Source organism: Lactuca saligna, chromosome 7, assembly GCF_052625555.1.
Source record: "Lactuca saligna cultivar CGN05327 chromosome 7, ASM5262555v1, whole genome shotgun sequence".
Classification (NCBI taxonomy): domain Eukaryota; kingdom Viridiplantae; phylum Streptophyta; class Magnoliopsida; order Asterales; family Asteraceae; genus Lactuca; species Lactuca saligna.
This window is the reverse complement of record NC_136423.1, coordinates 86,509,849-86,581,937: the sequence shown is the minus strand read 5'-3', so window position 1 is coordinate 86,581,937 and position 72,089 is coordinate 86,509,849. Positions and strand designations below refer to the sequence as shown.

The following is a 72,089-nucleotide window of genomic DNA, read 5'->3' as shown; positions in this document are numbered from 1 at the left end:
AAATATACTCATTTAGAGGATTAAAAACATAAATTTCAAGCTTAATGGGCTAAAAATGACTATTTCGGCCCAATGAGGCCCATTATGCGAATTTTTCTGTTTTGGAGGGCCAAAATTGTGATTTTCTGTAAAACAGTGGACCATAAGTGATCCAAGTCCTTTTCAAAGGTTTAAAATGCTTTTTAAATTTAAAAAGGACCAAAGTTGCAAAAATTTTACAATTTGGGCCAAAATTGTCTAACTTGCGAAAAAGAAGGATTATAACCGAGAAAACTGAAATTTCAGGGACTTAAGCTGTTTTCTATGAAAAATATGCTGGAAAATATTCATTTCAATAATTTTTGGTGTTAAAATGTCAAGAAAATTGATTTAAGGACTAAACTGGAAAGTATTTAAATAAAGGGTTGAAAAAGTAAATTTTACAAACAAGGAGGGGCTGAAAACAAAAAATTTCCAAGATTAATTCAATGCATGCAATTTGACTAAATAATGGTACCACGACTATCGACAAAATACAATACATTACAACACCCAAATTCGTTGTTCAACGAATTGGTTCGGTCTCGAACCAATAAAAATCCGAAACTACTAACACGACGATACTATGATACTACAACACTACGATTCATACAAATAACGATTTGGAATTCATCATACATGCGAACGTGCACAGACGTCTACGCACTATCTTCGGGCCCCACAAGTGTAAAATCTTGTTCGTCGAGCCTAGCTAGCCCAACGACCTGATCTTAAGGCCCAAAGACTTCAATCTTACGAAGTGTTGGGTTTTACCGATCCGACACGACGTAACCGGACTTTCAATGGCTTGTAGACTACTGGTCCCCAAGGGTCCTTTAGTGTCGCTAGCAGAGTCTGCCTTTTATGCGAGGCGGGTCTGGGACCCCTCGTACCTTTTTATCCCCAACTGGCTAATGGAGTCATCGAGGCCTTCGTGTCCTCTTTCTCTTCGGATGTGGGACTACACGTAGTCAGGACGGTTGGATAACGTGATTAGTACGGACGATGCCTACGGGATCGTTAGTATTGCTATAGACTAGTCATTTGTGTAACGCGTGTTTGTAGCAGATAATCATGCTCAAAAATAATCCAATGTCGTCTGGTAATGATAACTTCATGCGTTGCAATGGTTTCAAAGTAAATTCATGGAATTCAAAGAATTGGGAAAACATCGGGTTTTCCTAGGGTTTCAATACATACAGATTCGAAATACATACAATTTCAATAAACAATTTTTACAAGTATAGAAAACAAACAAGCATACCTCTAGATCTTCACACCTTTTTGACTATACTATTTTCAGAAAATATCGGATTTTCTGGCGGGTTTCAAACGACACGAAACATTGTTTTTTTTTAAATACAACTTATGAACTCACCAACATTTCATATGTTGACGTTTTTCAAAATACTTGTATTCTCAGGGAACCAGTGAATCAAAGGAAATCATATTCAGTGATGGCTTGCAGTTTATTTATGTACGAATCGAACAATTTATTTTGGGAATGTAATGTTTAAACAATGTATTTCATGTAAAATCTACTGGTTGTACTATATTAATGCATGGTGATGAATGTTGTTACGTTTCATACATATTAAATGTTATGGTATTCAATTGAGTCACGACAGCCCCCGAAGATGGAGCGCGTTCAAGACACGTCTTGCTTTTGTTTATATATACATATGTATAACAATGTACAACTTTACTTTTGAAACAAATGTAAAATTTTATATATGTAATGTAATGGTTGTTTACTTTACTTACTATGTGCATTGGATTTGATACTCAACGTGGAGTCAACCCCGAAAATGTTTCCGCCTTCGGTTTTTGGGGTGTGACACCTTAGCCAAGGAACCAAGAGATCATGGAAGATCCGGACACATTGACAGAAAATATCACTTCATCAAACATCGAATAGAAGAAGGAATCCTCATGGCAAAGAGGGTATCATCGGATGAGAACCCAGCAGATCCCCTCACGAAGGGACTGAGTAGGGTTAAGCATCTCCAGCATGCTCGGAGCATAGGGCTGAAGGATGATATAAGTTTTAGTAGTTAGATAAATTATGAAATTTGTAAAGTGTAATTGACATTAGATGATGAATAAAAGGTGTTTTATTTATGAGTAAAGTGTTGCTATCTCTTGTTGATTGTTTACTATATTTCTTTTGCATGTTTTGACTTCCAGAATAATTATGTTTGGTATATCATATTATTTAAACCTCCACAGTCGGTCATATGTCGGAAATAGGTATGAATCAAGACTATCACGATTGGTTGCAGAGGTCTAAGGTGTTGGACATGGCTACAACAATCATGAGTGCTCATAAGTTCTGAGCATTGGACTCAACCCACGCGCACTGGAATCATTTCATGGAATTTTATCTCGAGTGATCATGAGACGGTAATATCATATAAGTCTTCAAACCTAGAGATATGATTTGTTACTTATGAGTTGGTTATGCATTGATTGTACGAAAACGCATTGGTAACTCGATGCTATAAAATGTGCCTTTGTTTATAATTCAATGAGTGGTAGAACAAACATATGAGTCGAAGTTTATCTGTTCCTTCTAGGATTAGAAGCGATATCTGGGCCTCTCGATGATTTTGTTTTGACCTATGTACCGGGCCCGGTCAGAACTAAATTGATGTGTTCAGTTAAGTTATATGTCAAACAAATCGGAAATCGGGAAACAAATGCTGGACAATAAGTAAGACCATGTTCCATGTATTTGTCCGGCTGATATCTTGAACAGAGGATTATATGATCACTTATCTAAAATGGCGCGTTCTAGTTCAACAGAGTTTAAAGAGCTACGATTGCTGATCGGTTCCTGAAGTCATACTTGCAACTATAGTTATTAGACTTATACAAGTGGGAGATTGTTGGATATAGTGTCTAAGTCCATCACTATATTTGGAATGTACTTGACCCGACCCGGCATGGTCCATTTGGGTTGCACTTCACCCGAACAATTTATGGATAATCTTTTGAGAATAGTACAAGTTATGATTTATTAATATATTATAAGTTTTAATATATTAATATAAGATCATATTATTTAATTAGTATTGATCTATAATTAATCTAGGATTAATTTAGAGATCAAAGATATTACTAATTAAATATGGACTACTATATTTATATAGTGTGAGCTAATGCTTATTTGGAATGGGATAGGTTTGCATGGAAAGTCCATGGATACTCCATGTAGCTTTAACCCATGGATCTCATGGAAATGAAGATACATGGGTATTAGGGTTTACATGGATGTAACCCTAATTCACCACACTATATAAAAGAGGCTTTGGTTCTTGAAATCAACTAGTTGAGGTGAGTAAAGCAACATGGCTGATTTCAAGATAGTAGTGACTATTCTCTCAAAGTTCCAAGTTTGTGGTGATTTGTGATTTCCATTTGAGGCATCCACACTATTGGTGCTAGGCTCTAAAACTCCAAGCAATCAACTACTACTACAAGGTAAGTATTTCTACTAGCTTTATTTGATTCATGTTCCCCATGCCATGCTAGTTAGGATATAAATCTTGGAAAAGTAATTATTTGCATGTATCTTAGACAAACATAAATCCAAGGTTTATTAGGGTTGCATGTACACTTAGGAAGTGTTAGAATGCTCAAAACCCATCAATATATTCTTTGTACGCTTTCTTCTCCTATAAATAGGAGTCTTTACTAGAGTTCGATAGAGGTTTACAGTCTTTTCTCTGTAAAACTGAAAGCATAATAGAGCTGAAACAATATTATATTTACATGTGTGTTCAAATCTCGCATACACACTTTGAATTTATACTCTGATTCAATTCTTTACTCGATTCTTGATTCATCATTTGGTATCAGAGCAGGAATCATTTCTCTGATCTGATTTTCATTCATTCAAAAAGTTTTTGAATCAACTTTTTGGTTCAAAAGGTTCCTCGCTTTTTGTGAGTGAAAAATTCATCTAGATCTAGGTCTTTGATTCGATTCTGCACTTGGATTAGTGAATCGAGTGTTCTACTAGTGATTCCGACTTGAATCAACTATTTTGTTGTTAAATTCTCAAAGTTTTCTTCAAATTCTCAAAATGGCGTCATTCAATCTTAATCCATGACTTCTTTTTCTCATTTGTTGGGTTCATCGACCAAAATTCCGATGTTAATCCCTATGTACTATGATCAATGGGCAGATAGGATGCAGAACTATCTCTGTTAGGTCAAAATTTGTTGGTTTAGGCTAGGCATCTATCTGTATAAGTCTGATGTGCTTCTGATCGTAGAAGACCTGAGTCCATGCTAGCTCAAACCAAAGGGGAGATTGTTAGGTTACAATTTTGTGGTTTAAGCTAGGCATTCATCTTGTATAGGTCTTGGTAGGGTCTTGGGGTTTGCTATGTTGGTTGTCGTATGTTAGCGAGTGTGTGCGGCCACACACTCTATGTGCGGCCATACACATTCTGTGTGCGGGGATACACTAGTGTGTAGCCGCACACATGTGTATGGTCGCACATAGAGTGTGTGTCCGCACACACGTGTATGGCCGCACATAGAGTGTGTGGCCGCACACACTCGCTAACATACTACAACCAACATAGCAAACCCCAAGACCATATCAACACCTATACAAGATGAATTCCTAGCTCAAACCACAAAATTGTGACCTAACAATCTCCCCCTTGGTTTGAGCTAGCATGGACTCAGGTCTTCTTCGATCAGAAGCACGTCAGACTTATACAGATAGATGCCTACCCAAAACCAACAAATTTTGACCTAACAGTCTCCCCCTTGGTTTGTGGCTAGCATAGACTCGATCTTTCTAATCAACATCACGGAGGTGTGTATGTCTCGCTTCCTGAACTATAGAAGATCTTTAGCATCAACAGGATGAATGATGCAATTGCTATCTTGAAACTTGATCATTACAGTAGCACAAGGCTCTTCGACTGTGGACTTGAACTTGTCACCAAATTTTGCAATAAGCTTGTTCTTCAAGTCAAAGTAGCCTACTGATAGGGCACCAAGATTAAGCTGGAGATTGGAGATCTATTTAGACTTCTGAAAAGTTTTCTTTTTCAAGCTCAGAAACTCGAATATCATGGTTTCAGATCAGAACGTCTTTCTCGATGATCTTCTGTTTGAGAGTAGTGATCTCCTCCTTGAGCTCTGAGATAGATGGGTCTGCTCCCCCTGAACTTCGTTCACCAATTGATATTCATTTGCCACGAGGTAAAGGATCCGAATCTTGTTGAGCAAGAAACCTGGCAAGCCTTACAGAGGCAACATCATGCGCAGGTTGTGAAGGAGAAAAACCCCCAGGAGCAGAAGAACTCCCGACTTCAAACGAATATCTAACATTACTTGGTCCTTTTAGGGTCGGTTGAGTTGGTGTAGCAGCTGTGGAGGGTTGTTGGACTGGTGGTGCTTGTTCTTGGATAATATCTCCCTACCTCGGATCAAGTCATCTTGTTTTCACAGGAGGCTGGGAGGTTTGTGTCAGAGTTTGAACATTCATCAAATGACAATGAAGTTGGAACAACAACTGGAAGGGGAGAAATCCTTGATGTTGTATCCAAACCGGTTGAAAAGTGTTGGCCATCTGATCAAAAGTTGGAGACATCACTTTGTGAACGACACTAACTCCTTCTATCTAGGTTGCACAACATCATGGACAGTGTCAAAGAAAGCATCGAGGTCTTCACTGGTTAACCTTATATCATTATACGTAGTCCATAAGTTGATCTGTGAGACAATCAAAAAGCTATACTTTAACTCAGGAGCGTAGATGACATTCCCAAAACTCAGCACTCTATTTATAACTATTCCTTTTTGAGTGATCTTCCCTCTATATCCTCCCGCGAAGGAAACATAGCCCCCATTAATAGTCTGAATGATATGCAGTTGGGAGATGTCTCCTGTCGTGTACCTGGAAAAACCGTTGTCGACGTACCAAGGCCTGACGACATTCCTCCGCAGCCGTTCCTGCACAATGAGCGGGATTACTCAGATTTGGGGACCCAATCATTACAAGCCTGGGTCCCAACAATTGATAGGGTTTACGACTGCACAAGATATTACAACTGTACATTTTAGGAGTACACTTCCAACCGCACACACTGACTGCACACTCTAACCGCACACACTGGCCGCACACTATAACCGCACACATAGCAGTACACTCAACTACACACCTTCAAAGCCTTCAACCGCACACCATCAAAGTTCCAACCGCACACCTTCAAAGTTTCAACCGCACACCTTCAAAGTTCCAACCGCACACCTTCAAAGTTCCAACCGCACACCTTCAAAGTTTCAACAGCATACTCTATGATTCTTCAAATTGATACTGAAATGGCTCTGATACCAATTGTTAGTCCCCAAACTTTAGATCCAAATTAGTAATTAGTGAAGTAATAACAATCAAAATAGAGTGTAGAAGGAGTAGAAGAGAAATAACATCAGTCATGCACACATCTATATCATATAAATGTCAGGTACACCTTGAAAAACACACACACGTACGTCACTTCTACTTTTCCACGGACACACTGACACAACCTATTTATAGCACACCCAACAGCACACAAGTGTGCAGCCTCACACACGTGTATGGCTGCACACAGAGTGTGTGGATGCACACACTCGCTAACATACTACAACCAACATAGCAAACCCCAAAACCCTACCAAGACCTATACAAGATGAATGCCTAGCTCAAACCACAAAATTGTGACCTAAAAAACTCAATGGCCTTGATGAAGAGCTATGGACATGTATTTCTGGAAGTGTTAATCCACCTGCAAATGTTCAACCAATTGGTTCGTCGTCAACAAACTTTGGTGCTGATAATCAAACTGTGCGTCTGAAAAAGTTGGAGAGTAGGTGTATGAGGGAATTGCATGGAGCGTTGCCTCCAGTTGTGTACAACTATGTGAGATCTTGTACGACAGCTAAGGAGATTTGGAATAATTTGAATGAAAAATTTCGGGGCAGTGAGAAGACGAAAGTTAATTCAATGAAACAGTGCTTGGTGGAATTGAAAGACTTCAGACAGAAAGATGGTGAAACAATTGAAACATATTATAATTGTTTGAACAAATTAATCTACCAATGTAATCGTTATGGAATCACCAAGTCAGCCATGGAGTTCAATGTTATCTTTGTTATGGGTCTTCGAAAAGAGTGAAGGAGTGTGAGCATGATGGTTAAGAATCAACAGAGCTTTGATACATCAACTTTGAATAACTTGTACAATCAGTTGAAGTCACATGAACGTGAGGTGAATGAAATTGCTGAAGAATCGAAGGTGAGTCTGGGAGGTCCACTGGCTCTAGTTTCAAAAATTTCTGAGAAGGAAATAGAAAAAGATGTTTCAGACAAAGAAGAGGGTTTCATCATGAATTCTGATGATGAGGCAATTGCATTCTACTGGAACAATCGTTATAATTTTTTTTTTTTCAAAAAGCCATTCAATCCGAAGACTAAGAATGCTGAGTTGAAAGGAAGTTTTGTGAAAAAAAACGTTGGTGATAAGAAGAAGGAGGAGAAAAAGGATGTGAAGATTGTTGAAGGGAAGAGTGAGAAGAAATTGAAGGCTGATGCTGGAGTTGATTGTCATTATTGCAATTGGGCTAATCATCTAGCCAATGATTGCATGTTAAGGAAGAAAGATGGAAGAAAGAATAAGGTAAAGGATGAAGCGTACTATGCGGAGAAACTAGAGGAAGTATGTGTGAAGGCGACAAATCTGTGATTGGTTGCTCGTGGTGAACAATAAGAAGATGGAACATATCAGATCTGGTCATCTGGATAAGACACTGAAGAAACGCGAAATCCAACCCACAGAGCCATGTTTGCGAAGATGGAGGAGGAATCTGATGAGGAAGAATACGAACTGCATGGGAGATTCTTCGTATCAAAAGCTACCGACAAATCACTGATGACAACAAAGGTATGTAATATTCTTGAATCTTTTAATATTCCAGTACATGCTTACAATTATGAATTAGTATCCTTCGATGAAACTGTTACTTATTTTGATTCAATTGTGCTATCTGCTAGCAATGAGGCTAAGAAGCTGTCTATGTAGTTGCTAGAGACACAGAAGAAGTTAGATTTGAAAATTACAAAAGTAGATTGTTTAGAACTTCAAATAACAAACATCATGATTGATAGAGAAAATACCTCAAGTGATATCAAATTGTTGTTAGCTCCAACAAACATTTACTGTAATTCAGCTAAAAGGTTGTATACGAAATTAACAGAATTACATCATTCATGCGAAATAAGTAGAGAACAACATAGGAAATGACTGCCTTTTCTAGCTTATGAAAGAGCTAAGGTAGATAACATTTCTTATGATTGTGAGAAAGAAATAGCTGAATTTAATAAAGTTCCTGATGATAGGTATAGATATGGAATAGTCAGAATAGATGAATGTCTTGATACAACTGAATTAGCTGACATTGTAAATGACACTTTGACTAAGACTGAACAAATTCAAATTTTGAAAAAGACTGAGAATTAAACATCTGATTCTCAATCTAATTTTGCTAATATTGAAGATAATTCTGACAATGTTAGTGAAATTAGTGATCTTGAGAATATTGATTGTTCTTAGTTGTCTATTATTAATGTTGCAACATCATCTAAAGGAAAAGAAAAAGTAAAGGATTTGTTGGTTAAGATTGACACTGATAAACCCTCAACTTTGAAAGTTTGTGATGTGAACTTTGTGGAACTCAGAGACAGTCAAATAGATGATAGTGACGATGAAAAAGAAGAGAAACATTCGAAGAAAAAGGAAATTCCAAACGAAGAAGAAATTTCTCGTATTGTTGTTGATCAAGTGTATGGTGATACACAAAAGTACGAAAAAGTGTTGAATGAACAATGTGCTCACTTTCTTGAAACGAATACTATGGTTTATCCAAATTTCAAGTGTACAGATGATGTCATCTTTCCAACCAAGTGTTCGTAACTACTGGAAATGTTGAGAATGTCAAACCATAATTAAAGAAGTTAGTTGACGAAGACAATTTGAAAACAACAGATAAAGGGTTCTTCGCAAATCAGAGCACTACTGAAAATAATCTAACAAATAATTCGTATGTTTTTCAATGTCAAAAACCATGACAAAAATTGGTTGAAAAATCAAAGATTGAAAAAGAAGTTATCAAACCAGTTGTTGTGGAAAATGAAAATGTGGTCAAATTAAATTCAAAAGCATTCAAAGAACAAATTGACAAATTTTCGAAAGAAAACAATATTTCAAAAAGTCAAGCAAGGAAGAAAGTTTTTTGGCAAACTATTGAGTCACAAAAAGAGTCAAATGAAATAACAAAACCATTTAAGACTGAAAAATCAACAACTTTTTCTGATAAAAAGAAACATCTTACTAAAACAAATCACTCTTTGTATGAATCAAAAATATCCAAAATGGTTTTCAAGGCTGAAACATCATCTTTTTCAACAAACAAACAACCTACTGTTCAGACAAATAGCAAACTACATTTTCAAACAACTTAATCAAGGTCTGAAGTGAAAACACAATCAAAGATTTCTAATGGTTCAAAGACTACACTACCAAGGAAAAATTTAAATAAAACCAATGAAAAACAATTCTTTTCAAATCCACAACGTCAACATTTTAAATCAACTGTTAATACTTCATATGTTGAATCATATATTTCAAAACCAAAAGTGAATTCATTCCTCAAAAGCCAAACTTTCCTTATCATACGAAGAAAACAACTTTGAATGCTTCGCATGAGAAAGTAATCACTTCAAGAAAGAATATTGATCATTGGCTCGAAGGAAGAGGACAAATATATCAATCAAGCAAATATTCAAAGGAGCAAATAAATGAAGCATATGAGAAGTATGTGAATAATTCTTTGAATGGAAGTTCATCATCAAAGGATTCGAACATCTCTGTCAAAGTTTGGAAACCTGTCAAAAAAGCGAAGACAATTCAATCACATACTCAGAATGCGAAGCGTAAAGTTAGTGAACATCCGAAACCAACAAAAACTTATGTTTCGGTTCCTTTAAATGCTGATGTAGACTTAATTAATAGTCTCAAAACAAGAGTTTGTGATTGGGTTAAAAGTTCATCGTTTAATACGATGTTGAAATCTAATTTCCAAGGACCCAAAAAGCCTTGGGTACCTAAATTCTTTCATTGATCACAGGTATTATGTGACGAGCAATACCATAACAAATGGTACATTGATAGTGGTTGCTCTCGTCACATGACTGGAAACAATCAGAAATGCCAAGTCAAAGGATATGGGAAGATTACCAATAGTCAGTTCACAATCAATCGCTTGCGTATGTTGAAGGTCTAAAACATAACTTGATAAGTGTCTCTCAACTTGTTGTGGGCACTGGCAATCAAGTACTTTTTAACGAAGAAGGAAGCTTAATTTCGAATGTGAATACTAAAGAATTTTTGCTTAAACCCAAGAGGAAAGGTTTTACATTGGATATCAATCCAATTGTAGGCAAACCAGCTGTATGTCTTCTTTCGAAAGTTGCATCTAATGTAAGGTGGTTGTGGCATAGAAGACTTTCACACCTCAACTTTCGAAACATCAACAAACTTATTGTCCAAGATCTGGTAATAGGTTTACCTTTGCTTAAATTTGATAATGATTCTTTATGTGAAGCTTGTGAAGTCGGAAAGCAACACAAACAAGGTCATCCAGTCACAATATATTCGAAGATTGTTGAACCACTTGAACTCTTACATATTGATTTATGTGGTTCATCAACAGTCTCAACACTCAACAAGAAACGGTACATCTTAGTTATTGTTGATGATTTTTCAAGATTTACTTGGGTCTATTTTCTCAGATTAAAATCCGAAGTGGCACAAATTATGATAGACTTTATCAAGAAAATGGAAACAACATTGAAAAAGATTGTTCGTAAAATAAAGAGTGATCATGGAACATAATTTAAGAATAATGTTCTTGATTCATTTTTGATGGAGAAAAGAATTTCGCATAGTTTTCCCTCTCCATATACACCGCAACAAAATGGAGTTGTTGAACGAAGAAATCGATCATTATGCGAAGCATCAAGGACTATGTTGGCGTATGCAAATTTACCTCAATATCTTTGGGCTGAGGCAGTCTCTACTGCATGTTTTACTCAGAACAAATCTTTTATTCACCGCCGTTTTAACATTACTCCATACGAAATTCTTAACAATCATAAGCCTAATGTGAAATTCTTTCATGTCTTCGGATGCAGGTGCTTCATTATGAATCTCAAGGATCACCTTTCAAAGTTTGAAGCAAAAGTTGATGAAGGGATTTTCCTTGGATATTCACATAATTTTGTGGCATATCATGTGTTGAACAAGCGAGCACGAAAAGTGGAAGAAACATATAATCTTACATTTGATGATTTCTATATTAAACAAACTGAAACACAATTTGAAAATCATCCAAATTTGAAAGAAACACAAGATGAATCTGACTCATTACAAATGATGGATATTGATTATGATTTGATTTTTGGACTTTCAGATAATGTTGTTAATGCTGAACTTAATGCTTCTGATAATCATGTACCTAAACTTTCAAAGTTTACTGATAATTCATCATCAACTCCTCAAGAAATAGGCGAAAGTATGCTAAATGGTCCAGTGGAGGGGGAGCACTTGGATTCGAGTACTCTGGTTAAGGGGGAACATTCTTTCGAGGGGGAGAATGAGAGTTTAAATGCTGATGGTGAGGGGGAGCATAATGTTGAGGGGGAGCATTTACAGAATAATGAAAATTATCATGATGTTAATGATGTTTGTTCAATTGCAGGATCAAAAAATAATGATATGTTCGAAGATGCACCTTTGGAATTTGATCCAACTTATCCACTGTTGGAAAAATGGACTAGAAATCATCCGAAGGAGAAAATAATTGGAAATACAAAAGAAGGAGTTTTGAAAAGAGCTCAAATTCATGCAAAGAATAAGGTATTAAATACTCATCAAGAATTTTGCATGTTTAATGTTTTCATTTCTAAAATGGAACCAAAGACTGTGAAGGTTGCAATGGAACACTCTGATTGGGTTGTTGCAATGCAAGCTGAATTGTCTGAATTTGAAAGAAACAAGGTTTGGAGATTAATTCCTAAACCTAGGAGTGTTTCAAATCTCGGATTAAAATGGATTTATAAAAACAAAACCGACAAATATGGAAATATCATTCGTAACAAAGCCAAACTTGTTGTTAAAGGATACTCTCAACAAGAAGGAATTGATTACAAAGAAACTTTTGCCCCTGTCGAAAGACTCGAGGCTGTTCGTATATTTTCGGCTTATGCAGCTCACAAAGACTTTGACGTATATCAAATGGATGTGAAGTGTGCATTCTTAAATGGTGAGCTTGAAGAAACGGTTTATGTGGAACAACCCCCAGGTTTTGTTAACGAAGAATATCCAAATCATTTTTATATTTTAGATAAAGCAGTTTATGGGTTAAAACAAGCTCCAAGAGCATGGTATGGAACTCTTACTTCATTCTTGAAGCAATCTAAATTTAAACAAGGATCAGTTGATCCATTATTTCGTAAGAAAGTGGAGAATCATCTTATGCTTGTTCAAATTTATGTTGATGATATTATTTTTGGCTCAACTCACCTTGCATTGTCTAAAGAATTCGAAGACTTGATGAAAAGTAAGTTTGAAATGAGCATGATGGGTAAAATCAACAATTTTCTTGGGTTAAATATTCGTCAGAGCAGAGAAGGAATATTCATTAATCAAGAAAAATATACGAAGAATCTACTGGAAAAGTTTGGATTAACAAACAGCACAAAGTTACGACTTTCTATTGCAACTGGCATCAAGCTAACCCATTCGTTAGATAAACCAGCAGTTGACCTAACTCTTTACAAGATCATGATTGGATCGTTACTTTATTTAACAGCAAGTAGACCTGATATCATATTTTATGTATGTAATTGTGCTAGGTACCAGTCAAATCCTTGAGAACCACATCTTATTGCTATGAAGAATATCTTTCGTTATCTCAAAGGAACAACTTCACTAGGATTGTGGTATCCTTCGAACATTGGGTTCTTTATTCAATCATATTCTGATGCAGACTTGGGAGGGTGCAATCTTGATAGAAAAAGCACCAGTTGAGGATGCCAATTACTCAATGGAAAGTTGTTGAGCTGGCAATCAAAGAAACAAACCTGTGTCTCCATTTCAACAGCTGAAGCTGAATATGTAGCTGCTGTTGCATGCACTTCACAGATAATATGGATCCAAAGTCAATTGCATGACTATGAAATTAATATGAAAAATATTCCTTTATATTGTGATTCACAAAGTGAATAAGAATTTGTCATAATCCTGTGCAGCATTGGAAGACCAAACATATAGCTCTTCGTTATCACTTCATCAAAGATCACGTGGTAGAAGGTCACATTGAAGTACACTTCGTATAAATAACAGATCAGTTAGCTGATATTTTCACGAAAGCATTGGATGAAAAATCATTTGTATGAATTTTGGAAGGACTGGGAATGATCGATGGAAATTCTCTTCCATGCGAAAAAGAAGAATAAGGGTTAATCAAGAATGAGTCAGAGGCGTTGAATATAAAACAGAGCAAAATCGTTCAGTGTTCAACGGTTACTGTTCATAGTTAACTCTTCGAACGCTTCGAATTCGTATATTTGTCATTTTTTTACAAAGAAAACTTGTTTTAAGAGGTCAAAGGTTACTGTTCATAGTCAACTCTTCGAACGCTTCGAATTCGTATGTTTGTCAAGTTGGAGGAGAACATAAAGTTTTGTGTGTTTGCAACAAGTACCCTTCGTAAATTAGTGTCATTTAAATTTTTGAAAACCTCAAAAACACCAAAAAGATTTTCATTTTTTTAGTCTTTTACTTTTCAAAAATCAAAAACACCAAAAAGATTTTCATTTGTTTAGTCTTTTACTTTTCAAAAATCAAAAACACCAAAAAGATTTTCATTTGTTTTGTCTTTTACTTTTCAAAAATCAAAAACACCAAAAAGATTTCTTTTTTTGTTCTTTATTTTTGAAAAATTAAAACAACAAAAATATTTTGTTTCTAATTTGGTTTATGTACTCTGTTGCAGATATTCATGAATGCACGAACGAAATAATGCTTGCAGTTCTAGGGTTAGGTATATCTATCATACATTTTTTTAATTTTGAACTATTTAAGATGTCCCTAGAAGCATGCTGTAGCATGTTGACCAAAGCCTCTATTGACTCTATGTGTGTGTACGAAAGCCTTAATGAACTTTTCATACGAAGATTTCTTCCCAATCAGGCTTATATTCACATTAGTCTTCTGAGCTACCTAACTCTTCTCACATGAGTTAAGAGTTTACTGTTTTGTCCATCAATAACAGAGGTACACTTCGTGTCTTATAGCAATATTTTTCATCTAAAAATTCTTTCACGATCACACACGAAGACATATGTCAAATAGGTCTCTGATCAAAACAATTGAGACTTAGACATATCACAAATCTGTGTTTATGATCTAACATCATGAGACCGTGATGAAAGTGTAACCCAAAATCTTTAAACAATTAAGGAATTGACGGGGATCTATGTTCCAGATTTATACGAAACTTTTGTTTCTGTACCTTTTTCAAAACTCCAAATCATATTCATTTCATATGAGTGGTCTTGTTCAAGCATTAAAAGCCCACGGTGTTTATTACCCAACAAGATCCAGCACAAATTTTTTCCATGAATATGATTTTCGTGTGAGTGTACTTCGAAAAACATTGTCACTTTAAAATATTTTTCAAAACACACTTGTCACTGACTACACTAGTCAAACAAGTAATTTATGTTACAATTTCTCACCTTATGTTTAGGTTGATATGTAAAGAAATTCAATAAGCCACCTACGAAGCCTTGAAAAAGAAACCCTTCAAAACTTCTCTACAAGTTGTCGATTGTAATTCACGGGAAAATACACTAGCTGTTGATCATCTCTCTTGATAATTAACGAAGCAACCTTTGCCCAGGGTTTTAACTGCCTTCGTGTCAAATTAAGATTTTGACATCACTACATCCCAATATTTTTCTTTAATTGCTTGACGTCTAGATTCTTTGGAACACTGCACTCACGAAATCCTTGACTCGTCTAAATTCTTTGGAACACTGCACTCACGAAATCCTTGAGGTTCTGAGTAATACCAACTCAGTCTAATGATTTCAAACATCTGGCATATGACTTCGCTTTTCATCCCAAAAGTGAAAGAGGCTTGCTTCTATCCGAAGGGTTTTGACGGTTACAATTCTCTTAGGATAAATATTACAGGCTGTATTTCAATTACTTATGGTATTTTGTTCTGGTTTTAAGGAGATGGGACAGTTACTTTTTGACTATTGGACATTTTTTTCGGAGTAGTGGTCTGGTTTTCAACGTGCCACGTCAGATGTCATTAAATGCATATCCCGCTTTCAATTCAAACATCAGGGTTACATATAAAAAGGGGGATTCAAGAGTCTTTTATGTCTTTACGCGTTCAAAAGCAAAATTCTTAATTCTCTCTGAATTTTAAAGCTTCAAAACCATAACAATGGCGACTACTGTTCATGCTGATGTTGATCCTTCACAAACAATTGATGATATCTCTTCACTACCAATCATGAAGATTCATGGAACAAACTACCAAGTGGAATATGATATGTCATAATATCTGGGATCACTTAAGATGCTTGTTATCTCTTTCCAGAGCTATGTTTTATCAAAAGCGATGTTTGGTTCTTACCTTGTTCTGATTACTTGGTTATCTCAAGCAGGTTCAACGGCTTCGATTGCAAAAGCTTTTGATGCGGTTACTTTCAATCTGGTGAACGACAAAAAGGTTAGAATAACAAAGAAGCTCTTCTGTCAGATTTTGGATATCCCAAATACTCCGCCATATGTCGATTTCTCTTTTCTTTAAATTGTCTATATGTTCAATGAGATGGGACATCAACCTTAGTTGTCAAAGATTAGTGGTTTCAAGAAGTCAGGTCTTCCCACAATCTGGAATTTTCTATTTGGGATCTTTTTGAGGTGTTTAACGGGAAGAACAGTGGGTCTTGACAAAGGTAGAATGGAAGTATATGCCATGGTTACTGGGCTATACTATGATTTGAAGGTTGATTATTCTACTCAACTATGGAAGGAGTTTAAGAAGAGTGTATAGAATACGGATGCTATTCATGGCATTTCGTGTGCAAGATATTGGAGTTTAAACTTGCAGTATTTCTATACTAAGGAAGGGATTTTACCACCTGTTGATGAAGACAAAATTGTTTTTCATATGTGTAGTTATCCGAAGGAAGTTGTTGATAACGCTAAGGAGATTCCATTTGTAGCTCGTATCCCAGATGCAATGTTGAAACCAGTGGATCCTTCGAATTCAGTGTTAGTGGAATACATAAAAACCATAGACACTACGGTGGAAACTGGTGTTTTATTACCAAGGGAAGAGAAAAAGTCTACACGAAGAAAGAGGAATGATGCTAGTTCTTCTGAAAAACCAGTCAAAGAGTCTAAGCTCAAAAAGTCTCCAAAGACGAAGCATGTTAGTGTTGAAGAACCCGTCATAAACGAAGTCTTTACTGCTCAGATTACATCAGTCAATCCTATTATTGAGGAAACTCAAGAGAAAGAGGAGATTCCGTCAAACACTGGAGTTTTCGTCTAATTAAAAAGAAGTCCAAGTAGTTTCGTAAATCTCCATCTCCCAATGTTGTACGAAAACCTCAGGTTACTCATCAAGGGGTTTTAATACGAGAAGGTCCAGTGCCTGTTTCTCCATCCTCAAAGAAACGAAGGGCTGAGGATATGGCAAAGCACATTTCTAAAAAGCAAAAGATGAAGACTCGAAAGATTATTCTCTTTATCGTGTCAACTGACGACGATGAAATTATTCCTGAAACACCTGAAACCAATCTTCACAAAGAATTTACAATTCCTAAAAAAACTGAAGTTATTCCACCTGAAGTTTCGATTGTCGAGTCATCTAATTAAGAAATACGAACTTCAGACATCCATGTAAACGTATCTAATACAGATACAAATGTCAACATGGGTGAAGAAAGTTCGTAGCCTGATACTCAAGGTAATCTGAATCCGAATCCTGTCTCATTACCTCCACAAATTGTTCCAATCTCCTCTACCACTGATTCACCAACATTTGAACACGTTATCAATCAATCTTTTACTTCCATATTTTCTTCACAGTCAACTGATCCACCTAAATCCAGTTCACCTGTTGGTGACACAATTGTGACGGAGACTGATACGGATAACGAAGGTTTTGGAGGAACCTTTGAAGATCTGAAATTTGATGAAGAGGAGGAAAATTTTCCAGATAACATGCTTATGACAATGAAGCAGTACAAAATTTTGAATAAGAAATTGAATTCCATAATTCAATCTCAGGCTGATCTTGGGGGTGGTTAATCAGTGTCAAGTTTGGAAGTTGATACTATGTTAAAATTGTTCGAAGCCAGGATAATAAGCAAAGTTTCTGAGATGGTGAGAGATTCGGAAGTTAGAATGTTGGAAAATTTTGATCTTAATGATCAAAATAATGAGCTTCATGTAAAATCTCAAAAATCAGATTTTCTGGGAGAGGTCAAGGAGTTAAAAATTGTCACAAAGGAGAGACATGTTTTATTTGTTCAAGAAGTGAAGAAAGTGAGAGAGGATTTCAATTTGCAGATCTGAGAACTACGTGAAGATATGCAAAGGGAGGTCATCAGTGTACAACGTGACTATGCCTCTATAAATCAAAAAGTTGACATAATTTGTGATGCGGTCACCAAATTTGTCAAATTGTACGAAAGCATGAGTCCTCAAATTACTCATCTTACTACAATGGAAAATCAACATTTTGGAGAGTTGGTTTCCTTATTGACGGAGTTGAAAGATCTATCTGTCAAGCCTGTGTCATCCTCGTTAATTACTCCATAATTTTTGTCAGAAATGTATTCAATTTGAAGCTATTATACAAAAGCAGTTGGCTCGTTTGTCTTGCATTTCAACACTTTTACCAGCTATGTCGGATGCCCCGCCTTTTGTCACTAGGGTGCAAGGTGGAGAAAGTAAAATTGAAGCTAAGAAGACTGGTGGAGAAAATGCAAAGGTAGTGGGAAAAGTTTTTTCTACCACGATTGCAAGTCCGAAGCCTATACTATCAACTGCAGAACAAGTCACTTCAACTGTTGTTACAACGAAGCCTATAACAAAACCAATAATGAAAGGTATTGTTACTGATGATAAAGCTGGAGGGGTTTCGAAACCAAAGGAAGAAGTTGTTAGTTCTTCGAAGGATAAGTGAAAAGGAATATTTATTGAAAAATCAAAGGAAGAGAAGAAGGCAGAAGTGGATGAGCAATTGGAAAGAATGAGGGTTGTGCAAAGTATTATGGCTATTTGTGCAAAAGATCCTCCAGGGATGGAAAAAGGAGATCTTGGAAAATATTACAATTATGAAACGATCGAAGCAAGAGTAATGTTTGATCACATATATTCCTTTGAAAAGAAGCCGAAACAAAGTTATGTGGCAATAAACATTGATTCATGTCAGCTTGATTTTCCAGTGAATGAAATGATGTTCATAATGCCACAATTCAAAAATGAAGTGAATTGTAAAGATAAGAATGAAGGAAAGCAGATGAAAATTCGTTTTCATGTTGTTTTAGCTAAAGCTCCAAAGGATGTTTGGATGTTTGGATGTTTGGATGTTTGATTGTAACAACGGAAAATTTAAAACAAAATTTTCATTTCTTAAAACGTATTTCCATCACATAAGTCATCAAGATCCAATGTATCATGTCATAATACAATCATATAAATCCCAAGATCATAAATCTTCCATCAGTGTGTACAGATCACGCCGGCGCCTTCCCACGGTCCGCGCTAGTACCTGAAACATATATCACAAAATCTGTAAGCATAAATGCTTAGTGAGTTTCCCAAAATACAACTTACGCACATACGCCTTTCCAAGCCCTGACCTTCCGTTCCATGTGTCTCAGGGGACTTCCGTCCCGACTAGGTAGACCTTCCGGTCCTACCCACGCCAACCTTACGGTCCACATTACAACGCCTTCCGGCCCATAACATATTCACCTTCCGACCCATAACATAATGCCTTCCGGCCCATATCAAGCATATCATAATTAACTTATCACATATATCTTATATCATATCCGACCTTCCGGTCACACAATCAACCCTTCCGGGTATAGTATAGTGAGAAGACTCACCTCGAGTATCTCGATAACTCGCGAATCCTGGAAATCACTCGTGCTCGATCCTCCGAGCTATAATCCTCCTATAACATCATAATGTCTCTTAATTAGAACTTTTACCACTAAGGTTGACTACCCCTATCAAGTCAACACTAGTCAACTCTGGTCAACGGTCAACGGTCAACTTTGACCGGACTCGGCGAGTGAACTAGGGCGACTCGGCGAGTCTATACGTATCCACCAACTCTCTTAGGATTCTCTTTTGACACGTCGAGTACTCCCCTGACTCGACAGGTTCCACCTGGCATGAATCGTGGGGCCACCACGACTCAAGTCGTCGAGTCTCAAGAACAACTCGACGAGTCCCAACTCGACTTAGTCCACCTGTCAACCCTTTCTAACTCTCCCTGACTCACTGAGTCAACTCATAACTCGACTGGACCACTCACTGAGTGGTCAAGGATAATCTTCATGCCACTCGCCGAGTCTGTTCTTCAGACTCGGCGAGTCCATGCCATGCATCAACTCAAACTTGCTTCTGAGGTCAGATCCGCTCCAACAATTCATAGATCTGGCCCTCCTAAGCTTATTCATCACGTAAAGTTCATGTCTTGGTGCTCATAACACATTCCATGGCTCATAAATCGTGTTTTGACCTTAAGCATAAAGATCCCAATCCAAAACCCCCATGGATCTATAAAAAGTTGGGACAAAGGGACACTGTGGACCTCCAAGGGTCCAGATCCAGAACCTAAGTCACTAAAGGGACCAAGGAAGCACTAGGTCTAGCCACAAAAGGCTCAATAAGCCTTAAATCAATATAAACATCAACCTAACAGAGAATAGCTCGAAGATAGTACCTCAAATGTGATGTTCTGGACTTCAAATCTTCAGGAAGTGGCTCCTCTTGATTTCCCTTAGCTATTGGTTCCTTTTCCTTGCAATGTAACACCTCCAAGGTCAATTATGGCTCCTTGCTTTGCTCCAAACGCTCAAACTCACTAGGGTTTCACTCAGGGGGCTGGTGGGTACAAATGACGGCCTTAAGGCCCTTTAAATAGGTCCTAAACCCGATAAATTAGGGTTTCATTAAACATCGCGGACTCGCCGAGTCCAGGCGCGAACCCGCGTCCAGAACCGCGGTCCTACTCGGCGAGTCTGAGCTCCAACTCGCCGAGTCCCCTCACAAAACACCAAAACATAAGCATAAAAGTTACTTGGAAATCCGGGCTGTTACAACTCTCCCCCACTAGAACTAGACTTCATCCTCGAAGTCTCGCTCTAAAAATAGCTCCGGATGCTACTCACACATCTCCCGCTCCAGCTCCCAGGTCATCTCCGATCCCTTCCGGTGTTGCCACTGAACCACACCAGGGATACCTCCTTGTTCCTCAGAACCTTGATTTTCCGATCTCTGATGGCTACTGGTCTCTCGGCATAATTCAGGCTCGCATCCACCTGAATGTCCTCTAATGCAACCACTGCCGACTCATCGGCTATACACTTCCTCAGCTGCGACACATGAAAAGTGTCGTGAATCTGTCCCAACTCTGCTGGCAAATCCAAACGATAGGCTACCCGGCCTACCCTCGCGATCACACGGAATGGACCAATATATCGGGGCCCCAACTTGCCCCTCTTCCTGAATCGAATCACTCCTTTCCAAGGAGAGACCTTCAGGAGAACAAAGTCGCCGACCTGAAACTCAAGCTCGGACCGGCGTCTGTCAGCATAACTCTTTTGTCGGCTCTGAGCGGTCAACAACCTCTATCTAACCTGCTGAATCTGCTCTGCCGTCTGGAGCACGATCTCTGTACTGCCCATCACTCTCTGCTCAACCTCTCCCCAACAAATGGGGGTCCGACATCTCCTCCCATACAACAGCTCAAAGGGTGGCATACCAATGCTCGAATGATGGTTGTTGTTGTAGGAAAACTCTGCCAAGGGTAAATACGCATCCCAGCTACCCCCGAAATCCAACACACATGCTCGAAGCACGTCCTCAAGCGTCTGAATCGTCCGCTCACTCTGACCGTCTGTCTGGGGATGATATGCGGTACTAAAATGCAGCCTAGTACCCAGCTCCTCATGAAATTTCTTCCAGAATCTGGAAGTGAAACGCACATCACGGTCTGAAACAATCAAGATCGGCACCCCATGTCGAGATACCACTTCCCTCACATACATCTCCGCCAATTTCTCTGCTGAAGAACTATCACTGTTGGCAAGGAAGTGAGCGCTCTTCGTCAACCTGTCCACAATCACCCAAATTGTATCAACTCCTCTGGCAGTCCTTGGCAATTTGGTGATGAAATCCATGGTGATCTGTTCCCACTTCCACTCGGGAACCTCCAATGGCTGCAACTTGCCATGCGGCCTCTGGTGCTCGACCTTAACCCTACGGCAGGTCAAGCACCTCTCAACAAACCACGTGACATCCCTCTTCATACAGGGCCACCAATACTCCTTTCTCAAATCCAAATACATCTTTGTGGCCCCGGATGGATCGAAAATTTCGACCGATGAGCCTCCTCCATCAAAGTGGTACGCGTTCCTCCCACAAACGGCACCCAGATACGCCCCTGAAATGTCAGAAACCCTCGACCATCAGTAACGAATCCTGATACCAAACCAACAACCCGTTCCCTCTTCTGCATTTCAGGTTGCACAGCCTCAGCTTGTGCCCCACGAATGGCATCTAAAATCGGGGTCATCACCGTCAACCTCATACAAATATCTCGGATCGGGGCGGTTTCCGCCCTACGGCTCAACCCGTCGGCTACCACATTAGCCTTACCCAGGTGGTACAGGATCTCACAATCGTAATCCTTTACCACATCCAACCATCTCCTCTGTTGCATATTCAGGTTTGGCTGATCCATCAAGTACTTCAGACTCTTGTGGTCCGTGTAGATGGTACACCGAACCCCATAAAGATAATGCCGCCAGATCTTGAGGGCAAACACCACAGCCCCCAATTCCAGGTCATGGGTGGGATATCTCGACTCATGAGGCTTCAACTGCCTCGAAGCATACGCTATCACATGCCCCCTCTGCATAAGCACCTCCCCTAATCCTAATATAGAGGCATCACAGTACACCACAAAATCCTCTACCCCTTCCGGGAGTGCAAGCACCGGAGCCTCGCACAATTTTTGACGAAGGGTCTCGAGAGAGGACTGCTGCTCCGGTCCCCACGAATATGCAACACCCTTCCGGGTCATCCTAGTAAGTGGCGTGACGATCTTGGAGAAATCCTTGATAAACCTGCGATAATATCCCGCCAAACCCAGAAAGCTCCTGATCTCGGTGGGCGATCTCGGCACTTCCCATCTCATCACCGCCTCTATCTTGGCCGGATCGACCAAAATCCCTTTCTGGTTAACGAGGTGCCCTAGGAACTGGACCTCTCGTAACCAGAAATCACACTTGGAGAATTTGGCATACAGCCTCTTCGATCTCAGAACTCCAAGAATCTCCCTCAAATGTTCCTCGTGCTGCTCCCTAGACCTCGAATATACCAAAATATCATCAATGAATATGATCATCGACCGATCCAACGTCGGCCTGCACACCCTGTTCATGAGATCCATGAACGCAGCTGGGGCATTGGTGAGCCCAAAAGGCATCACCACGAACTCATAATGTCCATAACGAGTTCTGAAAGCAGTCTTCTGAATATCTTCATCCCGAACCCTCATCTGATGATAACCCGACCTCAAGTCTATCTTGGAGAACCAAGATGCCCCCTACAACTGATCGAGCAGATCGTCGATCCTAGGTAACGGATACCGGTTCTTAACCGTCAACTTGTTCAACTCCCGGTAATCGATACACATCCGGTGTGAACCATCCTTTTTCTTGACGAAAAAAATCGGCGCTCCCCAAGGTGAGTTACTCGGTCGGATAAACCCCTTCCCCAACAGCTCCTGAAGCTGCGAGGATAACTCCTGCATTTCCGGTGGAGCGAGACAATAAGGCGCCTTGGCAATGGGCGCCGCTCCCGGAACTAAATCGATACAGAACTCCACTTGCCTTTCTGGAGGCACACCTGGTAGCTCTTCGGGGAACACATCCGAAAACTCGCGAACAACAGGAACGTCATCAACTGAATTGGGCCTCCCCGCGGCCACTCGAGTATCCGTCACGTAGGCTATGAATCCTTTGCAACCCTGCTGCAAACTCGGCCTCGCCCTGGCAGCCGAACAAAACGCCGACCCACACCGGGTCCTCTCGCCATGCACCGTAAGCACTCCCCCACTAGGGTCTGGATTCGTCACCCGCTATCCCTCGCAGTCAATAACTGCCCTAAACTTACTCAGCCAGTCCATGCCCACGATAACGCAGACATCCCCCATCACTATAGGAACCAAGTCTATAGGGAATTCGACACCAAAAATCTCGAGCACACATCCTCGAATCACGTCTGCGGCATATATCACTTTCTCATCAGCTATGGAAACCCTCAAAGGTCAACTCATCACTTCCCGATCAATACCGAGATGTTGACTAAAAGCCAAAGATACGAAAGACCGACTCGCACCCGAGTCGAATAATACTAAAGTAGGTACAGAATTCACAAGAAAAGTACCTACGCATAATATAACATAAGCAGAACATCTCATAAAAGAATAATAAATATATGAAAGAATACATACCAGCCACAACATCAGGCGCCGCGTGGACCTCCTCCGCAGTCAACTGGAACGCTCTCCTGCGAGCCCTCGGGGCCTCGGCCTTCACTGGTCGAGTCTCAGCAGCCCTAGCAGCAGGTGCGGATCCCTGAAGAAGCTGAGGGCACTCGGCCTTCCGATAGCCGGTCTGGTTGCAATGAAAGCAAACCATAAACCCCTTGGGGCAATCCCTAACAATGTGCCCCTCCTTGCCACACTTGTAGCAAGCACCTGATCTACATATCCCCTCGTGTCCCTTGCCGCACTTTCCGCAAGTGCGGCCCTTCTGACCTCCCGCCCTCGAATCGGCGGACTTAGTCCGCTTGGCTGCCGGCTGAGACTGAGCTGGCCGCCGATCCACCCGTTGAGACTCGGCCTCCTCCCTGGCCTGGGTCTCCAACTCGATCTCGCGCTTCCTAGCATTTGCCTGAAGCTCAGCAAAAGTCTGATATGTTGAGTTCGATACGAACTCCTGGATATCCCTCCTCTACACACCCAAATACCGGCTCATCCGAGCCTGCTTCGTGGACACCTGCTCGGGGTAGAACATCGCCTTCTCATCAAACTTCCGTGTAATCACCGTGATAGAATCATTACCCCGCTTGAGGGTCAAGAACTCCTAAACCAACCATTCCCTCTCCACCGGGGGAACGTACTTGTCTCTGAACATAGTGGTAAACCTCTCCCATGTCACAGTTAAAACCTCTGCCAGAGTGAAGTTCATCGTCACGAACTTCCACCAATCCTTTGCTCCCAGGCGGAGCTGGTTCAAGGCGAATCGTATCCTCAGATGCTCCGGACATGAACAAGTGTAGAAGCATCCCTCGATATCAGCAATCCATCTCATCGAAGCGATCGGATCCTGCATCCCGTCAAACTCAGGTGGCTTCGTGTTGCTGAACTCCCGAAATAGCAACGAGTCACCTCCCTGTTGTCTGGCAGTGGCCACAGCTGCGGTAGCTGCAGCGGCTGTAGCCTCAGTCAACGCGGCGTACCGCTCATCAAATCTCTCCATCAGAGTGGTCTTAATAGACCCAAACATCTCCGGAATCTCAGCCCGGATTGTTGCAGCCACCTCCTCATGAATCATCTGACGAATCTCCTCGTCACTCACACTGCTCGTACCGGGTCTGTGGCGTGGTCCAACCATGATGCCTCTGAAATACAACATAGAAGTATCAGAGACTCTATCGAGCATAATCACACTCGATACTCAAACCTACTCAGTCTCTGATACCCAGGGATTCTTACTTGGGTTGCCCACTGACCCGATGTCTTCGGTAGTACGGGCCTAATACTACCGACTCCACCGCATCATCATTCACCCCAAGTCCTCATCCCCAAACCCCAGATCATGAGTACTCTATTCCTGCCATGCACTAGCTATCCGCTCGCTCTCGCAGCATCTCATAGCAATAGATTTCCCTAGACTAAGGCATCACAAATCAGGCCACTCTAGTCGTAATATGAATACCTAGTCTTCTATCATGCATTTCATATCATATCATAACTCATAACACATATTGTAAGGGTATTTTGGGGATTTTACCGTTCGGGCGCTGGCTGATCGTACACACTGCTTCATCCTTGGTTACCACAGAATCCTTTATCAAAATTTTATGATTTTGTTTTTGAAATTTTTTCTCAAATCCTCGGTTTGAGTTCAGTTACGCCTGAAGGTGTACCCGAATCCCTCAAACCAAGGCTCTGATACCAACTTGTAACGACAGAAAATTTAAAACAAAATTTTCATTTCTTAAAATGTATTTCCATCACATAAGTCATCAAGATCCAATGTATCATGTCATAATACAATCATATAAGTCCCAAGATCGTAAATCTTCCATCAGTGTGCACAGATCACGCCGGAGCCTTCCCACGGTCCTCGCTAGTACCTGAAACATATATCACAAAATCTGTAAGCATAAATGCTTAGTGAGTTCCCCAAAATACAACTTACGCACATACGCCTTTCCAGGCCCTGACCTTCTGGTCCATGTGTCTCAGGGGACTTCCGTCCAGACTAGGTAAACCTTCCGGTCCTACCCTCGCCAACCTTACGGTCCACATTACAACGCCTTCCGGCCCATAACATATTCGCCTTCCGGCCCATATCAAGCATATCATAATTAACTTATCACATATATCACATATATCTTATATCATATCCGACCTTCCGGTCACGCAATCAAGCCTTCCGGGTATAGTATAGTGAGAAGACTCACCTCGAGTATCTCAATAACTCGCGAATCCTGGAAATCACTCGTGCTCGATCCTCCGAGCTATAATCCTCCTATAACATCATATGTCTCTTAATTAGCACTTTTACCACTAAGGTTGACTACCCCTATCAAGTCAACACAAGGTCAACGGTCAACGGTCAACTTTGACCGGACTCGTCGAGTGCACTAGGGCGACTCGGCGAGTCTATACGTATCCACCAACTCTCTTAGGATTCTCTTTTGACACGTCGAGTACTCCCCTGACTCGGCGGGTTCCACCTGGCATGAATCGTAGGGCCACCACGACTCAACTTGCCGAGTCTCAAGAACAACTCGGTGAGTCCCAGCTCGACTCAGTCCACCTGTCAACCCTTTCTAACTCTCCCTGACTCACTGAGTCAACTCATAACTTGACTGGAACACTCACTGAGTGGTCAAGGACAATCTTCATGCTACTCGCCAAGTCTGTTCTTCAGACTCGGCGAGTCCATGCCATGCATCAACTCAAACTTGCTTCTGAGGTCAGATCTGCTCCAAGAATTCATAGATCTGGCCCTCCTAAGCTTATTCATCACGTAAAGTTCATGTCTTGGTGCTCATAACACATTCCATGGCTCATAAATGGTGTTTTGACCTTAAGCATAAAGATCCTAATCCAAAACCCCCATGGATCTATAAAAAGTTGGGACAAAGGGACACTCTGGACCTCCAAGGGTCCAGATCCAGAACCTAAGTCACTAAAGGGACCAAGGAAGCACTAGGTCTAGCCACAAAACGCTCAATAAGCCTTAAATCAATATAAACATCAACCTAACAAAGAATAGCTCGAAGATAGTACCTTAAATGTGATGTTCTGGACTTCAAATCTTCAGGAAGTGGCTCCTCTTGATTTCCCTTAGCTATTGCTTCCTTTTCCTTTCAATTTAACACCTCCAAGGTCAATTATGGCTCCTTGCTTTGCTCCAAACGCTCAAACTCGCTAGGGTTTCACTCAGGGGGCTGGTGGGTACAAATGACGGCCATAAGGCCCTTTAAATAGGTCCCAAACCCGAGAAATTAGGGTTTCATTAAACAGCGTGGACTCGCTGAGTCCAGGCGCGAACCTGCATCCAGAACCGTAATCCTACTCGGCGAGTTTGAGCTCCAACTCGCCGAGTCGCCTCACAAAACACCAAAACATAAGCATAAAAGATACCTGGAAATCCGGGCTGTTACAGTGATGTTCGAAGACATTATTCAAAATATCAAATACACTGTGCTTAGATCGAATGGAAAATTGTGTGAGTTTACGATTGCTGATTTCCCAATAATGAATTTGTATGATCTTATACAAGTTACATTGCTTTTACAAGACAAATCATTTTCACATCTTCAAGAAACAGAGCCTGATGTATTCCAGCTTGGAATTAGACATATCAAAGTTTTTATTGAAAAATATTATGAGTGCTTAGCTCAAACCGATGTGGAATTAGCTACTGCTAAGGGAATGGAAATTACTGCTCTAATGGCTCCTTTACTGAAACAAGTTGATTTAAAGAAGTATGCTGATGGAGAAATTTGTCTGAAGCCATTTGGGGTAGTCTTCGCAGGAAAGGATAAGTCTGTAAGAGCTAAACATTTCGTAATTCAAACATTCGAAGTGGAGAGATATGGTACTTCACAATATACGAACTTGATTGTTCGTATGAATCAGTGTAAGAAGAAAAATGAAGGAGACAAGAAGGAGATAAAGAAGGTTATTGCATGGTACACGGAGATACAAAGAGTGATGATGTACTCAATTCAACTGCTTACAAATTGAAGACTTCGACTATGATTACAAAGGGGGAGATTGTAAGGGATGATTTTGTTGTAATTAGTCAAAGTATCATAGGTCTTTGTATGTTGAGTAGTCTTCGTATTTTCTATAATCTATTTTACTAAGGCATATGTATTCGAAGCCTAATGCTTAGTCCTTAGTATATTTTTTGTATGCTTCCTTCTCCTATAAATAGGAGTCTTTACTAGAGTTAGATAGAGGTTTTTGCAGTCTTTTCTCTGTAAAACTGAAAGCGTAATAGGGTTGAAAGAAGATTATATTGACATGTGTGTTCAAATCTCGCATACATACTTTGATTTTATACTCTGATTCAATTCTTTACTCGATTCTTGATTCATCAGTTGTGACATTACACCACTTACCCTTCTTATGGTTTAGATTTTTCTGAACATATGAAACCTCTAAGTGATACTTTGTATTAAGATAAAGAGTTGTGCACTAGAAATTTTAGAGTAAGTCCTAACATACAAGAGCTAGTTGAGTTGACCGGTTTTGACCCGATGACTCAATTTGACTTTGACTTGACCAGAAATTCACGGTTGTCACATCATCCCCCCATTAGAAGGAATTTCGTCCCGAAATTAGCGTCGCGACTGGGATGTCAAGAGTTGGCAAAAAGATGCGGGTGTTTTTGTTTCATATGATCTTTGCGTTCCAAGGTAATCTCGGGTCCCTGTTTAGCGTTCTATCGGACCTTCACAATGGGAAAGCGACTTTGTTTTGTTCTTTTGATCTCTCGATACATGATTTCAATCGGTTTCTCTACAAAGTGGAGACTCTCGTTGATTTCGATTTCGTCGAGTGGTATCACAAGAGTCACATCAGACAGACACTTTTTTTAAATTTGCTACGTGGAAGGTAGGATGTACGTTATTGAGTTCTTGCGGTAGTCGAAGTTTGTATGCCACCGGGCCAATCTTGGCAAGGATTTCAAATGGCCCGATGTACCTTAGATTTAGTTTCCCACATTTACCAAAACGTATCATTCCTTTCCATGGTGAGACTTTCAGTAGTACTCGGTCACCAACCTGGAATTCTAAGGGTTTGCGTCGCTTATCTGCGTAACTCTTTTGTCGATCTCGAGATGTGTTCAGTCTTTCCTAAATTTGGATGATCTTTTCCATTTTCTCCCTTATGATTTAAGGGCCAGTGAGGGTGTTGTTAGGGACTTTCCCCCTAGCTAGTTGTGTGTCCCCCACTTCAGTCCAGTACATGGGTGATCTGCACTTATGGCCATAAAGAGCTTCAAATGGAGCGACCTTGATGCTAGTGTCATAGTTGTTATTGTAAGAGAATTCGATAAGTGGTAAATCGCTATCCCACGCTTTACGAAAATCTATCACACAAGATCTTAACATGTCTTCTAGTGTTTGTATGGTTCTCTCACTCTGCTCGTCGGTTTGTGGGTGGTAGGTTGTACTCATGTCTAGCCTAGTCCATAGAGATTTCTGTAAGGACTGCCAAAATCGTGAAGTGAATCTACTATCTCTATCATAGATAATGGATATTGGCACACCATGCAGTCGTACAATCTCTTTAATGTACATTCTAGTTAATTTCTCCATCTTGTCGGTTTCCTTTATTGGCAGGAAGTGCGCGGGTTTGGTTAGTCTGTCAACGATTACTCAAATGGTATCAGGCCTACCTGTTGTCTTTGGTAACTTGGTTATGAAGTCCATGGTTATTCGTTCCCACTTCCATTCAGGTATTTCTGGTTGTTGTAGTAAGCCTGAAGGCTTTTGGTACTCTATATTGAATTTGGCACAAGTCAAACACTTGCTCACATAGGTAGCCATTTCAGCTTTCATGGTTGGCCACTTCTTAATCTCCAGATACATCTTTTCTGAACCGATATGTATAGAGTATCGAGTTTTGTGCGCTTCGTTCATGATGACGTATCTGAACCCACCGAACTTCGGCGTCCAGATTCGATTGATGATATAACGAACTCTATCACCATTGACTTCTAGGTTCTTATCCATCCCTCTTAAGGATTCACCTGCCACATTCTCTGGTTTCAAAGCTTCCAGCTGAGCCTCTTTGATATCTATGGATAGGTGTGAATGGATCGTCATCGTTAATGACCTTACTTGATGGCCCGAGTATTCCTTTCTGCTTAAGGCATCTGCTACTACATTGGCTTTCCCCGGATGATAGCGAATCTCACATTCGTAGTCATTTAGCAGTGCTACCCATCGTATCTTTCTCATGTTGAGATATTTTTGGTTGAGGATGCGATGAAGACTTTTATGATCAGTGAAGATAGTGCATTTTGTGCCGTAGAGGTATTGTCTCTAGATCTTCAGGGAAAACACCACTACTCCTAGTTTGAGGTCGTGAGTGGTGTAGTTTACTTCGTGCGTCTTAAGTTGTCTCGAAGCATAAGCGATGAACCTTCCTCTTTGCATGGGTACACATCCAAGACCTTGATTCGAAGCATCGCAATAAACCACGAAGTCTTCAATTCCTTCTGGGAGAGACAAGATCGGTTCATTGCATTGGGCTTGTTTTAACGTTTGGAAGGCATCTTGTTGTTTTTCCTCCCAATTAAACACCACATCTTTTTGATTCAAGGTGGTTAGTGGTTTAGCAATCTTGGGGATATCTTCTTCTTAAAATCGCAGTTAATGGTATCCCGACCTCAGGTCGATTTTTGAAAACTAGCTTGCTCCCTAAAGTTGGTCGAAGAGGTCGTCGATTCGGGTTAGGGGATATCGGTTCTTGATGGTGAGTTTGTTTAGCTCCCGATAGTCGATGCACATGCGAAACGATCCACCCTTCTTCTTTACGAATAGGACCGGTTCTCCCCAAGGTGAGAAGCTTAGTCAGATAAATCTTTTGCTTAGCAGTTCATTCAGCTGACTGAACAATTGCCGCATTTCCGCCGGTGCTAGGCGGTATGGTGACTTGGCTACGGGGTAGCTCCAGGGATTAAGTCGATTCGGAATTCGACTTCCCGTGCAAGTTGTACACCTGGAAGATCTTCTAGAAATACGTTGGGGAAGTTACAGACCTCTGGAATGTCTTTGATGTCCTTCACCTCTTGTTTCTTATCTACCACATGGGATAAGAAGGCATGGTATTCCTTTCGGAGATACTTTTAAGCTTTGACTCAAGAGATTATTTGTATGTTTGTACTGGGTTTGTCATCGTAGATGACAAGGGTTTCGCCATACCAATGATGATGTCAAAACTTTTTATTGTGACCGACAATAGGTCGATTTGGAATGAATAGTTTTTTAGAGTGAGGGTACACCCCGTGTATATATCGCTTGTGCCTTCTACTTTTCAGTTTCCCATTTCTATGGTGTATGTGTCTTTTAGTGATTGAAGATTTTTTTGAAGTATGTGTTTGAATGGGTGGCTTACAAAACTCCTCTCCGCTCCACTATCGAAAAGTATGAATGCATATGAATTATTAAGTAGAAACATACCAGTAACCACCAGGGGGTCCTTGACTGCTTCCTCGTGTCTTATAGCCAGGACTCTTCCCACGCCACCAACATTAGCATTTCGTGACTTTGGATAGTCTCTTTTGAAGTGTCTTGTTTCTACACAACCGTAACAAGCTCGACTTGCTCCGGTATTCGCGGCTTGGGTGATTGGTTGACTTGGTGCCTTACATAAACGAGCGGTATGCCCCTTCTTGTTGCTGTTGTTGCAGTGCATTTCTTGGAAAGCGTTGGTGTGGTGAAAGTTGCACTTATTACACTTGGGAAGGGTTCCAACATATTGCGTCAATGGTGCTGGAGTGGCAGGGGTAGTGGCAGGATGGACAACAACAATTTGTTGCTTCTTGGCAGGGTCCTGCGGTGGTTGTTTGCTCTTGTTGTTCCAGAACTTTCTTTTATTGTTTCCCCATATTGCTTGCTCAGGGGTGGCTTCCACAGTGCCCTGGCTGACTTTATGTTCGATGAGGCTTTATGCTAGATCTTTGGCGTTATCAAAAGTAGAGGGTCTTGTAGATACTACGTTCCCTTGAATTTGGGGATACAGTCCCCAAATGTATCTTTCCACCTTCTTATCTTCCGTGGTGACCATCGCGGGACATAGAAGTGCTAGATCACTGAATCGGGTAGTATAGGTTGTAAGGTTAGAGAATATCATCTTGAGATTCTACAACTCTTGCTCCATTTTTGCACTTCTCCCCGTGGGAAATACTCTTTCAACATCATAGTCTTCAAATCCTCCCAACTTATCGAGTTAGCCACTGCGAGTGTTTAACATGGCCGTTCCACCAAGTAATGGCTCTATTAAAGAAAGTGTAAGCTGCAAATTTTACCTTGCTCGCTTTGTGGCATGCAAAAATCTCGAAGACTGAATCGGTCTTCTTGAACCATTGCATCAGAGTAATGATGCCCCCGCTTCCATCGAAAGATTTGGGTTTTCCATTGGTAAAATCTTTGTAGGAACATTCTTTGGAACGCCCCTAACTGTCTGCTTGGTTTGAGTTTGTGGCACCGCTTCCCACCCCACTAGCACTATTTGTGTTTATTTGAGATATGGCAACTACCACGACGGCTGTTACTACAGCCTGGAACATGGCAGGGTCAAATTATGGAGGGGGCGGTGGTGAATTTATTTGTGTTTTATTAACGCGTCTGGTAGATCTACGAGGTGGCATCTTTTTGCCATAGAGTTTAAAGATGAAGATGGTATGTTTCCAGTAGTGGTTATAAGTCGGGTGCTATGGAACAATGTTATCTCAGTTCTTTATAAATTATGTCCCGACCTTATAGTATTTGCAAACATTTCATAATATAAGTCTATATAAAATAAACTCATGAATTTACTAGTAATGTCTCCTTGAAATCCTGTTATTTGAACCATGTATGATCCCCCCTAAGATCACTTAATGTATACAAGTTGTGTGTAACTAAGGTTCAATAGGCCGTTGAACTTAATGATTCTGCCCTAAGCCCACAACCAAACAAGGAACATGACCCAAGATGGATTCACCATTTCTAGGTCGATCTTAGAGTTACCATAAGCAAATCATTTGTAACACCAAGTTATGAAATATAAGGTAAACTCCTAATGAAATAAAATGCATGCCAATTTCATTGATATAATTTAGTACATGTTGTTTTAGAAAAATTTGACCTTATAAAAGTTTTACATTACATCAATGTAACGGAAATTTTTTGACATCACATAGACCCTTCGAATAGTACAGTCACTTAATCGTGGGGTCGAACCTATATGCAGAAAAGAGTAGCACCAATGCATACTCGTATACCTAGTTTATAACAAAATATGAGTAGTGCAAGCACTACGCGTGGCATGGGGTATCAGCTGGTCCCTGCAAGGCGGCCATGTGTGCACTCATTGCCCTAACCTCTTCCATATCTTCTGCTGCTTGGCGTTCTGCTTCCATCAATCACCTTTCCTTCCTGGCCTGACGTTCCAAATATTCCTGAATTTCGTCCCGGGTGGTGGTGACATCCCTATGTAGGGCCTCAGTGTGATCACTAGTCCGGTCGTGATCTTGATCTAAGTGACGAAGGAGGACTGTAGCGACCCCTGCGGTTGCACCTAGCTCCAATATCTGGTTAGTGGATGCCCTGGCATGCTCACCGTGGCGAGAAATGCGATGAATAATGACAGGGAGAGCCCTGTCTGTCCAGCCTCCTCTGTGAATGTTGTAGAAACCCCTGTCCATACCGTAAGGAGAGCGTTGGCCCTGTTCTCGATTCCATTATCTCAAATTCATTTCTCATTGCGGCATCGGTCCCTGGAAGTTTCGACTAGGAGCGTGAGCAGGGAGTGGATCGTATACCTCAGGTTCCTCGTCGGAGTCCTCTTCCATTCCTTCTTTATCTTCTTTTACTTCTTCTTCTTCTTCCGAGTCTTCTTCAGGATCATTTTCAGGATCTTCTTCGGGATCCTCCTCGACTATTTCTTCAGGTTCTTCCTCGACCCATCCCACATTCCCTTGGTTGGGAAAGTAGGGGTCTCCTGGTAAGTGAAATCCTGCCATGACGTCTGTGCGAGAATAGGGGTGTAAGGGATACAAAATGAAACTAGAAGGTCGTGTTATAGATTTATAAAATAGTCCCATAGTATTTTTGATGTTATGTTTTGTTCTTAGTGGTTTTCTTGTATGGGAAGTTTTTAGACTTGTTGCTCACTACGAGTTTTCCCCGGCATACATTAGTCACACCTCGGATAAATATAGTTGATCAAGCTATATTCATCCAAAGTCTAGTTACATACCCCAAAGCATATTCGTAGTGTCCAACTCATCATTTTACTTTTGTATTGACCTAGTTATGACACTGACCTTGCATGTATGCATTGATGTGTGTAAAACTAACTAGTTTTATTCCTACTTTTCTAATGTAAATTTATCACACAATAGGCAGTGTACCTGTCAATTGGTGGTATAGTTTTTAGTAAGTAAGGTATCGAACTCAGGCAACGGTGAATTTTAAATTAACTACTAGTACTATCTAAACAAATAATAAAAGAAGAGGTTTTCTCTAGTTTTTCAAGACTAGAAAACTTAATTATCTAACTAGAACTTAAACTACCAACTAATCGAGCAAATTAAATCAACTAAATTCAATAATAAAGAAGACTTATGTTTAGGATTGACTCATTTGATCCTATGCTTGATTTTATGAAAAGTGCTATTTATTAATCCATTTTTGATTACAGATTAGGATGATTAGGTTCACGTTTGCTATTACTAATCCTTAGAAAACAAATTAATCTAATCAGTGGCCAGTTGTCTAAATTAATGAATTTCCTAGATTATTTATTCGGGTTAAGTAAGACTTGTAATGGTTAATTGAATTTGTCTTTCAATTAACCTCTTGCTGATGGTTCATCACACAAGTTCACACATTAATTTTCCTATTCTCTATTAACCCTAGTTTCACGCTCGCTATTCCTAGGCATATCAAAAATCATATGAGATTAGCAATTAAGAGATGGTCGTGCAACTTAATTACAGATTAATTAACAGAAAATAGTAATAATTAACACATACGGGTCTTTAACAAGCGTAACAAAACAAATCACCAAATAAGGATAATCCAAATCATAAAATCAACACATAATCACAAACTTTGTCTTTCCTAAACAGTAGAAAATAGGTTTAGTTCATGATTACAACAAGACTAAAGTCAAAAACGAAATCAAGTAAATCAAACATGGTTCAACTTAAAGAACAATAAGAGTAAACTTGAATTTTTCCTTAATTCTTCTCACAATTGGATCTAGGATTGATTTTCTGGCTTCCAACACTTCAACTCGTCTACTAATCGTCGCTTCTCTCCTAAGGATTTCATAGAAAAATCGGGTGTTGATCAGGAATTCTCTTTTTATAGATTATAGGCGACTCGTCGAGTCCCTCATTAAATTCCCGTGTCCGGGAAGGTAAGGACTCTTCTGCTTCGAGAACCTTCGTGGGAACTCGTCGAGTCAAGGGTCAACTCGCCGAGTCCCTTGTTATTTTTGGCTTTGTTCTTCATTCTTTGATTCCCAAACTCCCAATAGCTGTTCCAGCTTCCTTTTGCTTCCGAGCACTCCTTTTGGACTAAAAATATAATTTAAACATAATTAAGCACCTTTCGTTCCATAATTGCAATAAATTAGCCAAAAACTATTAATAATCTATACAAAATATATGACTAAATGTAACATCCAAAATTTCAACACAATTAAAACTTTTCAAAATCACCCATTTTATTAACGTTGTTACAAAAAGGTTTTCAATACATTATTTAACAGAGTAATTTCCCAAGTTCATATCATAAAACACCAACGCGAGGAACGGTACAATCACGCCTTTGCCTTGCCACAGACTCTTGAGAACCTGAAACATAAAATCACAACTGTAAGCCCGAAAGCTTAGTGAGACACCCCCAAAATACCACCCACATATATGCCTTTCCAGGCCCTGACCTTCCGGTCCATGTGTCTCAGGGGACTTCCGTCCCTGCTGGGTAAACCTTCCGGTCCTACCCACGCCGACCTTCCGGTCCACCACACAACGCCTTCCGGCCCATAACATAATCGCCTTCCGGCCCATAACATATTGCCTTCTGGCCCATAACATATTGCCTTCCGGCCCATAAGCATAAAATGCATATATAACATAACAAATAATCATATAGCAGTTCATAGACAACAATCGATCAACAGATCACATATCATAGCATTACTCTAAACAAGATACCGGTCTAGCCAGTCACTAGCATAACATTACCCTACGAATCAGTCAACATACTAAATGCATACATACGCCTTTCCAGGCCATAACCTTTCGGTCCACATAGCAATGCCTTCTGGCCCATAACATGTAATGCCTTCCGGCCTATATTATAACAATGACAACTACCCGGATTTCCATCCGATAAAAAGGGTCGGCCTTAGTGCTATAAACCCTAGCGATATAGTGAGGATAACTCACCTCGAAACTGCCGACTGAACAGATAGCTCAAGCTGCTCCGATCACTGATACGATCTCCACCTTTGGACAGCCACCAATGCACTGAACTCAAACAATAAACAACAATTACCAAAATACCCCTGGAACCACTTGGTAAATCCTTGGTCAAAGACAAGGTCAAACTCAACCCCTGACTGACCCTACTCGCCGAGTCAACCCTATGACTCGCCGAGTCCCCATACTCAGAACTTCACTCAACCCGCGATCTAACTCGCCGAGTCACCCCAAGACTCGCCGAGTTCAACAACTCTGAGTCCACTCGCCCTCAACTCACCGATTCTCTAAAATTCCCTTTCTACACGTCGAGTATCCCCTTTGGCTCGACGAGTTCCTCCAGGACGAATCGCGGGGCCACCCCGACTCAACTCGCCGAGTCTGAAGAACAACTCGACGAGTCCCAGTTAATCTTCAAGCTACTCGCTGAGTCTGTTCATCGGACTCGGCGAGTCCATGCCATGCAACCGCTCAAACTGCTTTCTAAGGTATGAACTGCTCCGACCATTCATAGGTCTGGCCTTCCTAGACTGATCCATCACGTAAGGTCCTCATTTCGGTGCTCACAATACACCCCATGACTCATAAATTACATTTTGACCTAAGGCATAAGGATTCCAATCCAAAACCTCCATTGATTCCCGAAATGCTCAGGCATGGGACATTCTGGACTTCCAAGAGTCCCAATATAGGGTTCCAATCGCTTGGGGGACTAAGGTAACATTCGATCTAGCCACAAAAGGGTTCAATAAACCCTAAATCCATATACACATCAACATAGAAGAATGTAACTCGAATTATTACCAGAATAATGTGCTTTCTGTGTCCCCAATCCTCAGAACGTGACTTCTCTTGTTGTTCCCTTAACCAAGCCTTCTCTTCCTTGCAAACACTACTTCCAAAATCAACAATGGTCTTCAACCTTGCTCTAGATGCTCACAATCGTCTTAGGGTTTCTCTCAGAAGGCTAGGGTGAACAATGACGGCCATAAAGTCCCTCATATACGTCCCAAACCTGAACGGTTAGGGTTTTCGCTAAACAGCACAGACTCGCCGAGTCCATATCCGGACTCGTCGAGTCCAGTCGCGAACCCGCGACCAAATCTGCGACCCTACTCGGCGAGTCTAGGCTCCAACTCGCCGAGTCCCCTCTTAAAACACCCAAAAACATAATTATAACAATACCTGAAATTCCGAGCTATTACACTAAACATGCACATATCAAATTACCCCACACTTGACTTTTGTTTGCCCCCAAGAAAAACTGAATTTTTATACATAATAACATCACATAAGATAATCCTAATCAAACCCAGCCATTGTGTCAAGTGTGGGATAGTAGTCCCCTGGGATAGTGGATTCAAAGGGATGCATAAAATGGGCATTGTTCAAGAGAAGTGGTCAAGTGTTTATGCATAAAATGCCCCTATTGCAGGTTATGCATGATAAAGAAAACTAAAGTAAAAAAAAAAAAAGAATTGGAACAAGCTCCCCTGGGATAGTAGTCGCGAGGTTGATTCTTTTCTTTTTAAGCTCCATCTTTAGCTGACTTTAGACATGGGAACAGCTCATCAATGCCTTGGTTGTCATATCTTGTGTGGTAAAAAGCTCTAAAAATGCAGAAAACTTTCGGAAATCTCTAGGAATCATACTTCATAAGTGCAACTAATTGCCATTTGAGATAATACCAAATCAGAAGCTGAGATGAGAAATTCATAGCAACTCGTGAAGTTAGTGGACAGACTCGCCGAGTTGTTGCGCAAAAATGCCAAAATCCGGATTTTTACACTAGGACTCGTTGAGTTGGGTATGTGTACTCGACGAGTCCATCGTTGTGTGAAAAAAAACTGCTTTATGTTTAAACAATTCTGATGTGGTAAACACTTCAAAGCCTTTCATGAAAATTTTTCCTTGAGTAATTAGACACTTTTAAGACTCTCGTAAACACCGGACTTGATACTTGAACTCGCTTCTCTCTTTCGTCTAGACTCGTCCTTCCAAGCACTCTCGAGGTCTTTTGCACACAACCCTAGCATCCAAATTCTGAAAACAAACTAAAACAAATAGTCGAGCAATCAAAATCCTAAAACTACTGGTTCAAATATCAATTACAAACCAAAAACAAATAAAAAATGTTTTTTAACATAACCAAACATAAAAAGATAAATCATTCTTCATCTTCCACATCCTCTTTATCATTATCATCCCCATCATCATGTACCGCTCGGCTTCCACTAGCTCCGGCCCTCCTTACATCAATTCGCTCCTCCCATGTACGATTATATGGGTAATTACCCCCATCAATATGTTGAAGTTGGAAATGATTGAACAATTGGATATGTGATTGGTTGCTAAAATTGATCCCCCTCGCCAAATCAATTTGGAGCCACCTCATTTCCACATTGTACCAATCCATAAGTACATCATCATCGACCTGGATCACCGGTGCTTCTTCTCGAGCTTCTCATTGGCGTCTCCTCACATTCCTTCCCGGTTCCTCGAGTGCTAGCACCAGGTCATCATGGGGAATGGCATAGTGGCCCCCTCCATAATCTTCAATAGTATTCACCCTCTTAAAAAGCATAGGATTAAAAGGAGGGGTTGGAACCTCCATGAACATGTCACACGTTCCTGCATTCATCAAACCATATGACTTGGATAGGCGGGTCACGAACATCCCACCATTAAGTTTTGAAGTCTTCCTATCCTTGACCGTCCCCTCACTCAAATATGCGGCTATGCAATATGGGATGCAGCAAAAAGTGTTAGGAGTAATAATACTCCATAAATAGAATACATCAAGGCTAGGGACTATATCATCATCTTTCCTTTGGTTGATGGTGCTCGAGATAAGACGGTGAACGAGTCGGTGAGTCGGGGATCGGATGCTCCCTTCTTGAGCAGATTGTGCAATGTACACCTTGTTGGCGATAGTATTCCACCAAAGATTACCCCTTAGTCCATCTGGGAAGACTTGGTGGCACTGCTTTAAAATTGTACCAAACTCAGCAGTATTGACCAATTGTTGGTCATAAATCCCAAGTCTCCAAGAATTTTATGTTCCCGGGATTGTAATAGTCATTTCCTCCCTGGAAAGAAACTATGGAGAAAAACTCCCAACATAGCTCTTGATACACCGGCTCTTGAATTCTGAACAGTCGGTTCCACCCATCACACGTAAGAGAGACTCCATTGTGGTTGAATGCTTGGAACAAGTAAGGCGCTAACTCCTCTTCGTATCGTACTCTACCCAACCATTCCCAATCAAGTGCATTGGGCACATAAATCTCTTTCTTCTTCAGTTCTTCAAGCCTTTTTTTCCACCTCCTCATCGTAGAATCAGAACTGATGCGTGGAAAAGTTAACCAAGGCTGAGAATCTTGGCTTCTACGGGAGCTTTGATCGAGTCTGAACATGTTTCCTACACACATAGATAACACACAATCTAGAGAAACACAGAAGCATTAAAAGAACATCTATTCTGTATCACGACCAGACTCGTCGAGTCCATGAACAGACTTGGCTAGTCCTTTGAACAAATCGAGACCTGCTGCAATTCGGACTAAATTAACTCATGTAAACTCCAAATTCATGAAAGGGGTTTGTCCATATAGGTATTCTAACCATCAATTCGTAACAATCGACAACATAAACTAACAAAACATGTCAAATTTTAAGAACCCTAAAAATCGTGAATCTTCAAAAACGGGTTTTCTTACAAAATTAAAGGCATAGAACATCCAAAGGTTGAACCTTTAACAGATTTTAGTGAGAAAAATGTTACCTTTTTGAAGATCATGGAGACAATAGAAGAAAATCAAGATGAAAGATTGAGAGAAGGAGAGGCACGTTGAGTGTGTCGGCTGCTTGTGTAAATGAGAATGATATTCCAAATTAGGGTAAAAACCCTAACTTTACCGGAATTTTTTTTTCAGTAAAAAGCACCGAATCGTCGAGTAGGGGTACCGACTCGGCGAGTCAGGTCGCGCGACCGAACTTTCTAAATTCGTGTGGACTCGTCGAGTAAGGTAACAAACTCGGCGAGTCTGTTAAGCTGTTTCACAAAAACTGAAAATTTATCCCAAAAATTTTAATAAGATTTAATGACATTTACCCCACACTCAGGCCTTGCTTTCCCTTAAGCAATCAATTGTAGACAATTAGGAAAAATTGGAAAGAAAAATCGTAAGAAAACCTAACGAAAACAAAAAATAAAATTAGAAAAGAAAGCAAACTCTCGTAACAGGTTGCCTCCCGTCAAGCGCTTCTTTTTGAGGAGTCGTTAGCTGGACTCCTTTCCGCTCTACATTGCTGTGGTTTCCTCTAAGTCCATCATTTCTTCAATTCTTTCATCTTGTTCCATTCCTTCTTCGTATCTTTTAACCCGATGCCCATTAACTTTGAAACTTGATCCATCTTTGCTCCATAGCTCAATCACACCATAAGGATAGACATGCTTAACAGAAAAAGGCCTGGTGCAACGAGTGCGTAATTTTCCCGGAAAAAGTTTATGTCTTGAATTGAATAATAGTACTTTTTGTCCTTCCGCAAACTCTTTATTTCCTTTCAACCTTGTATCATGCCATCTCTTGGTCTTGTCCTTATAAATCAATGAGTTGGTGTAAGACTCATTCCTCATTTCTTCTAAATCATTCATTTGCAAGAGTCGATTTGCACGCAACTCATGTGGCTCAAAATTACATGTTTTCAAAGCCCAATATGCTTTGTGTTCAAGTTCCACGGGTAAATGACAATTTTTACCATACACTAATCTATATGGTGTGGTTCCAATTGGTGTTTTAAATGCGGTCCTAAATGCCCAAAGTGCATCATCCATTTTATCCACCCAATCTTTTCTATTGTGCCCCACCGATTTTTCCAAAATTCTTTTCAGCGCCCTATTTGTAATTTCAGTTTTCCCATTGGATTGTGGATGATAAGGCGTTCAAAATCTATGGCGTACCCCGTATTTTTGCAACACTTTTGCTAGTTGTTCATTAGCAAAATGGGTTCCCCGGTCACTAATTAATGCTTTAGGCACTCCGAATCTTGAAAATAATTTCTTTAAAAATTTCACCACCATTCTTGCATCGTTAGTTGGTAATGCTTGTGCTTCCGCCCACTTTGACACATAATCTACCGCTACGATGATATATTTGTTGCCCTTGGATGAAGGAAATGACCCCATGAAATCTACACCCCAAACATCAAAAATCTCACAAACTTTAATATTTAATTTGGGCATTTCATTCCTTGTCGACATATTCCCCGTTCGTTGGCAAGCATCACATTCTTTCATGTAAGTAGCTGCATCTTTAAAAATAGTGGCCAATAAAAATTGGAATCAAACACTTTTTTAGCAGTGTATTGTACCCCATGATGTCCTCCGACAGGTCCATTGTGGCAATGCTCTAATATGTCTCTACTTTCCTTGCCAAATACACATCTTCTTATTATTCCATCTGCACAACTTCTAAAAAGATAAGGCTCATCCCAAAAATAATATTTAATTTCAGCAAAGAACTTTTTCTTTTGTTGATGGGTAAGGCCTTTTGGGAGGTAATTGCCAGCCAAGTAATTTGCAATGTCTGCATACCATGGATCTTCATTCACAACCACCATCAAATATTCTTTGGGGAAGCTATCTCCAATACCCATGTTTTCTTCATCTTCCCTTTCTGGGTTTTCTAAACTAGAAACATGATCGACTGCAACATTCTCCATCCCCTTTTTATCTTTGATCTCGATGTCAAATTCTTGAAGTAAAAGTACCCATCGGATCAATCTTGGCTTTGCATCTTGCTTGGCAAACAAGTACTTAATAGTAGAGTGGTCAGTAAAAACAGTGGTTTTAGATAAAATAAGATAAGGGCAGAATTTGTCAAAAGCATACACCACGGCTAGTAATTTATTTTCACTTGTGATGTAATTTTCTTAGACTGGATTCAAAGTCTTTCTTGCATAATAAATGGGTCGAAAGTGCTTATCAACCCTTTGGCCAAGTACAACTCCTAATGCAAAGTCGCTCGCGTCACACATTATTTCAAAAGGTAGGTTTCAATTCGGGGCAATAATCATCGGGGCATTAGTTAATTTTTCTTTCAGAATTTCAAAAGCCTCTAGACACTCTTTAGTGAAATTGAATGGTGCATCTTTTAAAAGTAATTGTGTTAGACATCGAGTTATTTTAGAAAAATCTTTTATGAAACGGTGGTAAAAACCCGCATGACCTAAAAAACTCCTAATGCCCTTTACATTAGTTAGTGGAGGTAATTTAGCAATTGTATCTATTTTTGCCCGATCCACCTCAATTCCCGCTTTGGATACCTTGTGGCCCAAGACTATACCCTCTTTAACCATAAAGTGACATTTTTCCCAATTGAGGACTAAATCGTTTTTTTCACACCTTGCAAGCATTAAATCAAGGTTAGCAAGACAATCATGGAAGGAAGATCCAAAAATAGAAAAATCGTCCATAAATACTTCCATGAATTTTTCCACCATGTCGTGGAATATGGCCGTCATGCACCTTTGAAATGTCGCGGGTGCATTGCATAACCCAAAGGGCATGCGGCGATAGGCAAAAGTCCCACTCGGGCAAGTGAAAGTAGTCTTTTCTTGGTCAATTGGGTCTATGGAATTTGGAAGTAACCTGAAAATCCGTCTAAGAAAGAATAATAGTTATGGTCGGACAATCTTTCAAGCATTTGATCAATAAAAGGCAAAGGAAAATGGTCTTTACGAGTGGCAGCATTTAGATTTCGATAATTGATGCACACTTGCCAACCGGTTACCATTTGGGTCGGAATCCGCTCATTCTTCTCGTTTGTGACTACCTTCATCCTGCCTTTCTTGGGTACCACTTGAACGGGACTAACCCATGGACTGTCGGAAATAGAATAAATGATCCCTTCATCTAAAAGCTTTACTACCTCCTTCTTGACCACTTCTTGCATGTTCGGGTTGAATCGTCTTTGATGTTGCACTACCGGATTTGCTTCTTCTTCCAGGTTGATCTTGTGAGAGCAATAAGAGGGGCTTATTCCCTTGATATCAGTGATACTCCATGCAACGACACTCTTTCTCTTCTTTAGAACATGGACTAATGCTTCTTTTTCAGATTTGGAGAGGTCAGAAGCTATTATAACAGGTTTTTGATCACCTTCTTCAAGAAATGCATACTCTAAATGATCAGGTAGAGTTTTAAGGTCTAATTTTGCGTTTTGTGCACTCGACACATCGATTCGATACAGGTGACTCTTCGAGTTCAGGCTAAATTCCTCATCTGATTGTGGTTTCCTGCATGGACTCGTCGAGTCTATGGTATCGACTCGCCGAGTCGAACATTCTGCACTTTTGATTAAATCATCATAGTCAGCTTCTTCGAGCAGTCTCTCTATCTCTTTCAGGTCCCTTTCAGCATCAAAATCTTCTGCAAAAGTTATAGTGGGATTGCTCGACTTGTCTTCTTTCCAATCTTCTATTAGTTCGTCCATCATATCTATAGAGAATGTTGTGTCATCACTAAACCTTGCATGCTTCATTGCTTGATCAACTCCAAATGTAACTTATTCGTCTCCCACCCGAAGGGTGAGTTTAGAATCTCGCATATCTACTATGGCACTTGCAGTGTTGAGGAAATCTCTTCCAAGTATGATCGGGACTTGAGGATCCGCTTCCATGTCTAGTACTATAAAGTCCATCGGGAATACGAACTTATCCACTTTTACCAATAGGTCCTCGCATATTCCCCTTGGAAATGTCACTTTTTTATTAGCTAAGAGTATTGCGAAGGTTATCCTGTGGTTCTTGGTATTCTAGTGTTCGCTTCGGAGAATGCAGTCTATCGCCTACAAGGCGATGGTGACTTCTTCCACATGAGAGGGCGGAGGATCCTAGGCACTACTTGTCTGTAACGGGGTGGTCGAAGTGCCTGAGTAGTGCGAAAACCTTCTGCAACTACTCTTCTGAAGGTTCTGAGTTTTCTCAGTCTAGGTCAAATCTAGTGAGTATAGGGTTCCATCACTCAGAACTTTAATCTCCTCATCCACTCTCCTAAGAGTTTAACTCATCGCAGCTTTCGGATTTCCGGGATATCTGCTGAGATGCTTAATTTGTGGGATTAAGCGTGAATGGATGGTCGTAGTCAATGGCCTTGACTCTTACGACTCAGATTTTTTTGTCAATTGAGGGTGTTAGCTACTATGTTGGCTAAACAGGGATGACAACAAACTTCGGATTTGTGGTCATTATAGTAGCTCAACCCGCCGTAGTTCTCTTGACTCGAGCTCCTATTCTAAGGAATAGGATGAAGGGTTTTACTATGAGGTTCGTGGTAGAGCTCATACTTGGTTGAACCACTACTACTTGGTGTATACGGGCCGTATATAATTGAGGTCGGCAGGATGTTCGGTTGTGCGACTCCACCCCAGACCCACAACCCAACGAGGAACAGGGAGTAGGGAGGAAGCACACATCTTAAATCTTTTTGATCTCAATTATATACCACCCTTATGCATATACTTAGTTATAGTGGTCAGTCCCATGAGTTCTATCCCCTTGATTCGCGAACCTGATTGCGAGGTGTGAAGGGTCTTTCTGGGGAATCTACGGAGTTTGCTTCTGGTGGTTATCATCTTCTGGAATGCCTGCAGTGTCTTTCGCTTCGGTTTCTATCTTCATAATAAGGGTTGGTTTACAGCGCATGGTACCCTTCTCCTGGGTACTTCGGAAGGTTGAAATACGAGTGACGACTGACGGATCGCATTAGTTTTCATTATTTTTGTTATGTTTAGGTTTGGAAGAACCTTTATTTGCTGAAATGGCTGTGGTGAAAGTTCTTTTTACACAGCACTAGGATTTACACACGGTTGCACTAAGTCAAACCATGATCGATAGGGGCGTCGAAGTTGGCATACATCGACATCGCATACAATGACGATTGATAGTGTCATGTGCCGAACAGGCACACAAGTTCTAGGCGTCTCGGGTTTCGTCCCATGTATCACTGCCATGGATACTTGGACCGATAGAATCGGCGCGGAACTATAGAGGGTCCTGAGTGTTTTTGAGTAAAGTACCTTTTCATGAATGGATTCTCACGAGGCATTTCTATAATCGCCTAACATATACTAGTCATGTATAATTAAGGAGGGGAGGACTGTTGACTGAGTGACTCCGCCTTATATCCACAACCAAACGAGGAACATGAAATGAGATGGCATTCACTCACTCTAGGTCTATCCATCTCAATTATACATGGTCGTAATGTATATATCTAGCCATTATAGTCTTACCTGATGAAATTTTAACTTTTATAACAGTGCTGCGACTTTCACCTTAATGGGGAAGTATTTACATTTAGAGTTAGCCTTTTAGTGTTTTCGGTTAGTTATCTGAGATTGAGAGACATACAAAAATCTACCAGGTTCCATGATGATTCTCCCCAAGCATTAGAGTCAGACTCCTCCTGTGTCCTTGTCTTTTCTTTCAGTTGGGCAATCCTTCTTGAAGTGTCCAATCTCACCACATAGGTGGCAAACTGTATTGGTCGCCACATTGATGGTTGATGTAATGAACTCAACCGGGGCCCTGCAGGTACGAGAGGTGTGCCCCTTCCTGTTGCACCTAGCACAGAAGAGTTCTTAGCATGTACCATGATGATGGTAGTTGCACTTGCTGCAGTGGGGAAGGTTTCCTAGGTATGGTCTTGTAGGTGTCGGGATGGAAAACTTGGCAGGGGTATTGACTGTCTCAGCTCGTTGCCCTTCAGAAGGTCCTTGAGCGGAGGTACTTCCCTCCTCGTTCTTGAACTTTCTATTCATTGGATTTGGTGGAGGTTCTTGGGTGGCTGGGTACACAGAGGTTGGTTGTTGTTGTCCATTACTTGGATCGGAATTTCCGATAGGGCTGTTGCTAACATTGGCGTTGTTAGCATTGAGTTGAGCCATGACAGTTGCTACGGCTGCCGAGACTGTATCTTGGAACGTAGCTTCATCGAATAGGAGAGTCGGTTTCTTTCCGGCGGATGGGTTACGCTTCCTCGGAGGCATGGTTTTCCTACACGGAAAGGAAAACAAGCTGATGAGAGACGATGGTTAACCCTGGGCATATCTATCCTTACTATATTAGGCATAAATTTTTCCCGTGCTTCGAATACTGGTTGACCGAGTGTCGACCTACATCCCTATGATGTAGTCCAGGTATTCAAGGTAGGAGTATGAGTATCGGAAAAAGCCATAAGATGGAAGTCGTTCCTACTAAGTTACCTTTATACTAGGAAAGGTTTCACTCTCCAGCCTGGAAATATTTGAGAACAGTTCGGAACGAATTTTGCGGGAAGAAAAGCTCATGAAGACTTATGGCTAAATGTCCTCAATAGAGGTGTTGGGATCCGCTCTAATCGTGTTACTTGCACGGGAAAAGGCGATTTACCTAACACATAGCGTGAGTAGTGTAATCACTAACTCACTAAATTGTATTATTTTATGGGTGTATTAGTGTGACGGACACGAGGAAAAGACACTTACCAGGTTCCATGTACTGGCTCCCTCTGTCTACCTCGTATCTTTGACTGGGACCGACGTTGGTTTCCTTCGGATAGTTACCTAGGGTTCTCCTCTCCTATAGACATATTGAATTTCTACTCCGCCTTACTTCCGAATCCTACTTTGGGTGTCATCGCTTCAGGATGGATGAATGGAAATCTTGGAAGTTTAGACGAATTTCCCACCATGTCCCTAAAAAGATATAGGCACTTGGTGATTTCAATAGTCTCGTCTTGGTTCATTTATTTCCTAACTGGAAATCCTCCCAATGAACCTCTTCTGGGTCTGCATCACCTCTTCTATCGAGTACTGAAGTGGATAGGGTTTTCTATAGGGTGTGTGCGAGAATGGAAATATCTAAAGAATCCTAAGAGATTAGTAACATTTCATTGGGTGATCCATATCGAGTCCTGCTACAATTACATAGGGTATACAAATCATGTATAGCTTAGATCCGATAGGCCTTCGAATATGTGATACTACTCTACATCCACATCCCAACGAGGAAAAGGAAGTAGAGCGAAACCACACATTCTTAGCCTATGGGATCCTTATTATATATAAGCTTGGGAGTATATCTTCTATAATTGTAGGTATGTCAATAAGGATCTTTTTAGCTCTGCATGCAAGGTTATCTATAGATCCTAAAATACCCCTATGGTATTTTAATTTCTTGTTTGTTTCTTATCTTCTGAATATGATTATGGGATTAGTGTGAGTCTTTTAGCATTCCAAAATACTCCTATAGTATTTTAAACTTTATGTTTGGCTCTAGCATTCCTAGTTGGTTAGTTTCAGACCTGTTGCGACACCACTATTACTCCCAGGCACACGTTCATCGCATCTCGAATAAATGTAGTTGATCAGGTTACATTTATTCCAGCTTACGATTACATAATTGCCCAGGTTTGACGATAATGCTCAACATGCGAAGACTTTTATTCTTGTTCTTCTTGTGATACTTGTGTTCGAATGTTTAGATTCTGGATGTTCTTATACTTTGGTAAAATATGGTTATATTTTAAAGTATAATTCTCGGTCAGAGTGTTTTATCCCTATGTATTTATAGGTTGTATATATTTTATGAATTGATATACTTAGCTCACAATAAACAATGCTTTGATACCAATCTGTCACAACCCAAAACCGGAATGGCGGAAACGTTCTGGGTGGATGACGTCATATCAAGTATCACAATATATGCAGTATAGTAATCTGTAACAACCGAAACGTACAACCAATTTTAAATTTTCCAAAAACATCTCGATTCCATTAAATCTTTACAAAAAGGTTTTCAATACAAAACATTTAACGTTTTCCCAGAATCACAATATTACGAAATCATGAGGAGCGGTACGATCACGCCTTCGCCTTGCCGTAGTCTCCTGAAGAACCTGAAAAACATGAAACCACAACTGTAAGCCCGAAAGCTTAGTGAGATATCCCCAAAATACCAACCACAAATACCATACACGCATAACATGCCATAACATATCCGATCACAGAACAACCATGCACTTCGGGTCTACTGTGTGACTGGTCCGCCGCACTGACCTACAGTCCACCTGGTCCACTCTCTAAGTCTATCCACATACATCGAGTCTGCAGTGTGATTGGTCCGCCCGCTCCCGCGCCTTCAATCCACCTGGTCCACTCTCTGAGTCTACAGTATGACTGGTCCGCCCGCACCAGGCCTTCAGTCTATCTGGTCCACTCTCCGAGCCTTCGGCACGTCTGGTCTGCCCTTTCGGGCCTACAGCCTATCCGGACCGCTCGCTGGGCCTTCGGGACAACCGGTCCGCCCTGGGTATCTTGGCCTACAGCACACAGAAGGACCCGCCTCAACCCAACTCCAGTCCAAACAACCATCTGCACATATACATACAATCATATAGCAACTCACACTCAACAAGCAGATCAAACAGATCACATAGCATATCATCATCCTAACCAAGATACCGACCTAACAGGTCACCAGCATAACATCTCCCTATCACTCGGGGTACCGTTCTCAAACAGGTCTCTATATACCATCCTAGCTCTCGGGATGCAAACATAACATAGCAATTAACATAATAACAACTACCCGGATCTCAATCCGATAAGGGTCGGCCTTGGTGCCTTAGACCCTGTTGATATAGTGAGGATAACTCACCTCGAAACTGCCGACTGAACAGATAACCCGAACTGCTCCGATCACTGATACGATCTCCACCACTACACAACCGCCAATGCACTGAACTCAGAACAACAATCAAAAATTACCAAAATGCCCCTAGAAACCACTGGTCAACCCTTGGTCAAAGACAAGGTCAAAGTTAACCCCTGACTGACTCTACTCGCCGAGTCAACCCGATGACTCGCCGAGTCCCCATACTCAGAACTTCCCTCAATCCACGACCTAACTCACCGAGTCACCCCGAGACTCGTCGAGTTCAACAACTCTGAGTCCACTCGCACATAACTCACTGAGTCATCCCTTGACTCACCGATTCTCGACTCGACCAGAAAATATTGGGACTCTTCGACAACACTCGCCGAGCCCAAGAACAGACTCGCCGAGTCTAAGGCTATCTTCAACCTATTCGCCGAGTTGTTCATACAACTCGCCGAGTTCCAGGCAATCATCATCCTACTCGCCGAGTTGTTCATACAACTCGCCGAGTTCCAGGCCATATTCAAGCAACTCGTCGAGTCCACCCATGTGACTCGCCGAGTACCACCGGTCTGAATCGATACAGAAGCACTCGAGGCCATGCAATTGCTCCAAAACATAGATCTAGCCTCCTACAACTCATCCATCATGTAAAGTGGCAAACTTTACGTGAATCCAAAGAGATCTAGGGCATTTTCACATTGGGCTAGGGTTTGTGACATGATGGCTCCACTAAACACTCCAACATAGGGACTTTCATGCTCTCTTATCCTTCTCCATTCCAGATTTGAGGTAGCAACCTCAGATCTATCCTCTAGACTCCAATTACATCCAAAGACAAGCTCCCCACAAACCCCAAAATGAAGAAACAACATGACAACAACCCAAGAACGAGATATTACCTCCAAAGAATGTCCCAACTGCAATGAAATTCGAATCCAAGCAAAGCCCTTTGCTCTAAGCCTCTCCTTTTCTAGAATCTCTTCCACAATCACCTCTCCAAGATCCAATTTGCTCAACAATGGTGCTTCTCCACGATTTTAGGGTTTCTAGGACTCAAGAGGGAATAAAAAGGCTGAGAGAGGGCTGTCATGTTCTTTATATAGGGCTCAATCCCGAGAATTAGGGTTTTCTCCACTCAGCGCCTACTCGCCGAGTCCGTCTCACTGACTCGCCGAGTCGGCTACTTAACACGCGACCCAGTCGCGACTCTACTCGCCGAGTCCACCCATGGACTCGCCGAGTCACTCTTTCCCAATTTACTCTTTTAGCCCTTCTACTCTACTCTTGATATTTCGGGATGTTACAATTCTCCCCCACTTAAATTAGGCTTCGTCCTAGAAGCCTACTGCAATTCAATCCCAACGATACTCCCACAACACACCACCTGGCCTTAACCGGGCCATGTCCCTCAAGGCATACCCATCGAAACTCAAACACACTTTCTTTTTCCTTACGATGTCCTAATCACCGTCTCGAGCCGGGTACCGGTTGTACCCTCTGATAATCACCCTCAACAACCATGAATTACCCATGACACATCATTGCCCCAAATCTCAACATTCACTTGACCCATAAGGGCTTAGAAAGCCATGAACCATCGGATCCCCAATCCGAATCCCACTCTATCCATTCCGCGATGACGGAAAGACCCATTCTCAATCTCAGAGCAACTCCCACGAGTTCTCCTCTTGCAATCACATACACATACTAAACTTGCTCCAGCACCCTCAGGTTGGGAAAAACCGATACACTGATGATATCCTCCAACACCCCCAGGAGGAACCACTAATACACATCCAATACCCTGATCAGAACCACACTGAGAGCCCAAGACTCTCTCCCTGCATCCCTTCCGAGTCTCTTGGCTCTATATCTGCGGAATTCCCTCCGTGATCTCAGCAAACATCCCAAACTGGATGAGCTTTTATTCCACTGCCTCAAACACGCTGCTCAATAACCATACTCGAATTACTCTATTCATAACTCTGCTTTGCCGCTTTCACTTACGTGAACTTGCACTCCCTCTTGGAGTTACACACTTCTCTCACTTCCTTTTCCAAGGAATCCACCTGGCCATATAGCCACTTCAACAAGTGCCACGATGCTCGCCCAACACCATACCACCCTTTTTAGCGAATCCGCTATCCATCCAACACACATACTCTGACTCTCATCGCAGGGACTCTCAAGCCCCTGCACTATCTCCACTAATCAAGATCACTACCCGGGGCCAGACATTCTAATGCAATCACACCGCAATATATACAATCCATATTCTCAAACTGATCCAACAATATCTGCAGAGTCTTCAGCATGACTGGACCACCTCACCAGGCCTTCAGCCCATCTGGACCACTCTCTCAAAACCTTCAGCCAATCTGGACCGCTCTAAGTGCCTTCAGTTTGGCTGGACCGTTCTCCGAGCCTTCGGTCTGACTGGTACGCCTTCCGGCCTTCAGTCTATCCGGACCGCTCAACTAGCATTCAACATTCCGAGCTATCCCCCTCGGAAATCCTCCCGTGCATACCGTTCTTGCCCTCAAGGGGTTTCGAACTCTAACTCCATCATACATACTCGATCCCGGCCTGCTCCCAGGCCCTCCTCAATTAATGCCCTAGGTCTGTATCCCGCCCCGCATGCCCGACACTTACTCCTATCAGCCTATACTCTGGGCTGACAGAGCACTTGCTGAATCCTAACAGCTAAGCACTCTTGAATGCTCGTCGATCTCCCGGAGAATTCTCCAATTCTCCCCCACTTGGGCACTAACTATCAACCACCAGTCGCCATCACCGACCTCCCAGAACAACTCTTCCACAAAGAAAACACTTACACGCGGACTGCTTCCCACAAGCATAAACAACCTCAACGAGATCTCACATCAACACCGATCATCCTGCTCGAAAGAACTCAATCTGCATCAACCACTCCTCAGAACGCAGATGCTACCCGGCCTGAAACCCAATGCCGGGTTGCCACTAATAACCCTCATGAATGATAACCAACGGAATTCCCAAAACCATAACCCATAACCAAAACCATAACCCGCAAAATGACGAATACCGCATCGAAAACCACGCAAAGATACCAGCACAAAACAATACACCATAATAATCGCAAGATAACAAGACATCAAGAAAGAATCATACCCGCAGCTGCATCTGGCACTGCCCTGACCTCCTCTGCTACAAGCTGAAAAGCACGACCCTGAGCCCTTGGGGGCTCTGCTCCACCCTGACCTCCACCTGCGATCCTCAAAGTGGCCGGTGCTGGAGCCTGCACCGGTCCTGCAACAAGTTGTGGACAGTTGACCCTCAAATGCCCAACCTGATGACACTGATAGCAAATCCTCAAATCCCGAACTGGTGTTGACTGCCGACAATCCCTCGCATAGTGCCCCTCCTTTCCGCACTTGCGGCATGTAACACCGGTCCTACAAACCCCGGTGTGACCCCTCCCACATTTCCCAAATGTGTGGCTGCTCAGATCCCCCACTCTAACATCAACGATCTTGGACCGTTTCGGCGCCGGCTGCGACTGCACCGGAGCCTGCCTTAGCTCATGCAACTGCAACTCAATCTCTAACTCACGCCGCCTGGCGGCCTCCTGTAACTCCAACAATGTCCCGCACCTCTGCGCAGACATAAACTACCTGATGTCCCTCTTGAGCATGCTCAGATATCGAGACATCTGAGCCTGCTCCGAAGCGAACTCTGGGCAAAACATAGCCCTCTCAGTGAACATCCTGGTGATCTCAGTCACCGACTCCGAATCTTGCTTCAGCTCAAGGAACTCCTGAGCCAATCTCTCCCTCTCGACCTGCGGAACATAACGACTGAGGAACATCTCTCGGAACTGATCCCATGATACGGCAGCCCTCTGCGCATCTGAAAATGACCCCGTGGTCAATCTCCACCAATCCTTCGCCCCGAGCCTTAACAGGTTCAGAGCACACCTCACCCTCTGATCAACAGGGCATGAACACGTAAAGAAACACCCTTCCACGTCTGATAACCACCTCATAGCAACAATCGGGTCCTGAACTCCATCGAATGTGGGAGGCTTCGTATTATTGAATTCCCGATACTGAAAACCCCGACTAGCTCCTCCCCCTGCCGCTGCTACAGCCGTTGTAGCTGCCGCGGCAACCGTCTCAGTGAGAGCTGCATAGTGCTCATCAAAATACTCAACCATGGCGGTCTTAATCGACCCAAACAGCTCTGGCAACTCAGCCCGGAACAGCTCAACAATCTCATCACGCAGGATCTCACGAATCCTCGCATCCAACTCGCTCGTGCTCATCTGACCGATAACCTCGGGCGGCACCGATCCGCCCGTAACTCTCTCTCTAGCTCCTGATCCTGATCCGGATCCACTCTCATGATGCCTCGGAACCTCCATACTGAAAAACACCACACAAAATCTCAGACTCTTCCCACCATCCTGGGATCCAACTCTCTCTCCACCCAACCCTAGAGATCATGGTTTCCCTGTTACGTGTATGGTTCCTGTGCTTTCAGTAGTACGGGCCCATACTACCTTCCATACCTACCCACATTTGTATGAAGTACTACCACAATGCCCTAGAGAATCATGCATAGCAACGATCAACCCTCACCACAAGAAGAGCACTTAAAATATCCCATAAGGAACCCTAGGCTACAGGCATCACAAATCAGGCAACATATCATGAAATCTTGAAGATCCCTAGCCTATCGCTAGCATGTTGTTCTATCAAAGCTCAAAACACATAACATGCATGGTATTTTGGGGTTACTTACTGGCTCCGGCTAATCGTACCTCCGCGTCCTCCCTTACTCATTTTGAAAACCATTTTAAATACTCTTTTGAAAACTCTCCTCGATTTGAGACTGGAGTCACACGAATGTTCCTCCAATTCACTCAAACCAAGGCTCTGATACCAACTTGTAACAACCGAAAAGTACAACCAATTTTAAATTTTTCAAAAACATCTCGATTCCATTAAATCTTTACAAAAAGGTTTTCAATACAAAACATTTAACGTGCTCCCAGAATCACAATACTATGAAATCATGAGGAGCGGTATGATCACGCCTTCGCCTTGCCACAGTCTCCTAAAGAACCTGAAAAACATGAAACCACAACTGTAAGCCCGAAAGCTTAGTAAGATATCCCCAAAATACCAACCACAAATACCATACACGCATAACATGCCATAACATATCCAATCACAGAACAGCCATGCACTTCGGGTCTACTGTGTGACTGGTCCACCGCACCGGCCTACAGTCCACCTGGTCCACCCTCTGAATCCATCCACATACATCGAGTCTACAGTGTGATTGGTCCGCCCGCTCCCGGGCCTTCAATCCACCTGGTCCACTCTCTGAGTCTACAGTATGACTGGTCCGCCCGCACCGGGCCTTCAGTTTATCTGGTCCACTCTCCGAGCCTTTGGCACGTCTGGTCCACCCTTTCGGGCCTACAGCCTATCCAGACCGCTCGTTGGGCCTTCGGGACAACCGGTCCGCCCTGGGTATCTTGGCCTACAGCACACAGCAGGACCCGCCTCAACCTAACTCCAGTCCAAACAACCATGTGCACATATACATACAATCATATAGCAACTCATAGTCAACAAGCAGATCAAACAGATCACATAGCATATCATCATCCTAACTAGGATACCGACCTGACAGGTCACTAGCATAGCATCTCCCTATCACTCAGGGCACTGTTCTCAAACAGGTCTCTATATACCATCCTAACTCTCGGGATGCAAACATAACATAGCAATTAACATAATAACAACTACCCGGATAAGGGCCGGCCTTGGTGCCTTAGACCCTGTTGATATAGTGAGGATAACTAACCTCGAAACTGCCGACTGAACAGATAACCCGAACTGCTCCGATCACTAATACGATCTCCACCACTGGACAACCGCCAATGCACTGAACTCAGAACAACAATCAACAATTACCAAAATGCCCCTGGAAACCACTGGTCAATCCTTGGTCAAAGACAAGGTCAAAGTCAACCCCTTACTGACTCTACTTGCCGAGTCAACCCGATGACTCGCCGAGTCCCCATACTCAGAACTTCCCTCAATTCGCAACCTAACTCGCCGAGTCACCCCGAGACTCGTCGAGTTCAACAACTCTGAGTCCACTTGCACACAACTCAACGAGTCATCCCTTGACTCACCGATTCTCGACTCGACCAGAAAATATTGGGACTCTTCGACAAGACTCGCCGAGCCCAAGAACAGACTCGCCGAGTCTAAGGCTATCTTCAACCTACTCGCCGAGTTGTTCATACAACTCGCCGAGTTCCAGGCAATCTTCATCCTACTCGTCGAGTTGTTCATACAACTCGCCGAGTTCCAGGCCATCTTCAAGCAACTCGTCGAGTCCACCCATGTGACTCGCCGAGTACCACCGGTCTGAATCCATACAGAAGCACTCCAGGCCATGCAATTGCTCCAAAACATAGAAACAACATGACAACAGCCCAAGAACGAGATATTACCTCCAAAGAACGTCCCAACTGCAATGAAATTCGAATCCAAGAAAAGCCCCTTGCTCTAAGCCTCTCCTTCTCTAGAATCTCTTCCACAATCACCTCTCCAAGATCCAATTTGCTCAACAATGGTGCTTCTCCACGATTTTAGGGTTTCTAGGACTCAAGGGGGCATAAAGAGGCTAAGAGAGGGCTGTCATGTTCTTTATATAGGGCTCAACCTCGAGAATTAGGGTTTTCTCCACTCAGCGCCTACTCGCCGAGTCCGTCTCACTGACTCGCCGAGTCAACTACTTAACACGCGACCCAATCGCGACTCTACTCGCCGAGTCCACCCATGGACTCGCCGAGTCACTCTTTCCCAATTTACTCTTTTAGCCCTTCTACTCTACTCTTGATATTTCGGGATGTTACATAATCAAAGTACAACAACCATTGCATTAATAGTAATAGTTTTACATGGTTTACATTACATAGAAACTTCAAAGTAATACAAGTAATTATGTAGATGCAGCTTGGTACTAAACGGTCTTCACAAAAAGCGCCTGAGATGTACTTGTCTATTTCTGACCTGAGAATACAAGTTATTTGAAATCGAATATCAACATTTTTACAAATGCTGGTGAGTTCATAAGTATTTAGTGTCATTTTATCCAAATAACTTTATATAAGTAGTAGTTTTTAGAGTATACAGTGAATTAGAGTCCTTACCAGAAAATCCTATATTTTCTGATTTAAATGCAATCTTCTACCAAGATTGGACGGAATTATGTTGTAAAAATTAGTTTTTCCCTTAACACTATCATTATCAAATTATGGTATTGATTTTAAAGAAAGTAGGAGAATATCAGTGAAAATAACATATGCCTCAGCAGTGAAGACTGCTGACTAAGGCAAAAGAAATCATAGACTCCAGGAGAGTATCGAATGAACGACGCGCTTGACTCAGTCTAACGAGTGAACACACAGACCCCAGACAGTATCAAATGAATACCTCTAGCAAAGTCTAAAAACAGTGAATACAGACCCCAGACAGTATCAAATGAATGATAAGTCTAGCAAGGTCTAAAAACAGTGAATACAGTGTTAATTCCCATTACCTTAAGGCCATGAATTATAAGGTAACCCCGAGATACACGTAACCTCACTGATAGACACTAGAGAACTTGACGCCCTACAAGCGTCGGAAATAATGTGACATCTGTCACCCCTTGGGCTTGGTAGGTCGTGGACTGTAGCTAGCAGTCAGGGTGCGGGGGTGTCAATCTCGTATAGATCTATACACAAAATGCCCTCTCTCCCTACAAGAGACTCTGGTTACCAAATAGACGGCGGAGAAGGTCGTGTCCTGACGATGCATCTCCAATAGTGAGATCTAGTGTAAAATACTGGACAAGTGATAGAGACTCACAACTGAACTGACCGATGTAAACCTATATGTCTATGCTTGTATACATAATGTATAACTAATGATCAAACGACCTTTGGACGGATATCCAATCCCACCAGACCACATCTCAACGAAGAAAAGGAAATAGGGCGAAATAGCCTTCCTAAGTCCTTTAAACATTATTTATATAACTTATACAAGCACATGCATACATAGAAGCATTTAACGAAGTTTAAGTGTTTAACGAAGTAGAAGTGTTTCACAAAGTATAAGTGTTAACGAATAGGGGCGTATCGTGAAGTAGAAGCATCTCGTGAAGTATAAGCGTATCGTGAAGTATAAGCGTAGCATGAAGTATAAGCGTATCGTGAAGTATAAGCGTATTGTAAAGTAGAAGTGTATCGTGAAGTAGAAGTGTATCGTGAAGTAGAAATGTATCGTGAAGTATAAGCATATCGTGAAGTAGAAGTGTATCGTGAAGTATAAGCGTATCGTGAAGTAGAAGTGTATCCACTACTAGAAAAAAGGCCTTTTACGACGCTCATTGCACGTCGTAAAACGCTCAGACGACGCGCAAATGCGCGTCAAGGAAGGCCCTGTCATAAACAGAGATGACGCGCTTTTGCGCGTCGTCTATAGACGACGCGCATTTACAACGCGCATTTATGACGCGCATTTACGACGCGCGGTTATGACACGCAATGTGTATCAAGGAAGGCCCTGTCATAAAGGAAGACGACACGCATTTGCGTGTCGTAACCTTACGACGCGCCTGTTTATGACGCACAATGCGTATCAAGGAAGCCCCTGTCAAGAAAGGCCATGTCATAAATGAAGATGACACACATTTTTGTGTATCATAATTTTAAATGTTAAAAAAAAATATTATTTACAGATTTATTAATTTTCAAATTAATTTTGCATTTAATGTCTCATAACAGAAAATAAAATACAATATACAAAAAATACAATCCATTGCATAAAATTTATTGTCATATAAATAATCATTCAAATAGTAGACAAATATTTGTACATTATTATTAACAGGTTTTCCTTAACTATATAACCTAGTACTACATTGCTATTTCCTTAGTTAATTTGTGTACATTGTTGTAAGCAAGTGTGTATTGAAGCACCTTCCATGTAGTAGTACCCCCTTGACCAATGCTAGTATCAGAACATAAAGTACCTTTCTGCACAAAAAAACAACAATCAATCAACAAAGAGTCAACATTCTTAAAAATACTATATGAACCTTCTCAAGTGATGCACATGGACCAAGAATACCCTGAATTACAATTTACAATTTACAACAAAAACAAGAACTAATTGAGTGAACCTAGAAGAATAAAATGCTAGGTCAACTTAGCTAAGTATTGAATCCATATGTAATGAATACAATCACAAATGCAAGTGATTAATGTCATTAATGGAATAATTTGTTGCCCTTGTCTTACCTTTATTAGCACCATATATCATGTCTCATTTCACCTCCAAAATCAACAAATTCAAATATCCATGATTTGGACCTAAGAACCAGGGAATACAAAGATACAAATAATATTTAATAACATTCTCTGAAATATAAACACTAAGACATGGTGATAGAAGAGAGCGAAAAATGCTATCATATCTCACGAGGGATATCTTTCTTCCAACATGTCTTTGTTGTTCAACTTGTAAGTTATTTGGATGCGCATAATGATTGCTTACTGCCATAACAATCAACATTCGTCATGTAAACGATATTTTTTTTTGTTAAAAAAAAAACACAAACATTTCATTCCATGATGATTTAGTTATAGTTACCTTTCCATGTTGAGTGTTGGTAACTCGTAATTTTTGTGTTATTGAGCCGTTACCATTTGCAGGAAGAGATTTACTGCTAGCAGGTTCCAAATGCAACTGAAGAATTTAAAAAATAACTTTTTTTACCAAAATTTATTATAAAATAAAAAATAAATAAATAAACATACTAGGTGAATATGTCTAATAAATCCATCATAGGTGAAGGTGATGAAAGGCTGCCTAATGGAGTAACTGAAGTTTTCATATTATTATTATTATCTTGATTTATTGATAATATATCATCATGTGGTGTACATGAACCATTTTGATGAGTAGCTGAATAAACATACCTCTGGGTTCTGGGTTTCATGTCAAATTAAAAAGACTCCACCAACCCGTGTGTTGCCTGTAAACACAACAAGGTATTGCCTTTAATCTATAACAGTGTTTAATAGCTGAAAACATTAAAAAAAATGATTATTACTAATGTATCAGGATTCAATAATCTATAGTGTTGTTTAATAGCAATAAAGATACATGATCAAAATTAATTACCTCATGGAGACATACACTTGAATGCAAAAAGTGTAAGAATAACCTCAACAGAAGATGCTAAATCCAAAATATTTAAATCAAAGAGAAGGTAGGAATCAAAATATAATAGAAAAAATTCTATAATCGAGTAGATTTTTCAGAATGTGTGTGTGAGAGAGAGAGAGAGAGGGAGAGGGAGAGAGAGAGAGAGAGAGAGAGAAAACTGATCACCAAGTTGTGCTGCAAGAACTAAGTCAATCCCCTATAAACTAGCAGAGTTTGGACTTCAGCAGCAGTTGCCTAAGAAAATAAAGAGAAATCAATAAAAAAAAGATGTTTTTTTTTAATATTATGTGAATAAATGAAATAAGGTGAATACCCGAATTTGTCCTTCAGGTGGCAACTGTTGCAAGCAGTTAGCGAAAGCTCCATAATCGCCATATTGAGAAGTATCTTTCTTTGCAGATGCAAATAGTCTAGTAACCGCTACATCTGGTGTGTTGTTTTCCTGTTAGATTACAAAAATACCCTTGTTTGTTATTTGGACTTTAGGCAAACTAAAATTAATAAAAAGATGAAAGTTTTACCTTTGACGTGTAAGGTTAAAAGGGTACTTGTTGATTGGAAAATTGGAATGAATGTTGTTGCCAAAATAATACAAACAATATGTTATCTGTGGTACTTGTTTGTTTGGAAAAGGTATTGAAAAGTTCATAGGTTATTCAATTTATAATTTGAAAAGTACCAAATCTGGTAAAGTCAAATTCGAAACTTTTTTTAGGGGAATTAGATCTTGAAAACGGAGATATGTACCAATATATCAGATCGACAACAACACTTACATGCAAAAGCTGCAATTACAGATTCCTCTACATTTGGGGCATTTCCAATCAGCTGATGCTGTAGTTTCTTCTGCATTCTCTCCATATCTGATTCAACGGAAAAAATCAACAAAATCCAAACCTTAAATCCCCTCAAAATAGCTTTCTTTTTCAAAATACATACTTTTTAAAATTATATATTTTTGAGAAATAAAGGTATAATTATTGATGAAATTCATCTTCTGCAAGATAACAGAAGACCTGTTCTCGAGAGTATTGTGGCAAGAACTGTTAGACAAATTGAGACCACAAAGGAACATATTTGGTTGGTTGGGCTATCTACAATGCTTCCCAATTATGATGATGTTGCGTTATTTATGCGAGTTGACTTAGAGAAAGGCCTGTTTCATTTTGACAATAGTTACAGACCTTGCCCACTTGCTCAACAGTATATTGGAATTACAGTAAAGAAGCCATTGTAGAGATTTTAGTTGATGAATGATATTTGTTATGAAAAGGTGATTGGAGTGGCTGGAAAGCATCATGTGCTTATATTTGAAAAGAGGATGGGCCCAGTTAGCCAAGAAAGCCTTGAACTTGTGAAAAATGATAAATAACAGGATTTGGAATGTCTAAACCCCACTACGCCAATTTTACGGGATTAAAAATGACATTCTGATGAAACTGGAGAAGAAGGATCTAGCATGGGAAAGATATTATGATCTGTCATCACAGGAGCTGGGAGAGCTTGTTCGAGCCCCCAAATTGGGGTGAAATCTTCACAAGTGCATTCACCAATTCCCAAAGCTTAATCTTGCAGGACATGTTCAACCAATCACCCGCACCATCTTGAGGGTGGAACTCACTATCACTCCAGACTTTCAATGGGAAGACAGGATGTGAGTAGTTCAATTGCTGTTGCATATAAATAAATATAACAAACAAACAAACTACTCTCTCAATACCTTGGCTAATAATATTACCAACTTTTTTTTGAATATTTAGTTATATCTTAACAGCAAAGCCTCCATTTGTAGCACCCCTATTTTGTACACCAGGCCACCTGCACATCAAACGAAATTAACAACATTTATAATAAGATTATTGCAGCAATAAGAGATGAAATACAACTTGTTATTAAAGAAAAACAAACAACTTTCCTTGGTCTATATGAAGTCATTGGTTGATTCCGCATGAAGTTTTCTACTGCGAATAGGAGCTTTTCTAGCAGCTTCAACTACTAGAGGGAATTGGTTACCCCGAAAACTAGATCTCCTCTGAGAAAGAACACCCTGATAATTTATAATTATAAACAAAAAGGGTCAATCATCATTGAAAAAATCATGTCTTTCATGACTAACAAAATATGATATGTTAATATGTTATGAGTTTTATGACATGACAAACACCTGGCTAAGGGAGGATCTTGTGTCCATATAGAAGTGTAACTTCATAGATTTATCTTCAACATCATTGTTTGTAAAATTATGATTCTTATTCTGCATTAAATCATATTAGAATCACAAAACAGTAAATTTAGGAGAAATCTGAAAGAGGAGACGCTTAGAGGAACTCTTTGTTTCTTGGTTTTATTGGTGCGGGTGCCGGATCTAGTCTTCGACATTTTAATGACTGAGGGTGGAACTCACTATCACTCCTGATTTTCAATGGGTATGTGGAACCATTTGTATCCATCATCACAATCAACCACCCACCAAAACCAAAAGTAACCAAGGTATGAGGAGGTTGACCTGCAGATGACCACATATTAAGATCCATGATGTGAGTAGTTCAATTGGTTTTGAACTCCATACCCCTTCTCTTCAACCTATTAAGTGAATATCATAAAGTAGTACCCCATAACAAATTATTAATCTTGTTTTGTTGTAAATAATGGAAATGATAAAAGTTAGGTTCCAAGAAAACATACAGAGCTCAAGCATTTCCTCATGGTTTCACCGGAAGCAAACTGCACCCATAAATAAAACATAAATCGTATGTTGTTTATATTATAAACAAATAAATCCTAAAATAAAAGCATCAAAGTGAATAAAAAAGGGGAAATGGAAAAGTAGGAGTAGTTGATACCATAAAGTCAGATTGTTGCTGCTAATCTACTACAACACCCACTTCTGACCTAGGTCTGTGACCATGAATGGAAGAAAATGCAATTACAAAGGTCCCACAGCTCCACCACTAATTTTTGGACTGTTTGCCATGGATGCAAGATGTAATATGAATACCTAAAAATATACCTGAATCAAACACTCCTATGTCCCAATTGTCAGGAGCCTTTTTTGGCTACAGAGAGTGCACCACCTGTTAGTTTTAAGAAATCGGTTGCACAGCAACACCAATAGCATCGAGATTCAATGAAGCAATATCATTCATCAAACAACACAAACACAGATGTGGCATATAAAGAGAGCGTGAATGAGAGATTGAAAAGAGAGTGTGAAGATTTGTCCATGGGAAACCACTAAAAAAATAGAAAAGCAGATGATAGTGACATCAAGCAGCAACAACCTTCTTCATTTAACACCCCATATCAAATGTCCTTAAGAAATAATAAATCTGGGAGTGGGATAAGAACAATTGGTTTTGAGACTAATGTGACATATAATATTTGGAATAGAACCGGAGAGTTTACTGTAGTTCAAACTCGAAACATGCTAATGAAGAAGGCCCAAAAGGAGATTCGCAGATGGCTTTGAGAAAATCTAGGTTAAATTTGGAAGAAGGTAAAAAAAATCAAAAGCGAACGTCTAGAGCTTAACAAGTTTTTCTCAAAACAAACAAAAGACGTACCTGAATAGCTTCCCAAATGGCATAATCATATGGTCGAATAACCATGGTACCACGAACAGGGTCGTAATCAGCGAGCTCAGCCTGGGAAATGACATCGAGGTACCACACATTGAAATCTTGGGAATGAGGCATTATGCAGCGATGGTCGACGATTGAAAATCGATGATCGGCGTGAGCATGAGTCGATCAAAACCAGGGAATCAATTAAACAGGGAGAAAAAATTGAGGGAGGTTTATGTGATACGAACTTGAAACCCTAGTTCAAGCAATATTTGATTTTGTGGCCTTATGAATGTAAAGTTTTCAATATCTTGTGAGAAATGAAGCGATAGAGATCGATCTATGGAGGATGTGGGTCGTTCTTTGAGGGATTAAAAAAACCCTAGTTTCCTAGACTTTGTGAGGACGGGGTTTTCTAGTTTTTAGATTCCTGCAAGGTATTAAGGAGTGGCGGAGAAGCGGATCAGAGAGAAGAGAGAAGGAGGGAGAGGGAAGAGTAGACTGCGAAGATGAAAGATAGGAGGAAGGTAGAAGACAGGTTTTCAAAATTTTGGGGATTTCGTTTCCCCCTTTACTAAACGCGCATTTCATTAAAATTATAAAGCGACATGTACAGAGGACGCACGTTTAAAATAAAGTGCCCTCCGTGTTTTTAATTTCTTTTCTAGAGACACTAATTTAAGGGCACACAATAATGCGTGACATATATCCTTAAATTTTTTGAAGAGATGACACTTGTTTAACGTCACGCTCTTTTGCGTAACATAAATCAATGAGTGTCGTGGTTTGCGCGTCGTAAAAGGGTCTTTTTCTTGTAGTGATCGTGAAGTAGAAGTGTATTGTGAAGTAGAAATGTATCGTGAAGTATAAGCGTATCACGAAGTAAAAGTGTTAACAAAGTAGTAGCATTTAACTAAGTAGGAGCATTAACTAAGTAGAAGTATAACAAAGCAGTAGTAAATAACAAAGTAGGAGTATAAAAACATGGAAGAAAACTTTGATGAAATCTTTGGAAAACCTTTATACTTTAAGAAAATCATTCATCAACAAGTTTTGATTATAACCTTGATAAAGTGGAGAAAAGCTTTGTTTAAAATGCTGTTGTAACAGAGTTTGAAATAAAACATACAGCACGAGAGGCAATTTGAGAAAAGCTTTGAACACATAAAGATGTTTTAGAAACCATTTATAGTATCATACTTGGTAAAACAGTGACAGTGTAATGAATCCTTGTGCATGCGGGTTATCAATCACATGTGATTGATATTATATCTGGCATGTTTAACTTGTATTCCCCCCCCCCCCTAAAAGCAGGTAAAAACATTTAAAAGGTTAATTCAGGGGTATGAACTCACCTGTTGTAAGTAGATCCGACGGTGGTGCCGGTTGGGCGTTCGGTGTCAAGTAAAGACTTGAACACACTTAGTGACCTATTAACATATGTTGACATATGTTTACATACAATTAGTAAATATAATACTAATTAAACATGTATACGCATCCTAAATTGCAGAAAACACTTTGATTAAGTGCTTGGAGTGTCCCGAGTAACATTTAATGGTGTGTATGGCTTAGATAGGGAGTTTACTCTTCAAGAGTAAACTCTTTGTAGAGTTCATAGCCCTGGGACTAACTCCCCATGAGTTTATGGCGGTAAACTCATGGTGAGGGTGTTTTAGGATGCCAAAATGTCTTATATCAGTTGTGGAATTTTGCTAGGTCCAAATATAAAGTGTATGAATGGATTTAAGGCATCAAATGGACCAATTAAGGATTTTACGGCCCTAGACAAGGAGTTTACGGCCGTAAGCTCCTATGTACATATTCTTTTGGTGTTTTAAGGGCTTAAATGATAGGGAATAAAATCCTAAGCATTTTTCCAAGGCAAATGGGGTGTTTAGGGCATCATTTGGGCACCTTTTAGGAGTTTACGGACCATGGACCTTTCCTAGGGGGGTTTACGGCCGTAAACTCCTATTTCCTTGGATTTATTGAAGTTTAAAACCTTTACTTCAATGGGGGGGTTGCTTCTAAACATTTTCCAAGGCCATAGGAGGTGTTTTATGGCCCAAGCATGTTCTTGGGTAGTAAACTCAAGTTTACTCCCCAAGAGTTATGTTTAATGTGTTCTAAGTCCTTTTCCATAAGTCATTTAGCCATATCTAAGCCTTAGGGGTAGTTTAGAGGGGTTTTGGGGCTTAAAAACCCCATTTAATGGTGTTCACGGTCCAAGAGTGTTCTTGGGCCGTAAACACATGAATTTACCCCTATTTGATGTTTTAACCACGAAATTAAGTTGTAGAGAGAGAGTGTAGAGAGAGAGTAAAAAGGGTGGAAATGAACTTTACTATCCCTTATATAGGGGCTTGAGTTGAGGCTCAGTGGAAATCTACCCGATACTGCCGTTAAACAGGGCTTTTGGTTGCACCCGATTTAGTGGTCGTATTTTGACTTGGTTGAAACTAAAACTTTTCAAAGGATTACCGAGGGTGTTTCTAATTTGTTTCAATCCTTACTAAGTCATTTATAAAAGTCCCAAATTAATTGGTCAGTCCAAAAGTTAACGGACAGTTAAATAAAACGAGGCTTATTAACGGAAAAAGGGGTTAAAAATGACAGAATAAATTTTGGGTTGTCACTGTTGGGTTATGAGCATTCTAACACTCCTAAGTGTACATGCAACCCTAAATACCTTGGATCTATGTTTTCTCTATTATACATGCAAATATGAACGTCCAAGGTATTATCCTAATCTAGCATACAAAACAATCAATAAAGCAAGATAGAATAAATACCTCTTTGATGTAGAATGTCTTCATGAAGCTTGAGTGCCTAGTGCCCCAAGTGTGACACCTCAAATGGTTCACACAACACCATAAACACTTGGAATAACTTAGAGAGAATTCTACACTTCATGAAATCGGCTATCCCTCTCTAGAATAATCTAGTGGCCGATTTTTGGGAAGAATAATATCTTTATATAGTGTTACAATTAGGGTAAACCCTAATTGTCATGACTTTCCATTTCCTTGGATCCATGGGTTCAAATACACCATGGAGCATCCATGGAGCATCATATGGGTTTTGGCCCAACTAGATAATCCATGGAGCATTAGCCCACTATATAAGTATGGATGATTTACACAATCAACCCATATATTTAATTAGTCTTCTTTTGATCACTTAATTAACCCTAGATTAATTCTTGATCAATACTAATTAAATAATCTTATTATTATTATTATTAATATACTAGAACTTATAATATATTAATAACCATAAGTGTCTTATTTCTCTCATTATAGTCTATCCAAGTGCATGATGCCATGCAACCCAAATGGACCATGCCGGGTCGGGTCAAGTCTTACCAATTATAGTTATGGACTTAGACATTAATCCAACAGTCTCCCACTTGGATAAGTCTAAAATTATTATTGCGTATGCCTTTAGGAACCAACTGGCAATCGTAGCTCTCAAAAGCTTCTGTCGAACTCTGACCTTGTAGATGAACTCTGATCTTTGTCAATGACTTGTCCATTAGATAAGGGATCATATATTCCTCCATTCTAGATATCATATGGACTGAGACATGGATTATAATCATTCTCTCTGTCCATTTGTTGTTTCCCGATTTCCGATTTATGACGACTGACTAATTGAACAAATCAAATCAGTCCTGGCCCGGCCGAGCACTTCCATTTGTCATCATCAAATCATCGAGGGGCCCACAGATATCGCTTTTATCCCGAAGGTAAAAGGAATGGATAAACTTCGACTCATATGGCTTGTTCTACTACTTGTTGAATCATACACAAAGACACGTTTTATAACATCGAGTTACCAATGCGTTTCGTGTAATCAATGTACTATCAACTCATAGTAACAACTCATATCTCTAGGTTTGAAGAATATAAGATATTATCGTCTCATGATCACTCGTGATAAAACCCATGAAGTGATTCCAATGAGCGCGGGTTGAATCCAATACTCAGAACTTATGAGCACTCATGAGTGTTGTAGCCCTTTGTCCAACATCTTAGACCTCTACAAGCCAACCCATGACAGTCTTAATTCATATCTACTTTCAACATATGACCGACTGTGGATGGTTTGAATAACTTAGTCATTTTGGAAGAATAACCTAGTTTATTCGGGAAGTAAAAATATGCAAAGTGAAACACAATAATAATTGAATCCAATATGGTCTTAGAACTTATGAATATAAATAAAACACCTTTTATTTATCACCATATGATTACACATTATTCATTGTATACTGTTTCAGCTATCAACATTATTCTTGAATTTAAAACAATAGTTGTCCCATGCTCCAAGCATGCACACTATGTTTTCTAAACACTAGTCATGCCATACACCAAGTATGCATACTATGTTTTCTATGATCTTTACTTTGTGAACTAGATCAATTGAACATAACTTCAATGATTCTCTTTTCACACTCCCAAATCCTTACTGCAAATGCAAGAATTCCAAATTCATGTCATTTACTAAAATCTGTTAGATTCTAAACATATATGCATTGATCCTCTTGTAATGATTATGCACAAGGTTAGAAAGACTTGGCAACAATCATTACAGAGCATTCCAAAGGAGATCAACTCCTTGGAACCATCCTTCTTGCATTAAGTTTCCTTAATCTTACACAGATTGAAAAAATTCTAACTTTGAAACATTTCCAGATTCCATTTTGACTATCACTTCTGAACAAGAGTTGCCTCCTTACAGATTATGTCAATATGGTCCTTCCAGAATTATCACTATACTTCCAATTGTCCTTGAGAAACCAGTCTTTGGTAAACCTTAGATTGTCCTCGAAAATTGTTTAATCCTTTTAGTCATATCCAGTTCTAAACCTTTTCCCTTCTTAATGCCCTAGGCATTTGGAAAATTTTAGAAAGGATGAATATAGCACATGTAATCGGTCCTATATCCGAAGCATATGGGACACGATTCATGATGTCTCACATAAAGACTAAACCAGTCTTTTGCTATAACATTTCCATTTCTATTTGCCAAGTTCTCATAATTCATATTATGAAAAGGGATGCCGTAATCATAATCGAATTTTAGAACGCAAATAATGGACCCATATACAGAATTTCCTTATGTTGAGCCATTCCAACATGAAATTCATATATATTCTTGACTAAATGATTAAAACCTCACGATCTAAGCTTATAGATTTGAGCTGAAGTATAATTTCCTCTCCCTTAATTATAGCAAAACAACTTTTCCCAATTGAAACATTTTGTTTTCTATAATTAACATTGCTAGCTTGCAATACTTATCATAATTATCATGCTCCCACTAACATGATGATTATTAGCATAACACTTATGCTCCCACTAGCTTTGACATGTACTCAGAAAGCTCGACTTCTAGAAATCAATACTTTATTGACTTTCTGACCAAAGTTCAGATTTCTGATACTAGATTGTTTTCATAAAACTTTATCAAAAACATACACCTTCCCTTGGATAGCACACTTGTGTGTCTAAACAATTATGAAGAGGGATGCCGTAATCATAATGGTTACACCTTTTTGCCACTTCTCACAAGTTCAGGTTAGTGTGCCGGTAAACCACACACGCTCCACTAACGACTTTGAGAATGCAAATATCACAATTGCTATCTAACTAAAATCTACTTAGTGAAAGTGTTTCCTCACCATCATTTTCATGAATCGGAGAGAAACTTTATGACACTTAGATTTAATGGTGTATGTGTTCCTATCCATGTGAACTTGTCAAAACCATAATCACAAGACAAGGATAATGACAAATCCAAAACCATATGGATTGAACTCAATCTTAATTTCTTGCCACCTGGTAGCTCAAGGGCCTACCATTGCTTCCAAGTTGTTGTGCAACACATTGAGAACTCTAAGAACTCATATGCAAAGCCAACTTTAACTGGAATGGGCACAGAATATGTCAACACGATAGGTTATAAACCTTAAGTCGTGTGCTAGTGAAGAACTTTAGGTTTCATTCTTGATTAGTTCTTGAGAATTTCAAGACCTTTAAGACTCCCACTGTCCTCTTGACCTATAAGACTCCCTTGTCAAACATCCAAGAGATAGTGTGGATTCTAATCAAGACAAACACTTCACACAATTGGCCTTAGTTGGTCTTTGTTTTATCCAAAACATCACAACTTACCAATTTCAAATGTACAAGAGTAGAAAACTTTTACTCTTACATTTGATAAGTGTTCTTAAACCTTCTTTAAGACATGTCACTCATATTACAATCTTGGAGTACGACTCTAAGACTTGTATTGGAACGAAGTATGACTCATCTTCTTGATTTAACCATTTCAACAATTCAAGATCCCTTCTTCTTAGTCATAAGAATGAACTAAGACTTCCTTAGAGAACTAATTTTGATATGGTTTCTTAATAATTGAGATGATCACAAAACTGATACTAAAGTACTCTCCCATCTTTTCAGATTTGAGAAACTTTTATCCTTCTGCCTAATTTGATTCTTCTTATTCGCTCTGCCTTACATTGGAACCTTTTCCAATGTCTCAGAGTTTTAGACTTAAGCTTGTAAGTATAATCATATTTACTGAGCTTTAGTAAACTATGACGAATAGCCTTACATCTTTTGTGGTGGACTTAATCAGTGCACATGACTATGTGCTCGATCCCTTAGTCCATTACTTGACTCACACATCCATGTGAACAAGTAATTAGTCTTAATTTTTTCCAATACTTGAAAGTTCTCATTCATCATGCTATACAACTTGCATGATTCCAAGTCCCGGTCCAATTGAGACTTGGGTGATGAGAATCTTTCCTTATTTGGTAAATTTAGACATTACCACAAATGAAGGAATGAATTTCATATTTCCACTCTTGCTATTAATGGAATCATATAAGCAACAATTTTTTTTTCCTCAAATGCCATTGTAAGGATATTTTAAAATAACTAAAAATAAAAAATTTCCTTTTATTTTAAAACTATGCGGAAAAACTTATCCTTACAACCCATATGAAAAACTTGTTGTTATCTATTCCTTAGCAATATCTCATAACTCCTAAGAATTAGCTCAAGAATCCGTTTTTTCAAACTTCACGATAGAAATCCATCTATGCGATCAGATTCAGCATATTCTTTCTTTAAGTTCCTTTACTTTTCTTTGATTCTTAAAACATTACCATGTGACCCAGTCACATCATGTATCAGGAATCTCAGAATAGAAACTTAACAGAGTTAGAGTAGTGGACTTTTACCTGAAGTAGAGTTAATCTTATTGACTTTAACATCCTTAGGTAAATTAGGCAGCTTCGCAACTAATGACCCTTACTTTGGCAATATAAACATATGGACCCTTTGATAATGGTACACAGGACTATTACAGACTTAGCTTTTCTCTTTACCATTTGGTCAACCGAGTTGACTATGGCCGATCCCTTTCCATTGGGAAGAGAATGCTTTTTTTCTGTATTTCCAGTGTCACCATTGTCAATGTCCATGAAGTTTCAGGAAGTTGATCTTAACAATAGATAAGATCATTAAGGGTCTTGTCATAGTCTATTTCATAGGTGTCCCAAAGGAACTCACTATGTGACTTAGAAAGTGATTGAACCACCAACTTTCTCAAGACTTTGACACCCAACTCTCCCAGCTTGTCAATATGTGACTACATCTCCAAGATGTGACCACACCAAGACCTTGCCTTGCCAATAGGGCTCGAGTGACTTTAAACTTTTTAAAGAACTTGTGGGGTAGGGAGAATAATTTGGAGGAGGTGAAAGAAGTATTATATCCATGGGACATCATCTTCATTTAGGAAAGCTTGTTTCAAGAGATTTGGGAAGATCATAAATGTCTAAACCAGACATGTTATGGGAGATATTCAAGATAGTTGATCTTAAAGTCCTTAATATGACACCCAATATGAAATATTAAGGCTAGGACCCAACAAACTATCTTATAACTTAGAAGAGGTATGCCGTAATCCAAGCTATAAAACAATTTGAAGGTAGGTGAATGACGATTCACCAATTTCCACCAAGATAAACGAAATGTATTATTGGGTTTTTAACTGGTTTTGAAACTCCTAGATCTTTTGAGATTCATTGAACTGTTCAATGGCATGTTTCAATCTCGAGTGTGCCCTTCAGGTTTTGTGACTGGGATGCCGAGGATCACAAAACAAGGTGTGAAGTAACCATGCAAATTACTTGGTACCCTTAAGTGTTTACCCCTCAATCGATGTGCCGATTAACCACACACGCTCCATCGATACTATGATAAACATTAAGTTACCCTTTGCCTACCTTGTTAAATACGAGTTAGTGTGCCGGTTAACCACACACGCTCCACTAACCGACTTAAACAAAGTGCAAAGTGTAATTTCATGGATTAGCACCTTATTCACATTTTTCCTAAGTAACTATGATTGGGAATTATTAAGAGTTTAGTTACTTAGTATTTATCATTAATACTTTTAATGAAGGGAGAATTATAGTCATGTCAAACCCGTTCGGCTAACGACCCTCCACCAGTCAAGCAAGCGGTGGGTGAGAGTGGACACCCATTAAGTTGCCATTTTATAGGCAACAACCTTATACCCACCTTATAGACCGGCTTCGTGAATGAGGCGTACTAGCGGTAAGACCGACTTTACTCTTATACATATATATATATATATATATATATATATATATATATATATATATATATATATATATATTATTGACTTATAATATTATAAAGTATAAGGGTTGAATTTTAACTTTTAAAATTCTAAGGGCTAACTTGGAATTAAAGTATTCATAAGAGAAAACTTTACAAATTCCAAAACTTGAGGGCAAGTTTTGAAACTATTCAAAACTAATTAATTCCATAACTTATGTATTTAAAGTAGTTTTAATCCAAAAACTCTTCAAGTTCCATAACTTGTGGACAAATTATGGAAGACTTTAAACTAATAAAGAATTAACCTTTTCTTTGTTTTATAACTTATGGAATTAATTAAGGTTACATATTTTATTTATTTATTTATTAATGAAGTGACTCTTGAACCTCCATAACTTAAGGACAAGACTCTTCATCTTT

At 40.3% G+C, this 72,089-nt stretch overlaps 3 protein-coding genes across 3 annotated transcripts; 1 reads left to right on the top strand and 2 right to left on the bottom strand.

Moving 5' to 3' along the window:
- The first annotated feature begins 11,106 nt into the window (after positions 1-11,106).
- LOC145007107 (uncharacterized) lies at positions 11,107-14,164 on the top strand. The gene is made up of 3 exons (XM_078966096.1): positions 11,107-11,755; positions 11,840-11,997; positions 14,138-14,164. The coding sequence occupies exons 1-3, from the start codon at positions 11,107-11,109 to the stop codon at positions 14,162-14,164; spliced, it is 834 nt and encodes a 277-aa protein (XP_078822222.1).
- A 26,585-nt stretch (positions 14,165-40,749) lies between these two features.
- Positions 40,750-41,283, bottom strand: LOC145007106 (uncharacterized). Its single transcript, XM_078966095.1, has one exon. The coding sequence runs from the start codon at positions 41,281-41,283 to the stop codon at positions 40,750-40,752; it is 534 nt and encodes a 177-aa protein (XP_078822221.1).
- Positions 41,284-41,391: 108 nt separating this feature from the next.
- LOC145007105 (uncharacterized) lies at positions 41,392-43,990 on the bottom strand. Its single transcript, XM_078966094.1, has 3 exons — positions 43,099-43,990; positions 42,014-42,346; positions 41,392-41,759 (listed from the first exon to the last, which is right to left on the bottom strand). Exons 1-3 carry the CDS (start codon positions 43,988-43,990, stop codon positions 41,392-41,394), a joined length of 1,593 nt encoding a protein of 530 aa, XP_078822220.1.
- Between the last annotated feature and the right edge of the window lie 28,099 nt (positions 43,991-72,089).

Bases quoted from the DNA above. Each gene is read 5' to 3' on its own strand.
- LOC145007106 (XM_078966095.1), bottom strand. From the start codon at position 41,283: ATGGATGATGCACTTTGGGCATTTAGGACCGCATTTAAAACACCAATT.
- LOC145007107 (XM_078966096.1), top strand. From the start codon at position 11,107: ATGTTGGCGTATGCAAATTTACCTCAATATCTTTGGGCTGAGGCAGTC. The intron at 11,756-11,839 runs GTGAGGGGGAGC...GTTCAATTGCAG, and splicing joins TGAGAGTTTAAATGCTGATG to GATCAAAAAATAATGATATG. The intron at 11,998-14,137 runs GTATTAAATACT...ACTCTGTTGCAG, and splicing joins AAATTCATGCAAAGAATAAG to ATATTCATGAATGCACGAAC.
- LOC145007105 (XM_078966094.1), bottom strand. From the start codon at position 43,990: ATGAAGCATGCAAGGTTTAGTGATGACACAACATTCTCTATAGATATG. The intron at 42,347-43,098 runs GTTACTTCCAAA...ATAAATTACTAG, and splicing joins TTTCTTAGACGGATTTTCAG to CCGTGGTGTATGCTTTTGAC. The intron at 41,760-42,013 runs GCAATTACCTCC...CTATTTTTAAAG, and splicing joins CATTGCAAATTACTTGGCTG to ATGCAGCTACTTACATGAAA.